General features: G+C 33.2%; 3 protein-coding genes across 5 annotated transcripts; 2 read left to right on the top strand and 1 right to left on the bottom strand.

The window, feature by feature from the left end:
- Positions 1-5,222: 5,222 nt before the first annotated feature.
- LOC125877085 (elongation factor 1-delta 1-like) lies at positions 5,223-8,431 on the top strand. 2 transcript variants are annotated; one of them, XM_049558402.1, is made up of 8 exons: positions 5,307-5,396; positions 6,526-6,635; positions 6,726-6,842; positions 6,992-7,082; positions 7,274-7,400; positions 7,513-7,626; positions 7,835-7,996; positions 8,100-8,431. In XM_049558402.1, coding segments are annotated over exons 2-8 (699 nt in total). In that variant the 5' UTR covers positions 5,307-5,396; positions 6,526-6,549; the 3' UTR covers positions 8,102-8,431. The 2 variants fall into 2 exon arrangements, with proteins under 2 accessions (XP_049414357.1, XP_049414359.1); XM_049558400.1 differs by lacking the exon at positions 8,100-8,431 and having other exon boundaries at positions 5,223-5,396; positions 7,835-8,004.
- A 1,938-nt stretch (positions 8,432-10,369) lies between these two features.
- Positions 10,370-39,076, top strand: LOC125877863 (L-arabinokinase-like). 2 transcript variants are annotated; one of them, XM_049559139.1, is made up of 29 exons: positions 10,370-10,812; positions 14,785-14,892; positions 15,494-15,562; positions 15,682-15,765; positions 17,448-17,524; positions 18,515-18,581; positions 19,487-19,544; positions 19,755-19,822; positions 19,898-19,960; positions 20,332-20,385; positions 20,489-20,591; positions 20,678-20,787; positions 20,880-20,999; positions 29,594-29,650; positions 30,871-31,043; positions 31,162-31,324; positions 31,902-31,985; positions 33,252-33,371; positions 34,344-34,474; positions 34,554-34,635; positions 36,429-36,516; positions 36,925-36,968; positions 37,068-37,163; positions 37,250-37,326; positions 37,701-37,916; positions 37,992-38,157; positions 38,301-38,372; positions 38,481-38,684; positions 38,777-39,076. In XM_049559139.1, the coding sequence occupies exons 1-29, from the start codon at positions 10,729-10,731 to the stop codon at positions 38,894-38,896; spliced, it is 2,958 nt and encodes a 985-aa protein (XP_049415096.1). In that variant the 5' UTR covers positions 10,370-10,728; the 3' UTR covers positions 38,897-39,076. The 2 variants fall into 2 exon arrangements, with proteins under 2 accessions (XP_049415096.1, XP_049415097.1); XM_049559140.1 differs by lacking the exons at positions 10,370-10,812; positions 14,785-14,892 and having other exon boundaries at positions 17,455-17,524.
- A 78-nt stretch (positions 39,077-39,154) lies between these two features.
- On the bottom strand, positions 39,155-46,816 carry LOC125877862 (auxin response factor 19-like). Its single transcript, XM_049559138.1, has 13 exons — positions 46,402-46,816; positions 45,692-45,804; positions 44,353-44,451; positions 44,203-44,259; positions 43,856-44,011; positions 43,686-43,770; positions 43,496-43,586; positions 43,116-43,280; positions 42,808-43,006; positions 42,575-42,716; positions 40,274-42,108; positions 39,991-40,181; positions 39,155-39,728 (listed from the first exon to the last, which is right to left on the bottom strand). Exons 1-13 carry the CDS (start codon positions 46,472-46,474, stop codon positions 39,596-39,598), a joined length of 3,339 nt encoding a protein of 1,112 aa, XP_049415095.1. The 5' UTR covers positions 46,475-46,816; the 3' UTR covers positions 39,155-39,595.
- Between the last annotated feature and the right edge of the window lie 17,662 nt (positions 46,817-64,478).

The following is a 64,478-nucleotide window of genomic DNA, read 5'->3' as shown; positions in this document are numbered from 1 at the left end:
ATAGTGGGACGGGACGGGACGGGACTTATTTTTGTCCCCCCAATCCCGGTCCCGGCAAAATCCCCCCAGCCCCGTCCCCCTTCGTCCCGTCCCATAGTCCCCGTCCCCGTCCTCGTCCCCTTGTCAGCCCTAGTCAGAAGGGCTTAAAACATAGAGTTTTATTGAGTTTAATTGTTCAATTGACAAATAGTCAAGTAGAAGGGTCCATAATAGAAACACATACAAGTAGAAGGGTCCATCAAACCATTTTGCCTTAAATAAAATCCCAACAGAAATAAGAATAATTATAATCATATCATAATACTTGGAAAAGTAGGAATCTAGTCATACCTTTCAAAATCATGATTTCATAACATATTCATAAGACACTTAGCTAAGCATCAAAATCATGATCATCTTTCATAGTGAGAAAATATTCACAAATCATTTTGATACTTTATCTAAAGTATTATTTATTCATAAATTCCTCGATTCGATGATGCATGCATAATTTCATAATCATAGTTCATAATCATAACATAGACATATAGCATGAGTTCATATGAAATTCATTGAAAAATATTAATTGAATCAAATCATGCATAAATAGATCAGTTATAGATAATTGAATCATAAACAAATGAACCCATGAAGAATCACATGAAACCCTAGAAAATTAGGTTGAAATCATAATAGAAATTGAGTTTCTTTTGGGACTCAATGGATAAAAGGAATCCATTGGTGAAGTTCTCACATACCTTGGGTAACCAAGACCCTAAGAAATCCATTGGTGAAGTTCCCACATACATTGGGTGACCAAGACCCTAAAATGCAAGAGGAAGAGACCATAGAGCTTGAAACCCTTGTTTTTCCTTGGGAGTCTTGAGAGAGAATTTGAGAAGATGAACTTAAGGGATTTTGGGATTTTGAGTGAATGGGAGGGAATTGGTAGATTAGGAAGAGTAAAATCATTTATAGGACCTTATAATGGTCTAGAAACGACGTAGTTTAGGAGTTAAAAGGATGGAAAAGATCAAGTCTGAAATCAATTTTCACGAACCAAGTCTAGGAACCATCAATATTTCTATGGACCATCCTAGTGGTCCGTAGACTCTCATATGGGATTTGAAAAATCAAAATTTTCCAAGACCTCTTCTACGGACCGTGAACAGGTTCATAATAACTGGCACCAACAACCTTTTCTAATGTTTTCCTTTCCAACGCAACTTTCAATTTTTGAGGTGTTACATATCTTCCCCTTGGGAATATTCATCCTCGAATGGGACTCAAGTTAACATGAATAGAGTAGAGTTCAACACAATGTGTCTTGACATATTGTCGGTGTATTTAAATGAAAATTATTTGATCTCAAAGGGTCATATTTGTTTTGTACTCTCACAAATAAGTCTTATTTGTCATTTGTTATACTTTTTCAACATATTTATCCTTTTCTTCCAATTTTAGGATCATATTTGTCTTTGTACTCTCAAAAGGGGTCATATTTACCCCTAAAATGTTAAATCCTCATGTCATCAATATATTTGTCTTTATACCTTCAAAAGGGCATATTTTCTCTTGTACTCTCAAAAAAGGTCATCTTTACTCCTACAACATTAAATCCACATTTTCACCTTAATCTTTTTATGTGATTTACGAGACAAATTTCTTTTCAAACTAGTATATGAGATCATTTATTGGGAAAAAAAATATATCAACCCACTTATTTATTAAGTTATTAGCCCATTTACTAAATAAGTTAGTAAATTAGTTGAGAAAAAAAATATGTCCCAAGGATCCATAGAAAAATTAAGGTGAGACACAATGATTTATCGCTGGGTGAAGAGAACAAATATGCTGAGGACATGCTGATTTAATGTTGTAGGAGTAAATATGACTTTTTTAGCGTGCAAACACAAATATATTGATGATATAAGGATATAACATCGTAGGGTAAATATGACCCTTTTTTAAAATACAAAAACAAATATGATTTTAAAGTTAAATGAAAAAAAACAAATATATTGAAAAAGTTAACAAAGGATAAATATAACTTATTTATAAAACTCTAAAACTAAATATGATCTTTTTCCGTTTAAAAATCTCTCTACGTTAAATGACATTGAGGTTTTGTAGAGCAATGATACATGGGCACTAAGAATGTTCTCTTCTATAGGTATTTACTTTTCAAAGTTAATTTTGTTCCAAGCATTTCAGTATTTACAAAGGCCACTTTTGCTACCTCTAATGTTTCACCATACATCCTTGGAAAGGATTAGTCTTTGACAGTTTAGTAACCCAATTTTTATTAAATAAATTTCAAAACTACATTAAATTATAGAGAAACTTACATAAATATCATTAGTTTAGGAGTTAATTACATACATTTTAGTTTGTAATATTATGTATCTTACAAAATTTTGGTGGGTCCACATACATTCTGATACATCTCGATACATTTATCTTGGAATACATGGGGTCAAAAATAGGCGTAATTGTTCTAGATACATTGTATATAAATGGATTCACATGTATCTCGGATACATAATAAATCTCGCACATGCGAATCACACCAGATACATACATATACATGTATCTAGCATGTATCTAGTGTGATTCGCATGTATCTGGGATACATAACGAATCTCGCTTGCTTTCCTTCTTATTTTAGTGTATCTTGTAGCAAAAAAAAAACATGTATTTAAGTGTATCTTTCTAAACATATAGTAGAGAACTCTTAATTTGTGGTAAAATACACAGTATTTTAAAAGTATGTGTAATAATAATATATATGATAGTGAAGTATGTCTAATTACATAGTTTTTCGTTGGGAATCTTATAAAAATTATATACATTTGGGGGATAATTACGTCCTATCCAAGAAATTTCCTCAAGGACAAAAATTCTAGATTTTTCATTGTTCTTGGATACATTCCTTGGTTATCTGTTACATTGCAAATTATACATTACTTAATGAGAGGGATGTATCCGAGAGAGAATAAGAATGTATCCGAGAGAAGATTTTTGTAATTTAAAAAAAATAATAATAGAAAATTTTAGAGATTATGATCTTAATTTTTCCAAAGGAAAAATTAGCAAACTAGTCAAAACCCCTAACATAATTATTAAAAGCATCTACACTTTAAAATAATTATTAAAAATGTCAATATGTCAATATTTTTAGCAAATATAATTAATTTCCTTTCCTTTTATTTCTCAAATCAGTCCTACATGGGACTCATTTTAGTGAAAAAGAAAAAGAAAAAAAATCCATTACCCACTTTCACCTCTTTGTAGGTTTTTACTCCAATTCCCTCCTTTCTCTCTGTTTGATAGGTGACGTTTTTTTTTCAATTATTTTCAGAAATTGGTAAAAATCTTCCAAAAAATATTCACAGCAATCCCATTGATTTAGGTAAGTATATTTTTTTGATTTTATGTATTTTACTGATTTGCATCTGTTTAAACCTTTCAATATATTTGTTTATATAATTTCTTAGTAAATCTTCTATTTTATATTAGGATTTTTGATAAGGAAAAATTCAAAATTCCTCTCTAATGGTGAATTCAAAGAGGAAGAGGTTCCATGTAATGATCGATTTTTTAGTGATTTTTCGTCTTTTGATCTTTGTATCACTCAATGACAAGTCGATAAAGTAGGATTGACGGCTAGAATGGCGTAAGAAAGCAGAGGTAAGCATCTACATGACCCTATTCGCATGCAAAATCTATCTCAATTACAGAATAGAAACATCATCAAGAGCAAGGACACAAACAATTAAAAGAAAAAGGAAACGATAGACTCTTCGTCTACTAGTAGTGAAGTCGAAAAGGCTGATGAAGATCAAATGGTGGATGAACAACTTCATGAAGATAAAATTGTTTTATGTGTATATGTATTTCCTTGTTCCCTTTCAAATTTAAACAATCTGAGAATATGATATGTATTCCTTTTTGTAAAAAAAAACAAACAAACTAAACTATAGTGTATTTATCAATTTTTCATTGATTTTTATACATAACTTCTGTATTCATTCTAACTGTATGACATCAATTTTTGTAATCTTAACTTCATTTTGTTTTCATACTATGAATTGGATACAACTTTTGTAGTTCATAATATCATTTTGTTGGGATTATGTGGAATACATCATATTTATGTATTTCTTATATATGTATGCCTATTAATTTTGTATTTATATCATCAAATTGTATTCATCCTAGGAAGTGGATACAAAATTAGTAGTTCATAATAGTATCTTTGCAGTTGATTGTGTAGAATATATACAACATAATTTTTATTTAGATACAACTTATGTAGTACATAATATTATTTTGTGGGGATTATGTGGAATACAACATATTTTTTTTTATATTGCTTCGTATTATGTATTTATTCTAACTGTATGCCTACTATTTATATTTTTGTCAACAAATTGTATTCAACCTCGGCAATGGATACAAAGTTAGTAGTTGATAATAGTATCTTTCTGGCTAATTATCTGGAATAATAAATAATTTTTGTTTGGATTTCTTTTTTATTTGTATTCATTCTAACTGTATGTCATCAAAAGTTTTGTATTTTTGTCCTCACATTGTATCTCTATATCTATCTATTTAAATCTCGGTTTAAAGTTTTTAATTAAAATATTCTCTCCCATGATTTTCTCTTTTCTGTTGTTATATAATTGTATTCTTTAAAATTAAACAAATGAAAAAAATACATAATTAGCCTATAACAAAAGAAATTATTGATACTTTTAATAAATATTAAAAATGTGGTTAAGGAGCCCTATTCAATAAAGGAAAAATTACAGAAATCCCACCTTTTAGTTTACTTATTACTGTTATCCCCTATAAGTTTTACAAATTTCCAAAATCCCTCATTTTCGCGCATCAGATTAGTGTATCTCGCGCATCAGATTAACGTATCAGCGCTTATATTATTGTATCTCGAGCATCAGATTAGTGTATGATGTATAAAATGTACATCAGATTAGTGTATCACGTATAAAATGTAATGTATCTTACTTAACGATTAATGTATCTCGCGCATCAGATTAATGTATCAGCGCTTATATTATTTTATCCGTTTGAGGAATTTCTGTAATTATAAACTTTTAAGGGATAGATTGTAATTTTACCTTAAAAGTATGCGATTTCTGTAATTTGTCCTTAAATAAAATATTGACATTTTGAAAACTTTCTCTTCTCCTTTGCTCCATACTTTGATCCAAATAATTTTTAATTTTAAAACCCAAGGTCCAAGCCCAAGCCCAAGCCCAGTTGGTTTATTTGCATGGTGCCCTAAATCAAAACTCAACAGATCTGATTCACTCTCTCACTCAAATATATCATACCACCGCCGTACTGCTCGACACTCCTCTTCCTCTCCGTCATCAGAGCAGCAACAACCGTCGGTATGTATATTGGAGTTTCCGGTGATTGATTATAGTTTCAAATTAGGAATATTTGGTTAAAAGAGCAACACATTGTGCTGGTTGATTATTTGATTGTTTTGATATAAATGTTTTGATGCCACTAAATATATACTTGTGCTTGTCTTGTATTGCTGAATTCTGATTTTTTTATGACATTCTGGTTTGTTGTTGATTTTTTTGTATTGTATTGGTATTTGATAGTGTTTTTTATTTGCAATGTTAAGTTTTTAACTGCTAAGGTCTTCTAGTACAGACGGCTAGCTACCAGCTAGTTGAAAAGTTTGTTATTAGATTGTTGAAAGTTCTCAGTTCACAATCCTTGACAAATTCAAGTTGCTCATTAAAGTTATTGAGTGTTGGTGCTATTGAATGTATTTGTTTCATATTAAGTTAAACATTTTGATAATTTTGTTCTCGTCTAATTTCTCACTTGCATTGAAAAAAACCATTTAAGAAACACTTATTGAACCAGAGTTGAAAAAATTGAACAGAATCGAATTAGTTTGACTCTGTTTGCTGAACATTTTTTCAAAACCGAACCCAATGGCCACCTCTAGCTCTGGTTATCTCTTATCATGTATGTATTTCCTTAATCTTTTGGGTTTACTGTCTCTATGTTCTACTCATTGCTTGCTCTGCCTTTTGGGTCGAGTTGTGTTTCTTTGTTTAATCTTGCCTTATGGTCGAGTTTATTTCTTTTTTGTGTGATTTGATGTCTTTGGATGTGTATGTGTTTGTGTTTCAGCTTCGTTATTCTTAAGCAAGATATGATATATTGTTGTGTGTTTGAGCTGAATTTGGGGGTTTTTGGTTCTTGGATTTGTAACTTTGAGGCCCTTGTTTTTTTGGGGCCAAAAGCCACTGCTTTAGTGGCGGCTTTTGGGTCGAACCACCCTTGCATGGTTGAGGAGAGGAGTTTAGCTAAACCCATTACTTTAAGATTGGGATAGGTTGTTTACCATAATTTCTTGGGTTATTAATCCATGTTCAGTGATTTGTAGTTGGCTTAACCAGTGATCTGAGTATAAAATAATTGTAGTTGGTTGGTAAAATACGCAACATTAGTTTGTTGTACAAATGTTGATATTGTATTCTTGTACAATTGCAGAAAAGCTTATATTATCATCAAGCAATGGCTGTTGCATTCCACAACCTCAACTCTGACTCTGGCCTCAAGAAGCTTGATGAGTACCTCCTGACCCGCAGTTATATCACTGGGTGAGTTACTCTTGTGACTTCCATTGCTGCAATGTTCTCTCTGATGCTATTTTAATTCTAATGCGAATTTTGTTGTTTAATCCATGTCAGGTACCAAGCCTCAAAGGATGATATCACTGTGTATTCATATCTAGCAAAAACCCCATCTACTGAATATGTTAATGCATCTAGGTGGTATAAGCACATTGATGCACTTCTGAGAATCTCGTAAGTTCAAGAGCTTATTGACTTTGTACTTTCTTGTAAAATGTTTGACTATATCATTGGTATTTTTAGCTTCTTCGACTTGCAATTGGGGAACTGTTAAGTTCTCCTTCCTTGGCAAACTGATCTCACTGAATATCATTTTCCTGCAGTGGTGTATCCGGTGAAGGTGCTGGTGTTATTGTAGAGGGATCTGCACCCATCGCTGAGGCTGTGGCAACTCCTCCTGCTGCTGACAGTAAAGTGTGACATTTATCTGTTCTGAATTGATATATAGTTTATGTTGCCTTGCTGCTGTTTGGATTGCATCTCAGAGTTTCTTTTTGTCATTATCAGTCCCTTTATATCTTCTAGTACAGCAATGCCAGGTGAAATTGTGAATGGATAGCAAGTGAAATAATCTTCTGTCATTTATTTCCCTTTGATCCCTCTAGGCCTCAGCTGCTGAAGAAGAAGATGATGATGACGATGTTGACCTATTTGGTGAGGAAACTGAAGAGGAAAAGAAGGCTGCTGAAGAACGTGCTGCAGCAATGAAGGCTTCAGGGAAGAAGAAAGAATGTAAGTTTCTGCTGTAATATCCTGACTAAAATTTAAGAGGAGAACCTTGTGGTAACTTTGAAGTTCATCATGAGCATAGACTGACATTGCTTTTGATCTCATTTGACTTCAGCTGGCAAGTCCTCAGTTCTCATGGATGTCAAGCCATGGGATGATGAGACCGATATGAAAAAGCTTGAAGAAGCTGTTCGTAGTGTTCATATGGAAGGATTGACTTATGGAGCATGTGAGTTTCTCTTTTTGTTTTCTATTGAGTTGAGTTTTATTTTTTACCTTAACTGTTGGGAGACAATTGCTTTTTCATCATTCCAATGCCATTTAGCATTTTCTTTCTTGAATGCTCGTGTCGTATTCCATCACTCCACTGATTTGTCTTTAAAAGATATTAAATTGTTGGTGTTTGTTGACAAGCATAACTGTGGTTTCATTTCCAGCTAAACTTGTTCCTGTTGGATATGGTATTAAGAAGCTGCAAATTATGCTTACCATTGTGGATGACTTGGTCTCAGTGGATGATCTCATTGAGAATTATCTTACTGTTGAACCTATCAACGAGTACGTTCAGAGTTGTGACATTGTTGCTTTCAACAAAATATGTAAGTAGATAATATACTGTTCAATTATTTTTAATATACTGTTACTTTCATGCCGTGTTATTCGTGCTTCTTCTGTTGATCATCTGATGCCTGCTTGTGACAGGAAATTTGTTCCTCTGAAGTTTTGATGGAAGAAATCGGGTTATGCCAATCTGTTTTGCTCCTTGTTTGGAAGAGTATTTATATTTCTCAAGTATCGGTTTTGAAAAGACTTCACTTCTCTGTAGCTGGCTCTCTTCATTGACGTTTTAACAATTTTATCTTTATATTGTACCCCCATGATTTCATCCTTTTGCTGATTTTGAACTAATCAACAGAGAGCGGCGCTAAAAATGTACTTGTATTGGTGTTTTATTCCTGTGGAGCTGAAGAAATACTACTTGGTATTACAGTGTTGTGAAGAGTGAAAATATTTGGCACTACATTCTGGTGAAATTTGCTGAAACGAGCAAAACTTCTCTAGATTATTGACTAAAATGATTTGATTGAAAATTTGATAAAATGCCTACACAGGAACATGAAAAATATCATTACTAAAATTCAATTCTACTTAAACCTTAAAAAGAATTAGTACTAGGTTTTAGATTTAAGTGAAATTCTCCTTGATGATAAAATAATTTGGTCAATTCAAAATGGAAGTCTCTTATAATTAAAAAAACTGTATTTATTTGAAAGATGATATCTCTGTTTGAACTGTATAGGAAAGCAGCACCAAAGTATAATTGTCCTTGCTACCTACATTGAATGTAGTTAATAGGGGGGTGACAATTGGGCGGGTAGGTTTAAATTTGGACAAGTCATAATGGGTTGAGACAACAATTGGGTTAAGATTTAATTCAATTAAATTTGTTTGGATTAAAATGAGTTACATTATGGGTCAAAGTCTAACTTAATCTAATTCAATTTTTACTAAGCTTAATTATTTTATTTGTTTTTAAAAACTTTTTCAGTATCTAATAAAATTATTATTTTTTGTGTTATGACTATATACAATATAATTGAAAAGGTTTTTAAAATATATTTTGACAAGATTATTCATGAGCCAATTCGGGTTATATATTAACCTATTTTTTAATGGATTGAGCTAATAAATGGGCGAGTCAATAATCCATCCAATTTTCCAATTTTAAACAGATTGGGCAAGTTGGCCGGGTTGGATTTAATTTTGTCACTTCCAGTAGTTAAGTTATTAAGTTTTTAATCGCATAGCTCTTTTTTATTATTTTATATGATAGTGTTGAAAAAATTTGATATCTAATATTATACCTTCACTATACAATAATATCATGCCTTCAATACTTTTACAACAATATTTAAAAAATCTAGATATACAATATTATACGCTCAAGATATAAATATGATACAAATTATTAGAGATGTTTATACACATATATACACTATTATACCATATTCGTACTGTGTTTTCTTCTTTGCGTCTCTACTAAAATTAATTCAAATTTACTACAAATAGCTTTAATTTTATATTTTTAATTCCTCGTGATATTTAAAATCTATTGAAACAACACCCAATATAAATAACTAACTCGAAAAAAATTTAATATCTAAAATTTAACTTAAATCTACTTTAATACATTATATTTAAGTTTTGAATCCTTCAAAACTCATCAACCTGTTGTGGGGTCTAACGACATCAGATTTGGTAGCTTCGTGATTGTGAATTCTCTATTAAAAAAAAAAGGGGGAAAAAGGAGACGATATGAGAAACAAGAGAAAGAAATAAAGAGACTACTACTAAAGAAACATTAAATATATTTGCTTGATTTGAGAAATTCCATCCAAAATAAATTTGTTTTTATATATTTTGGTAATGACTAATGACAAGTGACAGGGACATATTTAACCTTATAATTAACTAAGAACAAACTTAACCAAAAAACAAAACTATACCTATATTTTTAATTAATTCATAACATTTTGCTATACTCTACTCCTACTAGATACTTTAGGAAAAAATTTAAAATAAAAGTTCAAAAATAAAGAGGTTGACAAAAAAAATTAAAATGTAGCTTGATTTACTCTACTCCTACTAGCTACTTTAGGAAAAAAATTAAAATAAAAGTTCAAAATAAAGAGGTTGACCAAAAAATTAAAAATGTAGCTTGATTTTTATTTTTTTTTAAAAAAAAAGGCAAAAAAAAACAAAAAAAAAAGTTAGACATGAAAAAAGCAATTATAACAACCAAATTGAGAGAATCCCACACTCTCCCGCCTCACTATTATCGATGCGTTTCTGTTCATCATATTCTATATTTCTCCTTTCTGTTTAACTCACATTAAATATTGTATTTGGATTTTATCTATACATACATCACCATTCTGTTATATATACTGTAGTATATATATCAGTAAATTGAGATCAGATATACATTTTCTTCATCAATCTTGTTGGATCTGGTTTTGTTTTTTCAAGATTTTTTCTGGGTTTTTGAGTTTGCATTGAATTGAGCCAATGCAAATTCATTTGGGGTCTCACAAATTATAAAAAAGATTACTTTTTTGGTGACTTTTTGAAGTATTTTTTTGAGTGGAATCTAGTTTTATTTTTCAAGATTTTTTCTGGGTTTTTGAGTTTGCATTGAATTGAGCCAATTGCAAATTCATTTCGGGTCTCATGTATTAGAAAAAAAATTACTTTTTTGGTGATTTTTTGAAGTTTTTGTGAGTGGAAATTGTTGAAGGAGAAAAAAAGAAGAAGAAGGGGTTGTTCAAGAATGGTGGGATCGGAGAAGAAGTCACTTGTCTTTGCTTATTATGTTACTGGTCATGGATTTGGTCATGCCACCCGTGTTATTGAGGTACTTTTGGTCAATTTTTCATGTTTTCCTTTGGTAATAGTTTTGAAGTGCAATTGAAATTTTTGTTATTTTTTTCTTGTAATGTGAGTAAGTATATTTGGGAATTGGGTGTTTGTTCGTTATCAGTTGAGTAATGGTGGGAAATATTAGTAGCTCAGTTGGTTGGCTGGCGCTACCTGAACTTTCGCCTTGTTGTGGTGAGGGTGCTATTCCCCATATTTGAAAAAGAAATAAAAATAATATAAAATTCAGCAATGACCATAGTGAGTTCAAATTGATTGATCCAATGCTGTCTATGTACTGAGTTATGATTTGTGAACTTTGAGAGATATTGTTGGGAAAAGATGAATAAACATGTTTGCTTTGGGGGAGCTTATTAGCGTAATGTGATCAAATCCATTTTAAGACTACATTTACCAGAAGGCACTGTACAATTTGATCATGTATGGAACGCTGGATGATGTTTTTGAATTAGTTGAAGACAAAGTCCCTTCCTTTATCATCAGGGAATCTTGGTACAAGTATGTGGCCTGATAAAAGAACATAAGCCATTGAGACTGTATCTTTAACAGAATTTATAACACTTAAAATACTGTTCTGAAGCAGAGATGTCAATAAAATTATTTGAGACATCATGAAATGTCATTGGTGTGGTACTTGTTAAGAATCCATAACACAAAGGAAGGCCGAAGGGTACCTAGTCATATATGGAGCTCAAGAATCACTTATTAAGAACACATATCTGGTAATACAAAACCTAAACTTGAACAAGTGGTTGCATCAGAATACACAGAAGCTACACATAGATGCCAAATTCAGTTCATATTCAATTTTTTTTAATATTGTTCTTATCCATAGGTGTGGCCTGACTTTCGTTGAGTGGAAGTAGCAGTGTTGGGAACCAAGATGAATCATAGTAGAGACCAAACTAGGTTAATTTACCTTATTTGCGTAAGTCTTGGTAGGCAGAGTTACCAAAAGCGTAAGCCTTGCAAGAACATAATATTAAGTTGAATCTATGAGACACTCAGTAAAATCACATATTGCTTGAAAGACCCTTGGCTCAAGTGCAGTGAATTCAGGTACAAAGAAGAAGGAGACAATGAAGAAACTATAGCGGGTAACAAGGAAACCGTGCAAAGTCTACTAGAAGAGAGCAAAAATAACAACAAAATAGTGCAACAAATCGAAACACAATAAACAACTAGGATAGATTATTGAAAACACTACTTAAAATGATAAATACCAAAAACAATACTACAACTTGTACAATGGCAAACATCAACCACCCTAAGCAAGCCAACACTAAACTACCTACTAACCTTCTACCCTAATACGTGTCCTCCACACCTTCCTATCTAAGGTCATGGGAAGGTGTGGAGGACACATATTAGGGGATCACCTTGTCTTAGTTTCCTTTGGGAGGAGAAAAATCCTGTGTTGTTCGGATTCTTTTTCATATTCTCCAAATGTAGTGTATTTTTGGAGAATCCGACACGGGTGCGGCATCAAAAGTGAAGAGTCCGTGCAACTTAGGAAAAATCCACAAGGGGTCCTATTTATTAGGACTGAGAACTTTACTGTGCTAATGCAGTATTTCATCCATCTTATCCACTTGGATCTAAAGCCCATCCTTTGCATTGTCAGTATAAAAAAATCCCATCTCAAGTGATCATAAGCCTTCTAGATATCAAGTTTGCATAGAATTCTAGGTTGTTTGCTTCTTTGTCTGGACTCCACACACTTATTTGCTATCAATACTGCATCCATAATATGGCTTCCTGTTATGAAGGCCATTTGTTGTCTGTCCACTAGGTTGTGGATCACCTTTTTCAGTCTTTTTGCCAAAATCTTGGCTATAATCTTGTATACTCCTCCTATCAGGCTTATAGGTCTGAAGTCAGTTAGCTCATAGCTCCCACTTTTTTAATAGTTAATGCTACAAATGTAGCATTGATGCTTCTTTCAAAGATTTCTGCCTTCTGGAAATTCTGAATTGCAGCCACCAGTTCAGGTTTGATAAAGTCCCAACACTGACTGAAAAAAGCCATAGAGAATCCATCTGGCCCTAGTGCTTTGTCACCTGCACATGATTTGACGCTCTGCAGAATCTCCTGTTCTTCTATTGGTTCCATTAGCATGTTGTTCTCCTTTAATCCAATCATACGGCAATTCCTCATTTTAAGCATCTCCTCCTCTCCATGATTACTCAAAATTTCTCCTCTCACTTTCAGCTTTGAGATTGTGTTCATTCTTCTGTGTGCATTGGCAATTCTGTGGAAGAACCCAGTTTCCTATCCCCCTGCTTTAACCATGTAGCCCTGGACCTTTGTCTCCAAGCAATTTCTTCCCTTTTAGCTATGTCTTCAAACTCCATGTTGAGAGCTAATCTGGTTGTTATTTCTTCTGTCTCTAAAGTTCTATGCTCCTGAATGTGTTCTAGTTATGCTAATTGTCTTAAGACATTCTGCTTCTGAGCCCCCAAGTTCCCTTGAGAAGTCTTACTCCCTTGAGAAGTCTTACTCCACTCCTTCAGTTTCCCTTTTAGTGCTTTAAGGTTTTACCACCAACACAAAATCTGGTTTCCCTGAGAATCTGAAAGGCTCCCACCACCTTTGTTGATTCTACTGTAGTTTTTTTTATCTCTGAAGGGTATCTAACTGTATTGAAGTCTCCACAAAGGACCCAAGGTCCTGAGACTAATCCTCTGGCTGCTCCAATCTCCCACCAAGTTTCTTCCCTCTTCTCTCCATCGTTTGGAGCATAGACTCTTGTGATATGCCAATTGAATTCTTGGCTCTTCCTTGTGAAGCTGCAAGTGACAGAGCACATGCCTACACTGCTAATTTCCCCCTCCCATACTCTCTTGTCCCATATTATGACTATGCCACCTCTAGTCCCAGTCTTATAGGACTGTTTTTGTGTGCCTCCTTTTTAACTGTTCCTTCTGACATTTTCATATTGAAGAATTTTGCCTTGAAGGGTTCAGCCTCGACCCTTCTATATTTCCTTTGTAGGCTTTTTTCCCTTAAGCATAAGTTTGTCAGGGGCCTCTTATTTTGGCTAGTTCTCCCTAATCCTTCCATATTATCTACTTCCTCTGTCTCAATTTATGTGGCACAATTTGGATTTCTAGAGTTAAACAATTTAATTATGACTATGAATTCAAGCATGGAATCTTCAAGTTCTTTGAAATAAAATTTACATATTTGAAAACTACGTAAAAAGGACTATAAGACACAATAATTAATAATTTAAGATATTTAACGGATATATGTAAAAACTACTGTCAAAGAAAGATTTGTTTGAATTTCGAAATCCGAAAGGTGCCACATAAATTGGGATGTAGGGAGTAGTATAGCACTGCCTTAGTGCCAAAGTTGAACAATGCAACACTAAAACAGATCATTACGGAGTGCATCCGTTTTTGCTGATGGTATACCTGCCCCATGCAGTTAGATGTTTTTGAGGAGCATTACTGAGAACTACTACCTGGTTTTACTGTGAACTGCTTAGTTCATCTGCCACATGAAGTTAGATCTTCTCGAGGAGCATTACTAAGAACTACTGAACAGATTGACCATGTTATTTCACTCTGGTAGAACTGATTCTGCAAACAATGCCACTGAAGAAAGTTTATGTCATGATTGAATAGGTCTTTTTCTTCATATTCTGCATGCTAGTCAACGTCTCAGCTTCCGGAGAAGTCTCTTTCTCTTTTACTAACGGATTCAGTTAATTAACAGTGACACCATTTTGATGTACTAACTACTAAGGACAAAGTTTACTTGTTTAGTATTCTGCAAATTGTGATAAGGTACACCAGGAATGGCCCGTTCTTCTATTTTATTTGTTTTGTTATACCATCACATTTAGATTTATTTTGTGGAACTCTCAAGCTTGCCCACAATGATCGTTAATTTACTCATATATCTTACCAATATTCCCTAATTTTAGATTTTGTAATGCAAGGTTGTCCGTAATCTAATTCAAGCAGGACACGAAGTTCATGTGGTTACGGGTGCTCCTGACTATGTTTATACTATTGAGAGACAGTCACCTCGACTTTTTATCCGTAAGGTTAGTTTCTCTTGATAAGTCATCCATAAGGTTAGTCAGGTTAAGATAACTGACCACTGTATCAGCGGTTGGATGCTTTTGTTTTTTAGAAATCAGGGATTACAAATGCTTGTTCTCAATGAAATCAACTTTATTTATCTCCATAATAATGCATGATTTCATCCTTTAAAGAAACGGTGTGCATGATTTCATCCTTTTCTGTCTGATTTTGAACTAATCAACAGAGAGCAGAGCCAAAAAGGGACTTCTATTGGTGTTTTAATCCTGTTGAGCTGCTGAACAAAATTTTCCTTTCCAATTACATTATGTGAAAGGATGAATAAGTTTAAGCTTCATGATCTCTGATTTTACATTTTTATAGAGAAATAAGGGAAAATTGATGTATTGTTATTCAGTAAAATAGGTCAAGTTTTTTTTTTTGAGAATTGGTAACATGTTATCTTCTATTAGTGGATTGTTTTCAATGTCCACTGGCAAAGGAAGAATATGCTTTACCATTTCCCTCTAATATAGAAAGTCTGTGGCACTAGCATTCTGACCATCGATCAAAGCATATTGGTATGTACCTTATTTTTCTAAGGATGAGATTTTACTGTTCCAGGTTCTATTGGACTGTGGAGCTGTTCAAGCAGATGCTTTGACAGTTGACCCTCTTGCTTCACTGGAAAAGGTGGGCCACTAGGTCTATACGATGAGGCAAAAGGTTCTAGGGAAGCAGTTACTTATCTGATTTCTATTCATATCAGGCATTTTGATTAAAAGTGCTACTTGTTCTAATTATTTATCCAGTATAACCAGATAGCTGTACTACCCAGGGATTCGATCTTGGCCACAGAAGTTGAATGGTTGAAATCTGTCAAGGCTGACTTAGTGGTAATGTGATCCTTACAGGGCATCTGCTCTTATTTTGTACTGCTAGTTTGAAACCCATTCATCAATGTGTTATTAGTACAAGCCAGTTAAGACTCTATTTCACCTATATCCAGAAGTACTAGTATTACAGTGCTTTGAAGAGTGAAAACATTTGGCACTTCATTCCGGTGAAGTTTGCTGAAGGGAGCAAAACTTCTTTAGATGTCTGCTAAAATGAATTGATTGAAAATCTGATAAAATGCCTACACTGGAACATGATAAATATCATTACTAAAATTCGATTGTACTTCTACCTTGAAAAGTAATAGATTTTAGATAAAAGTGAAGTTTGAATTTTTGTTAATTCAAAATGGAAGTCACTCTTAATCAAATAGTATCTCTGTTTTTCATTAATCTGAAAGATAGATGATATTTGAAAGGAATATCTCTGTTTGAACTGTAAAATGTAAATAGAATTGGAAATCACAGAAAAATCATGAATGAGAAAAAGCAGCACCAAAGTAGGGCCTGAACTTGCACAATCGGAAGAGTCTAGATTCTGATTAGAGGGGAAGTCTTATAAAGTGGGATCTTTAGTGTTACTAAATGTAGTTGGTGAATTGTCAAGCTCTCTTTTATCTATCAAAAGAAGTAAAACGTTTTAGAAACCTTAATGTGATTTTATCTAAGTGGATTTACCTCAGAAAATAGGAACTTGTGAAGTGTAACCAACATATGCAGCCTACTTTTTGTTGCATTATGTAGCATGCATACTGCAACGAGATGGCGTCTTGCATGAGCAATTCATTTTGTTGGCTGCTCCAAAAAATAACACGAGGACTCAAAAGTATTACATTTTTGCTTTATACACCTGTTTGTAGATGTGAAACCATGGTGAGTGAAGGTGTTAAAAGTGAACACGGTAGACATAAAAGTACATGGAAGGAAATTGTCTCAAAAGACCTACAATCTCTTATGGGGGGAAGTAGTAGATTTAATTGGTTAAGTGTAAAGATTACAGATCTGATAGGAAATTTTTCCCCTTTGGTTTGCGTTTTTGATGATGTAAAGTTCTAAATGCAGCACCAGTTATGGTGTTGAGTTTATATAGAATATACAAACGGTTACCTTTCTCAAAGAAAAAAAAAGAGCTACAATCTCCATGCAGACCTAGCGAAAGATAGAGCAAAACAGAAGATAAAGATCTATAAAAGAGATAGCAACTAGTTGGAATATGTTTTAGTCATGTAAGTACGTTTATGTTCCTATGCTTTCTAAGAGTCTATTAGGTCTAAAAGATATTTACCAGTAAAGAGTATGTAGAACTTCTAGTACTTTTTACTTTGTTGTAATTGATATAATGTTGACCTGAGATGAGTATAAATGGAGAAACATGATTAGTGAGGATTCATATTGCCATTCCAACTTGCTTGGGGCTGAGGCTTAGTTGTTGCTGTTTTTGTTGTATATAAGGTCTGCCTAGCTGCTAATATATGCTGTTTTGCATACTCTGTCAACATGAGTCCAAAATCCTTTTACAGGGCTTATGCTTCTTAATTAAATAAAGACCTGCACTCCCTTTGTGTGTTGGCCAGTTAATAAGGCTATAAGTTCCTGCCAAGTATAATTATACTAACATTAATCTTTGTCCTTGAGTTTATTTCTGATGTGAAGTGCATAAAATTCTTATTTTTCATTAGTAGATTTCAGATGTAGTTCCTGTTGCATGCCGAGCAGCTGCGGATGCTGGAATTCGTGCAGTTTGCTGCACAAACTTCAGGTAACACACTCGTGATGTTGATGGATGCTGGGATTGTGTGGATATCCTTGCTCATTGTTGTGCTACATGAGTAGGGCAGTTTTCGTCCCAACCTCCAACGTATTTTCTTACAAACTTTTTAATCAGTAGACTGCATTGAAGTTAAGCCATGTCAAGTCGAGAAAGGTGGAATTGAGGCTTTTAAGTAGCAGTGATGTATTTCTTTTGAAACTATGAATATTTCTTGCAATTTTTGCCTTGTTTTTTGATTGAGGTTTCATAAAAGCTCGTATACGTAAAATATGCAATAAAATACTGTCAAGTCCATGCTCATATCTGCCAGAATTTTAGAATTCTCGTCCTCCTGTGTGTCCATGTACAGCATGAACTTAATGTCTATATCTCAGCTACTTAGCATGTATAACTCAGAGAGAGAACAGGGGCACGGGAATGTTGCCCTTTGCAATCAATGTTGGATTGAAACATTAATGACTGGATGTGTCTCTACTAGAGTGTCTTGAAGAACTTATTATATTAAGATTACTTATCACATTATCATCTTTTTCACTGGATGATTGATTTAGTGTCACCGAATTAACAAGCTTTTGAGGTGGTTACCTTCATTTTCATGACCAGTTCATTGTTCACCTGTTCTTGTCTTTTTAACTCTTCAGTTACATCTTTGGATTAACATGTTAGGTGACTTCATAATGGGTTGTGAAAATTTTCAGTAGTTAAGTAATCAACACTAGGAACTTTCCGTAATAGATGAGCTCATTCATAATTACTTTTGGAAATTAGAGTACCACTTACATTGTAAGTATTTAATGTGGCTGTTGTCTGGAAAGGTGAAAGAAAAGAGTACTGGCTCATCATCCTTTAGAATATCTTTTTACGTCCAGGATGCATGACATCATCATATTGTTTTTGGCTTGAAATGCAAAATTACCACCATATAAACAGATAGGAAGCAGTTAATTTATCTCTCTTTATTGTTTGAAACTTTGGCAGTTGGGATTTCATCTATGCTGATTATGTCATGTCTGCTGGATATCACAATCGTTCAATAATTTGGCAGGTGATTACTAATCTTCAATAGATATTTTCCACACAAAAGATATGTAAAAGTTATATATTCCACTAGGCAGGCTTTCCCCTCTCATTTCCACCCAAATACTCTCAAACTGTTGGGTAGGATATTGAAGGTACTATGTATTTATTCAGCTAAAATACCATGCATTTAGTACTAGCATAGTAATGTCTTAATGTTGTGATTCAAAATTGTAGTTCTCTTTATTTGAACTTCAGAAATTCTAATGTGTTATTTCTCATTCTCACATTGCCTCTCTGATAAGTGACATCTAAGAGTCATATTCTACTATTTTGAACAATCAAATGAATATATTCCTCCTCTTTGCTCATTTCAAATTGTTGTTGATATTTACATTGTCTTTAGATCCATGGTATGCCATGTTTTAGGCATCTAATAACGGAGAAATAGATCTTAACTAAGATTTGTGAAGGTTGTACAGAATGCTGTTTGTGGAATGGTGAACCCAAAAGGGGAAGACAGTAATATTTATTTGAACTTCTATGGAGAGAGTACATATTAAACATTACAAAGAATTTTTGAACTTCTATGGACTGCACCTGGTAAATGATGGTATTTTATTAAGGACTTGTATTTGTTTGTTGCTATTCCCCAAACAGTTTATCATATAGAACTGTACTCACTTTGAGTTTATCATATTCAAACATTTGTAGAACAATCTATTTAAGTATTTTGTTTCTACACTTCTGAATGCCCCCTGCCCTAATATCCTGCTTAAAAGAAAGCAACCATTTTCTGTTTGTCTGTGTACATTACTGAGGGTTGTTTTCATATTAGTACATATTCTCATGTGATGCTTCTAATCCTTGCTTTCATCCGACTTCCATGGGAAAATCCAACATCAATGGGACCAATGAATGATGTTAATCTAGATTGCGGAGGATTATTCTCACTGTGAGTTTGTAATTCGTCTGCCAGGATACTGCCCAAGTATGTAATTTCCATTTCTCAACTAGTTTATGCAGCTTGATTTTACCTGGTTTCTCCCATTTCAGTTTTGCTTTGGTTCTGGAGTCAATATTGAACATTCATGTACTACATTCGAATAGATGTACTGTTCTCAGTATATTAATTTTTGTTATTTTTTCTATTTCTCATAGTTCTATTTTGCTTGTTTGTTAAAACCAATATTCCTTGCAGTGCCTGCTTTCAGGGATGCAATTGATGTTCCCCTTGTTGTGAGAAGGTTGCACAAAACTCGGGAAAAGGTGACAGACAATCCTAAGTCACCTTCTTGACATGTGCCTAATTTTTCATGTGATCAATTTTTTCTTATGATATAGGTTCGGGAAGAACTTGGAATACTAGACAGCCAAAAAGTGCTTATTTATAATTTTGGTGGACAGGTAAATGTCTCATTTTAAGGAATTACTAAATGTGTTTGATATATTTTCTTGCCAGAGACGAGTCTTCTCAAATTTCTCAACCTAGCAACTCAAGCTTTATTTTTCTACTGGTGAATACTTGGAAGATAGGTTTTGAGACATTGAATTATAGTTCATGCATTAGGTTTTGCTGTCATTTCATGAACAGGGAGTGGTGGTGTAGTTTAGTTAATCTTCCTAGATATTGTGGGAATAAGTGATTGGACTATAAGGTGTTTCTATCAAAGAAAATGCACCTGGAGGTTCAGTAAATATCAAAGGTACTTTTAGTAGACCAAGCATCACATTTCTTGTGCATTTGATGACAATCTTATATACTATTTCACATGCAGCCTGCTGGATGGAAGCTGAAAAAGGAATATCTGCCTGAAGGATGGATATGCTTGGTTAGTTATTGTAATCCTCGGTTAAATTTCCGCTTTGCATTGTAGTTGCTTTTGAAATCTACTAGACCTTCATGCAAAAATATGGTCTGTGTTGCTGGTAAAGGTCTGTGGTGCTTCTGAAGATCAGGAGATTCCTTCCAACTTCATAGAACTTCCGAAAGACTTTTACACTCCTGATGCTATTGCAGCTTCAGACGTCTTGCTTGGTAGGGAATACTAAAGCTCTGTAAGATTGAAAATATAATCCTTAGTGTATGACTACATTGCATATCAAGCATGTACTTTCTTTCAGGTAAAATTGGGTATGGCACAACAAGTGAAGCCTTGGCATACAAGGTGCCACTTGTCTTTGTACGCAGAGATCACTTTAATGAGGAACCGTTTCTGAGGAATATGATTGAGGTACTTGGCATTGGCTATTGTTTGTAATTGATATATACCATTGATTTACTCGAAATACAATTATAAAGCACATGTGAGGGTATGCAACGCAGCATTACCAAGCTGGTGTAGAGATGATCCGGAGGGATTTGCTCAATGGATGCTGGGCTCCGTATATTGAACGTGCTATTACACTGAAACCATGCTATGATGGAGGAGTCAATGGTGGCGAGGTATCTTTGTTGTCTCTTTTATGTTTATTCTCAATACACAGGGTACCCAAAGTAAACAACTCTTTTGGACTATAGTTAGTGAATATTGACAAAAAACAATTTGAATAACTTATTTTATGGACAACCAAACGTGAGCTTTCAGTAAATGTTGGATTCATAAAGGCAAACTTTATCACAAGAAACTAGTATCCACTTGCTCTTCACCAATGGATAGAATCACTACAGCAACTTCTGTTTACCTATGAACTTAAAGAGGGGAATTTTTCTTTCAGTCCATTGTGTGGTGTAACTTTTGAACCACTAAATCAGACAAGTGCTATATTTAAAATCATCGTCCAATTATTTAAGAATTTTACATATGTGAGAAATATAGGAAAATAAATATTATTGAATTGTTGTTGCGTCTACATTATTACATTGAGACCTATTTATAGACACTAGAATACAATCCTTTACCAATTAGGATACTATTTAGTATTCCTATTTCTATTCGTATTCCTATTCCTATTCTAATAGGATTATATAAACCTATTCATATTCTAATAGGATTGTATAAACCTATTCATATTCTAATAGGATTGTATAAATCTATTCCTATTCTAATAAGATTGTATAAACCTATTCCTATTCTAATAAGATTGTATAAACCTATTCATGTTCTAACACTCCCCTGTGCAACAAAGTGCTCAAAATCTAGTATAAAGTATATGGATCATGTTGGAATCAATAGATGAGTCAATATTAAACAAGAAAGTCATCGAAAAATTGGTTGGAACATGCTCATACGCCGGAGTATTAGATTTGATGACTGAAAGAGGTCACAATCTAAGAAATAAAATTATATGGGTAGGGTCGGAATGATGGCTCGACTCAACTAGAAAATAGAAATTATATATGAAAGGTCGGATTGATGGCACGACCCTATTGAAAAAGAGAAATAATATGGGTAGGGTCGGAATGATGACACGATCCTACTGAAAAAGAGACATTATATGGGTAGGATTGGAATGATGGCACAACCCTACGCAAATCAGATTTGAGGAATCAAATCTGAGGAGTCACCGAAAAGACGCACAGTGCTATGCAACTCAGATATGAGAAAGTAGTTCGGAAAAATCCATGGTACTATGCAAATTAAATATGAAAAGTAGTCTGGAGAGATGCACGGTGGAAAAAAAGATAGTCACCGGAAGGATGGCATGGTGCTAGTGTTTTGGACGGCGAGAGGCAACAAAAGGCGACAAGGGCCTGCCTCACCACGTGGCGAGGCGCTCGCCTTTTTGAATCGAGGCGCCAATTAATACCAAAAATTAAAAATATTTAATTGCATATATAAATATCCAAAATCTCAATAGCAATAACATATATTAGCAAATATTTCAATTCAAAAACTAATAGTAGATACTAAAAGTCTAGAACTTTAAAGACCCAATAATTCAAAAGACAATACTAGAACTCTAAAAGTCTATTCTTCTTCAAAACTATCCAACTCTTGAAGATCAACATCCTCTACATCATTATATTGCTCCTCATCTTCTTCCTCCTCGTATTCTTCATCAATTAGTGTCTGAGTCCTACTTGAAGTTGAACTTGTAGATGTAGTTTCTACTCCTTTGCCCTTGTCAAGTGCTCTTGATCTTGAAGAAAGTCCCCTAAGATGATAGATACTCTCATCAGCTCCAATTGCCGTAGGAACACTACCCCAAGTAAGATCATCATCCTCATATACTAGTTCATCTTCTTGATCTTTGGGGCATCCAACTAACCACTCATTTGAATCATCAATGTTATCCAAGCGAATTGGATCAATGAGATCACGAGCATCATAACGACGTTTCAATGTTCTATTGTACTTAATGTACACTAGATCATTGAGACGCGATAGTGCAAGCCTATTCCTCTTTTTGGAATGAATCTGCGCATAAGTTATAGATATTAACTAATGTTCTGATAATAATATAATATGGAAATTAGGATATAATTGTTTTACTTCGTGTTCAAACACACTCCAATTTCGCTCACATCCGGATGAGCTACAAGCTAGGCTTAATACTTTCATGGCAAACTTCTGCAAGTTTGGTGTTTCACTATCAAATAGTGACCACCATTCAACTATAATAAAATAAATTTAAAGGTTAATGAGTATAAATAAGTCAAATAATTTAAGTAAGACATAAATCAACTCACTTACCCGGTGACCTTGTGTCTCTAGCTCTTTTAGCCGGACCACAACCAAATAGTCCATCCGCCATTTTGTACCTAGGAAGCTCAACAACTAGTAAATCTTGTATTGCTGAATCGGGGATCATGTTCTCAACACATGAATAATACTCATTCCATAGAGTCTTTAGTAAAGTTCCCTCTTCTTGAGTTTTATAATACAATCCTGGGTTCAAAACATGGCCTGCAACATGCAAAGGCCGATGGAGTTGGTCTGACCACCTTGCATCAATAATTTCAAACACTTTCTCATATTGCTTCTTAACTCCACGAAAACCCCGTGCAATAGCTTCATAAATATAGCCCATTGGTGGTTTTTTCTCCCATCCACCAAACGAAGCACTTTTGTCAAAGGGCCACAAACTGTAAGTGCTCGAACAACATCATCCCAAAAGTGGGCAGAAATAATTAGGTTGGCAACTTCCTTCCCCAAAGTTTCCTTTGCAAATTTACTTGAAGTCCATTCGGCTGAGAGGACTAAAATTCTCAAGTTTTTTCTTTGTATGTACATAGCTCTCAAAGTTAAGAAGGCCGTTGCAAATCTTGTCTTGGCAGGTTTCACCAAATTTCTTTCCTTGGTGAATTTTCTCATCAAGTTTAACAACAATGGCCTTTGACTAATGTAAGAATGGATTATGATGGCCTTCTTAAAACTGTTAAAGTAAAATTATAGTAATTAGTAGCTAATGAGTATTAAATATTGACTATAAAGAAAGTTAGAGGATAGTAGAGTGATATTACCGGAAGCATATGGATTAACCCTGAATATGTCACCAAACATCAAGTTGATGCAATGAGCGACACATGGAGTCCAATAAATGTGTGGGTATGCACCCATCATCATGCTTCCCGCTTTAACATTCTCACTAGCATTATCGGTGACAATTTGTACAACATTTCCAGGTCCAATTCTTTCAATAGTGCTTTCAAACAACTAGTACATTTTGGTGGAATCGGTAGATTCATTGCTAGCATCAACAGAACCAAGAAATGCACTACCGATTGGAGAATTCACCAAAATATTGATTATCATTTTACCATTTCGTGTCGTCCATTTGTCCATCATAATGGAACATCCAAACTTTGTCCATTGCACTTTATGCTCATCAACAATTTTTTCCACTTTCTCCACCTCTTTTTTTAGGTGAGTAACTCTAACTTCATGGAATGTAGGAGGCTTCATTCTGGGGCCATGTTGTCCTACTGTCTCAATAAACTTATCAAATGATTTGTAATTGACACAATTAAAAGGGATCCCCGCATCGTACATCCATATTGCAAAAACACTTACCGCACGCTCTCTTAGAATTTTCTTGGTCATCAATTCAAAGCCTCCTTTTTGTGTTGATTTTTGTGGAAAATAGAGATTCATAGGGCCTTTCGTCACATTCCACGCGGTGGATGATTCACCTCCACTAGAAGATATCTTTGGAGTTTTGGAGGGAGGCATCATTTCAGCATGTTCATCCATATCATCAACATCATCAATATCAACATATTCTTTTGGCTGTCTCACTTGAAATTTCAGATTATTAGCGATTTTATTTTCCATATAAGCCCTTACTTCTTCTCTAATCTCCGACAGACAAGCTGAACATTGTTTTACATTTTTGTAACCACCCACTAAATGTTGCTTGTGTCGAGTAATACCACAATTAAAAGTACTCCCACAAAAATTACAGTTAACTGAATCTTTCGTTGATCCTTGAGTACCATAATTCCATCCAATGTCCCTGTTTTTGCTAGCATCCGACGCCATTGAATTCACTATTGGACAAATAAATACTATATTAATTACTATAGAAGAATTAATTTATTTATTTTTAAATAATAGACAGCACAGTAAGCAGTAGCATTCAACAATGACAGTGAACAAAGAAAACAGAGGAAAAAAACAGAGCAGTGAAGGCAGCAAGCAGTAGTATCTCAAAATCTTTTTTTTTTAGAAGGCAGTTCAGATTTTAGAATTTCAGATTCACTTCACAAGAAATTGAAGAGAAGAAAAGAAGAAAATAAGAGAAGAAGAGGACTGAAGAGAAGAAACGAAGAAAAGAAGAGAAGAAGAAGAAGAGAACTGAAAAGAAGAAAGAAAAGAGGCCATACCTTTCAATTTGCGCGACTGAAGGAGAAGAAGAGATCGCGAGGTTGAGGAGACGAAACGTGACTAACCCCAAGTATGGAAATAGGAAAAAAACCCTAATTTTGATTAATATTATTAAGTTAGATCTTTTTAAAAATTTTAAAACAAAAAGGAGCCGCCATTCAGATTGCCATTACGTCGCGTTACGTCGCCTAATTGATCTCGCCTCGCCTCACTGTGAAATGGCGTGATAGGCTCGCCTCGCCTCGCCATAGTGCCTTTGGCGAATGGCGCTCGCCATTCAGAACACTGGGTGCTACACAAATTAAATATGAAAAGGTAGTCACCGAAAAGATGGCACGGTGCTACACAAATTAGATTTGAGAAAGTAGTCACCGAAAAGATGGTACGGTGCTACATAAATTAAATATGAAAAAGTAGTCACAAGAAATATGGCATGGTGCTACCAAAATATCGACGGTTATGGGGTTGACACAAAACAGCCTTAGAAAGTCACCGGGAATTGATGCACACAGTCTGTCTGAGTTTTCTTCCCTTGAGTATGCGGTTCATTCATATATCATGGTCCTACTTTTGTTAACATAATCATTGGCCAAACGGGCACCTATATATGAGTAATAGCCACCCGTCGGCAGCGGAAACTCTTTGATTTTCTGCCAAGATCGTAGAGGCTCTGATACCATGTGAGAAATATAGGAAAAGAATATTATTGAATTCTTGTTGTGTCTACATTATTACATTGAGACCCTATTTATAGACAATAAAATAAAATCCTATACCAAATAGGATACTATTTACTATTCATATTTTTATTTGTATTCCTATTCCTATTCTAAATAGGATTGTATAATCCTATTCCTATTCTAATAAGTTTGTATAAACCTATTCTTATTCTAATAGGATTGTATAAACCTATTCACGTTCTAACAACATATAGTGTTCATTGAGTTTGAAAAGGCTTCTGATAGAGTCTCAACTGAAGTCCTCAGGAGATGTCGGGAGGCTAAAGGTGTATTGGTGGCCTACATTAGGGAAATGAGGGACATGCATGGTCGAGCCAAGACTCGGGTTAGAACAGTGGAAGAGGACTCGGAGCACCAGGGATCGACACTCCCATTCCTATTTGCCTTGTGATGGATGAGTTGACGTGGTTTATACTAGGTGAGGTGCCATGGTGTATGTTATTTATAGATGACATAGTATTGATTGATGAGACATGCAACAAAGTTAATGCTAGGTTGGAGGTGTGGAGACCAACTTTGGAATTTAAAGGATTCAAGTTGAGCAGGGCCAAAACTGTATATTTGGACTGCAAATTCAGTGATGCAATGTATGAGGTAGACATAAAAGTGAGGCTTGACTTAGGCTATCCTAAGAGAGAAAGTTTCAAGTATCTTGGGTCATCAATCGACGTTAATGCCGCACATAGTATTGGTTTGACGTTGATGAAGTGGAGGCTTGCCTCCGGAGTCTTGAGGTATAAAAATGTACCACCTAAACTTAAAGGTAAGATCTACAAAGTGGCGGTTAGACCGACTTTATGTATGAGACAGAGTGTTAGCCAATCAAGAACTCCCATGTTCGGAAGATGCAAGTTGCGGAAATGAGGATGCTGAGATGAATGTGTAGGCATACTAGGAGCAATAAGATAGGAATGAGGATATCCATGACAAGGTGGGAGCGGCCTTTGTGATGTGGACTAGATGAGGAAAGTGACACTAAGATGGTTTGGGTATGTGAAGAGGAGATGCGCAGATGCTCTAGTGAGAAGGTGCTAGAGGACTGATATAGTGAGTACGAGGAGAGGAAGAGGTAGGCTGAAAAAGTCTAGGGATAGGTAATTAGGCAGGTCAATGCAATAATCTGAAATTGAACTGTGGGAGATGCTAAAACTAACATACTTGGTCAGAGCTAAGTAGGAGTCCAACCTGTACCCTAGAGCGTGCTCTATATCTTGCTAAGGTAAGAGACTGATGGCGTGGATTCACTAAGCTGATGTCCAAAGGACTAAGGAGTCAGTCCTGATCTGACGGGTGAACTTTAAAAGCCTAATAGCTCATAGTTCTGGGACGTAGAGTTTGCTACTAAAGGTCTCAGTCCTAAACTGACAGGTGAGCCTTCATCCCTATGTCCATTCGGTGCTAAGTAATACTCCCAGCGGAATTTATGTTGATTAATTGAATAATATTGATAATCTGAATAGCTTATGAATACTGAAATAACAGACACTTTATTTGAAAGCATCTTATGCATATGGACTGAAAAACTGAGTATAATGTAAATCATGAAAACTTTTGTATCCTGACCGAAACATGCAATTTGAAATACACAAGTCCAAAGGCTTGAAATTTACGGGTTCATGAAAATATACTCAAGCAAACATACTAATATTTAGGGAAAAACATGTATTTATAGGCTGGTAACAAAGAAAAACCGAAATACATTTAAATCTATGCTGTTGAAAAGAACCCTAGATTTCTATTAGAATTAAATATCTGAAAATTCGGGGTTTTCTTTGGGACTCAATGGGTGAAAGGATACCCATTGATTAAATCCCACATACCTAGAAGGACAAACCTTGGTAGAATCGTTAAACTTGAAACTTGAAGGTGAAGAACCCTAACCTTGATCTTACTAACTGAAATTATAGATGTAGGGTATAAGGAAGAACCAAGTTTCTCACTATGATGTCCTTACAAACCTTACATGATCCACAAATCTTGATGAAGAATTCTAACTTCATGAAGGACAATCAAGAACCCTTTGTTGAAATTCTTGGATTAACTTCTTGAAAACCCTAGGTTTTGATGGTAGATTGTTGCTTAGGATACATAATCACATGTTAGAATAACTTGGGAATTGTGAGAGTATGCTTACCTTTATTTGGAAGAAAGAATTCTTGATGGACTTGCTCAAAAATCAAATCTTGAACCCTAGAATTGACTTCTTGATTTCACTAGTGATAAAGAAGAGGATTTATTGTTAAAATCTTGTAGAAATTCTAGGATTTATGTTGTTAAAATCTTGGAGAATACTTACCAAGACTTAGTAGGGTTGAAGAGAGCTTTTGGGGTCGACTAAGGGGTGAAAAGTGTGAAAAGAAACTCAAAATAGTGTTTGAATGAAATCTGGAAATTTTCATATACAACTAATATACATGATACACGGGTCATATACGTGGTCTATGGACCCTTTTACGGCCCGTAAAATGATCCATGACTCGTGGATTGGTTCCGTGGAACTCATGTGAATTTCAAGTCTCTGATCCCATTCCACAAGCTGAGACCACGACTCGTAGATACTTTCACGGTCGGTAGTTTCTGGTCGTAGTTCCTGGAACAGAATTTCAGACTGGAGCGTCTCTAGTAAAACTATCATAACTTTTTACTTCGAGCTTTGATTAACGAACAGTCAGTGGGGTTGGAAAGAAGACACATAAACCTTTAATTTGTAGGGTAAAGAGTTTAATGCTCATCATTGTTAAGTTTCAACTTTTATGGAGGTGGATTTCTGATACTTTGATCTCTTCTGCTGCACTCTACAGGAAGAATTGACAACAGTTTTGTTTAATTGCATACAAGGAGCTCAGAAGCCATAACATGCTAATGATTGATAATCATTAGGCTCAAATGTAGCACGGCAAGCAACTAGCAAGAAAATGTTTGTGAACCTCTGCTTTGAAGTCTCGGAAGCTCGTAAAGAGCAAATAGTTTGATAGTTATAGTCTTTTGCATTGTCTCCTAGAAGTTGCAGTGGGCTGAATTGCTTACACAGATTATTGAATTCTTCGTAAAAAAGAAAGTAAAAAACAAGTGAGGAACCCTGGAAATAAAATGTTTGTTCCGATTCAAGCAAGTCCGACTAGTTTAGGCGCCGCCTTCCAGACTTCTAAAAGACACTGCCGTCTGTTCCAAAAACAAAATCCCCTTAGCTCCCCGGGACGGGAGTGGAGGACGTAAGGATCATCTGCCCTATGAAAACTCATAGCCTCGATAGTGGTCTAAGGCAAGAAAGTATGATCCGTCACGTGTCAGCGAAGAAATAAGGTGACCAGCTGGAAGTTTTTGAAATCCCAACAATATTTTCTATATAAAAAGAATCCGGAAAGCCTGATGGCTATTGAAATAGCATACTATTTTGAGTGTAGAGTATCTTTTCTTATCCACTAAAGTTTCCTTTTTCCTAATGGAGTTGTTTAAATCTAAGAAGGTATTAAGTAATAATGTTATGTTTTACTTAATCCGTCTTCATCTATTTCTTCATGGTTCTTTAGGTGGCTGCTAGAATACTTCAAGATACAGCTACCGGAAAACATCACACTTCACATGGGGTAAGATTCTTCAAAATTTGTGTTCCTTTGTATTAGTTATAAGATATGCTCAGTGTTTGTTTGCCAATAATGATATCATTTTTTATTTGAACCACAGTAGCGAGCAGAAATTTTGCTTTCCAGCCTATAAATGAATTTTGGTGTCTGCTGATCATGCTTTGACTTTAGGAATTGCTTCTGAAATTTAAGATCTCGCATTCTTCAGTGTCAACAGGATAATGTTGGACATTTGTTGACAAAAAAGGAATAACCTAGTGATAATGACATCCACCTCCAATTATTAGATTGGGGTTTGTTGAATTTGAGAAAGAAGAAAATGCTTTTTTGTACTTCAATGTGTCCTGACATCCCATGAGAAGGAGTATTTATACAAGTGATTCCTAACTAAGGAAAGATAATCAATTACAATAAAAAATATATATATATTATTTTAATAATTATGCAAGGATAAGGAAAAATAAAGTATCCTAAAATAATGCTCTAATTAATTAACACAATCAACACTCCCCTCAAGTTGGAGCAAAGATGTCGTATATGCCCAATTTGCAAACCAAAGTGTGAAAAGTCCTTTTGAGGCCTATTGTAAATACACCTGCTAGCCTTTTTTCTGATGGTAGATGAAGCAAACTCAAGGTGGTCACCCGTAACTTTCTCTTTGATGAAGTTTCAATTAATTTATATGTTTTGGTTCGTCATGTTAATAGGATTCTGAGTTGTATTTATACAAGTGAATCCTAACTAGTTAAGAAAAGATAATCAATTACTATTAAAGGAAATATTATATTCATAAAAACATGCTAGGAAAAGGAAAATAAAAGTCTGCTATTTATTTAACACAATCAACAGGGTTCTGAGTCATAAACAGAGCAATGGTGAAAAAGGGCCACTGTTTGGCTCCTGGCAGGGTTTTTTTTTGGTTTTATTATATCAAAAAGGTGATGTTGGCATCTGGTTCCGACATATATGAACCTCTGCAGTTTTGCTTAATATGTTATTGAAGTTTAAAGAATTATGTTAACGTTACTAAGTAAGATCAGCTCTCTATCATGTTATAAATTAGCAAACATAGTACATGTGGAAAGATATAGTGAACTGGATGATAAATCAGGGTGGCTGACATTAGGTCCCTTCAGTGGATAGAACCAGAATATTCCACAAAAACTGCATATTACAATATCTTTTGCCCTACTGATAACTTGCAATTGTTGCTTTCATTGCAGCTTAGTGGAGCGCGTAGGCTGCGAGATGCTATCGTCCTAGGCTATCAGCTTCAAAGAATTACTGGGAAAGATATTGCTATTCCTGAATGGTATTCACTTGCTCAAAATGAACTTAGTTCACGCACTCAATTGCCAAATAAGGAAGTTCTCGATAATAGCAGTCTTACGAGACAGTAAATTCTTTAACTCCTATTTATTTGTTTTTTATGTCAAGTTAATTGGTCTAATATGTCTCCTACAGCGACTTTTAGGCATATTTCTTATCAAATGTTCACCTACGTTACTTTGCAGAAGTGATTACTTTACAATTCTTCATGGAGATCATCAAGGGCTCCCGGATACACTTGGTTTCTTGAAGAGCTTGGCTGAAATGGAGTCCTCAGGTCGTCCTCAAAATAATAACAAGCTCCAAACACGCGACCATCTGGCTGCTTCTGCAATGTTCAATTGGGAGGTATGTCTCATTCACTGTAAATATATTCTTGCATAGATTTTTCATAATTGTATGAGCTGTCTTATAAATGTGGTAATAATATAAGAATCATTAGAAGGAAATCTTCACATGATCAACATTTTGAAATAAATCAACAAGAAATGGGGAAAAACTGCTGTGGGGAAAGTTTTCAAGTGTGCATCAATTTGAATGTAGGGGTTCATTACTTATGTTATTGATTCAGACTTATTTACCAGAGTAATCTTTCTTGCTAATTTTAGTGTCTTCCAGTAATAAATTGACATGGAAATTTTGATAGGTATCTTGGAATTTTTAAGATTACCATAATACCATTGCTGGGAATTTAACTCATAAAGGTATTTTGTAAACGCTCAAACATACTCTAGAAGGCTTGCAAACTTTCCAGGTTCAGGCTTGTCTTTTAAGGAAATCTGTGCAGCTTATAGCCTTGACATGAATTATAACCTTGAATATGGGATATCAATGTTTATTGTTTATTTAATGGGGGTCTGTATCACCAATGATGTTTCAAATTGAGAGCCTAGATTCTAGATTTCTCTTTGTTCTTGTCGTGCAGGAAGAATTTTTTGTTTCAAGAGCACCCGGAAGATTGGACGTAATTGGAGGAATTGCTGACTATTCTGGTAGTTTAGTACTACAGGTAAAGTTCCTTTTTCCTTTTTATATTTTCCTTATTTATGCTTTTCATGCTAGTCTTATGTTGTGACTTGTTGAATGCATTTGTCACCTCGTATAAAAGTTCAAACTCTACCCTTGTATACTTGAATATCTTCACCTACTCATCACTAGTGAGCTCTGTTATATTTTCTTGCTTAAGGTGGTCATATTTTCAAGTGATGTTCACCAGAGCTAGAGCCTTCCGACTCACTGTTAAAGTGTGCGTTTACCTCTTCTTTTTCAATAACGGTGCCACGGTGGTGTCGGGGCCACTTGCACTAGGGCTGCTTATCGGATGGATCGGGCGGATAATTTCACTTAACGGTTTGGCCTAACGGATATTGGATTTTAAATTTACTAATCTGCTAGCCAACCTATAAGATATCAATTGGTTCTATAACGGATTAGCACTTATCGGGCGGTTATCGGACGGTGTATCGGCCAACCTCTACCTTTTTCCTCTATGAACGCACCATAAAAAAATGACTTCTTTTCCCTATTTTAAATGCAATTAAATTATAAAATTCTTCTATATTACAAAAAATATAGATTAATAGTAATGTAATAGTTAATAATAGAAAAGTAAATAGGTTTTCATGTTTTTGGCTTTACGGCATTAGGACTAATAATATATAATTATATATTATGAAAAAATATTAAATGATGTTAATATACCTAAGTTAAAAGTGTAAGTATGGTATCTCTTAACGGGTTAACGATTTATCCGATAAGGAAATTGAATAATCCACCCCCACACCAATAAGCCGTTAATTATATTTCTAATCCGTTTACCAACCGTTTATTCGATAAGCCAATACCAATAAGCCAATAAGTCAATTTTGCAGTTGGCTTATTGGTTACGGTTCGGTTTTGAACACCCGTAACTTGCACACACCTTGACTATTCCACTGAGTATTAAGTGTTTTTACCTCATATAACAATGTGTTCAATAGAGGAGGTACTCACTCTGTCCCAATTTATATGACACACTTCTTTTTTAATTCATCTTTCTATATTTAATAATAACTTCAAGATTCCTATTTTCTTAATTAGATGATTAATAGGTACACAAATGTCCAAGGCTTGTTTTAGATCACAAGTTTTAATAGTCGTTTCTTTTTTAATTTAAACTCCATGCCAAGTTAAACGGTGACACATAAGTTGGAACTGAGAGAGTACTTCTTAGACATTGTCATCATGTAATCATTGCTGTCTATTTACAATATGTTGTCATCATTTTCTTCTATAGATGCCTACCAGGGAGTCATGCCATGTCGCAATTCAGAGAAACCATCCAAGCAAGCACAAATTGTGGAAACATGCTCAGGCAAGGCAGCCCAAGGAAGGACCAACTGCTGTTCTTCAAATTGTATGTATTATCAATTCTTTGAATATTCTCATTGCATGTGATCTATCACACTTTGTATGCTCTGTCATGTTTTCTTTAGTATTTTGTCTTGGCTTCTTCACTCTGATGTTTTCTATTTTTCCCATCTGCTTTGAAATGCTTTTAGTTGAGCCGAGGGTCTATCAAAAACAACCTCTCTACCTCCCAAGGTTGGGGTACCCTCCCCAGACACCACTTGTGGGATTACACTGGGTATGTTGTTGTATGTGATCTATCGCATTATCAGGAAAACACAACCATCCTTATTCCTTAATTGATGGTTTTAAATGCTGTGGGTGCACTTGCTAGTCAATTTTCTGTTAAATAATTGCAAAATCATAGGTTTGTCATCAGGAAGCAGCAAGTTGTTATTCTCAGGTGTAAAGTCTGAAAGTAGTTTTACATTTTGGCCATTATGAAATAATTTTCATTTAAGCATGATATTAAATTAGTACTTCCTATGCTTTATGCCTCCCAATCTCCTTGACAGCCTAGAAGTGTAAGACCAGTTGTCACATTTGTTCACCAGTTGGCAATTGGTATGAATATTGTGTTGTAATGCTATATGTTCCTCTGATATGGCATGTTTTAAGATAGGTATCTAACTAGCTTGGGTATAGACTATTACATTGACTCAGGTTATACTACTTGCAATTTTTGGCATGCATTTGACATATCACACAGGTACTGCAACGAGGTGTATCAAGGGAAATAGGTATGGTAAAATAGGACAGAGACATTTTACCTTACATAATTATTTGAGTAGTGAAAATATTCTGTACAATAATGTATATATCTGAGACCAAAACTCTAGCAAATAAATCATTTTGACTTGCTTGTGTTTTAACCTCTATTGTCATTCGTGGAACTTTTGACACCATTGTAGTTGCCAGCTCCAATTTTCTATTTTGCTCATAGGAGCTTGTGGCTTACTTTTGATGAATTCAAATCCAGGTATCACTTGGCTCAGAATTAGGTAATCGTGGACCAACTTTTGATATGAACCTTTCTGATTTTGTGGAGGATGGACAGCCAATTACATATGAGAAAGCATACAATTATTTTGCCCGAGACCCAGCCCAGAAGTGAGTGAACTCCTGTATATTAGTTCTCTTGCTTTTAATAGGATGCCACCAGCTTGTAACCATGAAGCATACTATGTAGATGGGCAGCATATGTTGCTGGGACAATTCTGGTACTGATGACTGAATTAGGCATCCGTTTTGAGGATAGCATTAGCATTCTGGTAAGCCTTTCCGGTGTTCATACCTTCGGCAAGTTTTTCTGCTTAAGTTTTCTATAGATTGCACTTATCTATTTGGCTGAACCTAAGAAGGTTGACCAATTGTTCAAGTCAATGAGAATCTTCCCACCAAAGAATGAAATGTTGATGAGTTAAATTTAGAAATTCACTACGTGATGTAACCCACTCAGATCTGCAAACAAAATAAAAAAAGCCGAATGTGAAGCAAATTCCTGTTATCTGAACAGGGTGACCTTTTTGTACAAAACCAATCACTTTTCAAATTACAGTTACTATAATGAGTTGACAGACATGTGATACTTCATTGTATCAGCATAGACAGGCGTTCTGAATTGACCCATTCTTTCACAAGTTAAATGGATGTAGCAATTACCTTTTCTGTTTGACTATTTCATTAGTGTCAAATTAGGCTTTGGGGCTAACACACATCCCAAAAGACAGCTCAAAGGGAGGAGAATTTCCCAAGCCTTGTAAGGAGCCTAGGTTCTCGTCCTTCATCGATGTGGGATGCATTTCATTCATCACACCCCATCTCGCCCAGATCCGAACAATCTTTATTCGGGGTTCCACTGTACGGTTCATTGTGTGCACATTCAAGGACTGGGGGTATTTCACCCTCCGTGATTGTTCGGAACCCTGGTAGTCCACATCGGATCGAGCCTGACTTTGCTACCATGTAAGAAATGGATTTTAGGCCTAATTCAACCTCAAAAACTATCGCACGAGGAGAGGATTGTGAGAAAGCAAAACTAAAAAGGCAGCATATTACGTGGTGATGAATGAAATGAATCCCATGTCGATGAAGGACGAGACTTTGCGCTCCTTATAATGTTTGCGCAATCCTCCTCCCTTTGAGCTAACTTTTGGGGTGTATGATACGCCCAAAACCTAATTTTATATGGTATCAGGACAGAACTCATCCCAATTATTGTTTTTTCCCTTTCCTTATAGCTATGCATATACTTGATGCTCTTTTGTGATGAAACATCTTAGTTTATCAAAAAAAAAAAAGAAAAAAACTCATCCCAGTGACTGGATATCGATGTTAAGCCCCCATATTAAATTGCCCACGCACCAGATGTCCTGTCTTGGGTGTGAGATGGGGTATTGAAGAGTCCCGCATCAGATGAAAATGGGATGGGTGGTCTCCTTATATGAACTTGGCAATCCTCCCCTCAAGAGCTAGCTTTTGGGGTTGAGTTAGGCGCATAATCCATCTCTTTACAATAAGGCTGATGTAGTTTGTTAAGAAAGGACCTTGTACCTAACTCAACCCCAAAAGTTAGCTCTCGAGGTGAGATCTCCCAAAGCCATATATGAAGACCAATTACCCATCCCACAAGCAACGTGGGAATTTTAACACCCCACACACCTAGGACTGGACATATGGAGCATACATAATATAACATGGAAGGGTCAATATTAGGCAAACCAAGAATCGAGATTGGTCTAGTTATGATACCATGTGAGAAGAGGAATTGAGAGAACTCTGTACATTATTCCCTCAACTATTTGGGGTTAAACAGCACCGTACATGTTGTAAGAAAGGAAAGGTAATCAACCTTATTACTTGATTACAGGGAATGAACCACTCTAATTGATCTTTAATGATATTCATAATATTTTCAGGATTGTATACATAGTTTATTCTAACACTTCAATTTATGTCAGTCATAAATTACTAAGAGGGTCTTTTCGTACAAATACAGTATCCACTTTCCTTCTTTTGCTTGTTTCATCTTACCAAGCTAGTTTTTTGTGACCTGATTACACAGGTAAGTTCTCGTGTTCCTGAGGGCAAAGGTGTATCTTCTTCTGCTGCTATAGAAGTGGCCAGCATGACTGCTGTTGCTGCTGCTCATGGTACAACATTTATCTGCAGAATACCCTCCTTCATCACAAAAATAACAAATAATTTCCCTTATAATTCCGAGAGTATCCATTATCACAAATACACAAATGTGTGACATAACTTGATGATTTTTCAGTAGTCACTTTAGGGATTTTGATGATATCTGTCTCCTACATTTTTTATTCATATTTGCTTTGCATTCGTATTTATGGAACTTCATTTAGATCTAAATTCTAATGCTAAATTTGAATAATGGGCAGGCGTTTAGAAAAATTCGTCCATTCATTGTTCTGGTTCCAAATTTATGCGAAAAATCCCAAATTTGGAAGATCTGGCTGATTTGAAAGGAACAATTATCAGTTTCTGGATTTCCTTTTATGTTAAATGAAGACTGAATTGCACAACCGTTCATTTTGCAGGATTGAACATTGACCCCAGACATCTGGCTCTGCTTTGCCAAAAGGCACGTACTTCTCTCATTTTGTCCTCCCATATTTTTTTCTCTGTTTCTTGTATTGGTAAAACCTCATTTTTCCAGCTCAAGCTTCTTTCTCTTCAATAGGTGGAGAATCATATTGTTGGAGCTCCTTGCGGAGTGATGGATCAGATGGCCTCTGCATGTGGAGAGGCCAACAAACTTCTTGCTATGGTGTGTCAGGTATGCAGCAAATTTTTGTGCAATGTGTTTACATTGTTAATGGGACTGACCGTGAGATCAGAATTAGCACTCACTTCTTATTTTAGCCTGCCGAGGTTCTAGGACTTGTTGACATACCACCCACCATCCGATTTTGGGGAATTGATTCTGGAATACGACACAGGTAAAACTTCCCAATGGGTATTTTCCCTTAACCTTCTCTATCTCCGTCAAGTTTGTTTTTAATCTAAAGTAAGACATTACTGTCTGTTCATGTCATATTTGAAAGTTCTGGTTAAATTTATTTAAGGAAGTTCTTAAAAAATAATAATAAAATAAAATAAAGGAAGATTAACTCGAGAGCATTTCTCATGGAGCTGATCAAGAATGATTTTGCCTTCTTTTTTTCCAAGTTTGGAGCAAGAAACCAATTAAGCTAGAGTGGAGTTCAGTTCCTCCGCCTAAGGACTAACTGATTTCAACCAAATTACGATCTATGTTTTGGCCTTATGTTCTCTTTCTTTCCTAATTCCTAGTACTTATGAGAGTTTGTTGCAGTGTTGGTGGTTCAGACTACAAATCTGTTAGGGTTGGTGCATTTATGGGTAAGAAGATAATAAAGTCCTCTGCGTCTGTGGAGTTGTGCTCCTCCTTGTCAAACATTTCCACTCAGCAAATCAACAGGTCCAACCCTGACAATGCTGATGAAGATGGAAAGAATCTGCTTGAAACAGAGGCTTCTTTGGATTACCTTTGCAACCTCTCAGCTCATAGGTTTGTTTATGTATATATAGTTTGTAGTTCTGTCTTGTTTTTACTTGCTATGTCTAATATATCTTATAATTTCAGATATGAGGCATCTTATGCAACTAGACTTCCAGAGTCTTTATCTGGACAAGAATTTGTGGAGAAGTATCTTGATCATGACGATTCTGTAACCACAATTGATAAAGAGCGCAATTATGCTGTGAGAGCACCCACTAGGCATCCCATCTATGAAAACTTCCGAGTCAAGGTCCACAATTTGAAGTTTCTTTTCAAAGTCTGAATAATGTTTCTAGTTCTTTTAGTCTGAATACACTTTTTATCTCCTGATGCTATTAGATCTCTCATATTCATAACGAACAATTGACTGACATGTGTATCAATTACTATCAGGCTTTCAAAGCATTATTATCAGCTACACCTTCCAATTATCAACTATGTGCTCTTGGGGAGTTAATGTATCAGGTACATGATTTGCTTCATGTCTTTGTTATTGTTCTAGAGCAGATTCTTTTATGAAATTTTCTCTCAACTCTTTAAAGGTTTTCTGACCAAGTGCTTCTCATACTGCAGTGCCATTTCAGCTACAGTGCTTGTGGTCTTGCATCAAATGGGACAGATAGGCTGGTTAACTTGGTACAAGAAATGCAGCACTCTAAATCATCAGAATCTGAAGGTGGGACTTTATTTGGGGCAAAGATAACAGGTGGAGGTTCCGGTGGAACTGTTTGTGTTATCGGGAGGAACTGTTTAAGAAGCAATGAACAACTTGTTGAGGTAGATACAAGTTTGTGTTTGTGTAGTTAAGCCATTCATGTCTTTTCTGTTTTAGTAGCAAGATCTTCTCACTGTTGCGTTTCTATCTGCAGATTCAGCAAAGATACAAAGCTGCCACTGGATTCTCACCATATGTGTTTGAAGGTTCTTCGCCTGGAGCTGCAAAATTCGGTTATCTCCAAATACGCCTTCTAAAGAGTAGACAGATTTAAAGGCAAAGTGTAGGAGTTCTAGCACTGGAAACGTTTGCACAACACAACATTGAGCTCGATGTATCAATGATTTTTCATTTTTCTGAAACAATATTTGCTTAGACGCTGATCATAAAGTAATGTTTATGCAACAACTCAATCTTATAATTTGATTTAGTATGGCTTTTTGCCTCTCTACTAGTTTCCCTTTAACCTTGTGATTACTCTATTTGGCCTCTTTAAGAATAACGTAAGAAAGAGCCAAGGGATAAAATGAAGTGAAACTAAAGTCTCAACTCAGCTACTGAAATTTACTTTTGAGATTTTCCATTAAAAGATTAAAGGAAAACCAGAGAACATTCTGAACAACTATACACTCCAACACTACATACATATTTCAAGGACTTTAATTTTACATTGAAAATGCTCTTAAGAAACTTTTCGTGCAAAGGAAACAAGAAATTTTAAACTCTTGTAGCATGCATCTTGTGCTTCTATGGTTACCTAAGCTTGACCAGTTCTTTCCCCCTTGTAACACGAGCTACCATACTTGGACCGGTGAGGTGATGAAGCACACCCACTTCCCGCTTTGTTCCAGTTAGATATTAGCGACAGCTCTTTTCAACCATGGAAGAGCTGATTTACGTGTTCTATCGTGTATAAAGGGAAGAATAACCAATCGTGGGAGGTTTCTAAGAATGGAACTTTAGCCAGTTAAATTTACACATTTCCTCCATCTGAACTACTACAAGCTTGATTTTGAACATTATTCCCAAAATCTCCATCCAAGCTCATTTGTTGGACCTCTTGTGGAGAAAGAATCTTGATGCAGCGGACACAGTTCACGAATTCCCTGAAGTATCATATGATCAGTACACCACAAGTATGTACAAGTGCAAGGGAATGTGGAGGATTGTAAAAGCAGCTTAGGCCACTTTTATCAAGTGTCCATGGGATGCATGCATTATGGGATAGAGGTTGTATGGTTATAAGGAGGTTCACTTTGAAGTTGTGGCTTTCAAGAAATCTTAACCATCAGGAAGGGCATATGCTGTTTGCTTGTATAGAAAATGCAAATACTGAAAATTAGATAGAAGCAAAGTTCAAGAACTTACTCCCAAGGATCATCGCCAACAAGTAGAACGTCATTCTCATGATCCACATATACAAGCTTCCATCCTATCCTTTGTCTATCCTCCAGTTGTCCCTCTATACCAAATCTACGAGCTAAATCTTGTTTCAGCTCTTCATAGCCTGAGTAACGTGCAATGTCAATTGATCTTCCAACAGCACCACGCTTGTGTACCTTTGAGAGTATAGAGGCAAAAAAGTTTAGTACTCTTAACTCAAAACAATGTGAGGTAGGAAATAGATTTGTCAAGTTTACTGTTAACCTACCTTGGTAAACGTCCGCATTCGAGGCATTTGAGGTGGTGGGGCCCAGGCACCTCTATTCATGAAGCTGCCTTCATTTATGGTAGAATCAATTGAATTGAAGGCCATATCAGGAACTCCAAATGATTGGGAGACCATTGAGGATGATAGTTCAGGCTGTGCATCCTTGGGATTCTCATAGCTGGAAAGCATGCCTCCACCTGATGAGATATTATTTGATACATCTTTCCTTGACCCCACCAAGCTATTTGTGATCAAAGAATCAGGCATCATGGATATTCCTAACTGATTGTCCATGTTTGCTCCAAAAGCAACACTATTTCTGGGGTCACCCTGAACTTCTCCATCTTGACTATCTCTAAATATGACTGCTTGAGAACTGAAAGACATCGGGTTAGTCGTCTGCTGCAATTGGACATCATTTTGAGAAAAGTAGACAGAGGTTGCTGAAGATGAACTATCTAAATAATCCATCTGGGGAACTGCAGTATTAAGATATGTTTGAGGAGTTGAAAACCCATGGTTCTGGCTCTTGGAGATATTCAATGAGGGCTTCACATCAGGTTTTTGCTGCAAATCTTTAACTAGATTTCTATTAGGGGACATAGCTTCTAATCCACTGGAACTCAAAAGGGGTAGAGAAGACTGGGTTGTTTCATCCGCTGCAGCTGTGCCTCGATGGATCCTACCATTCATAATTGGCTGAACTACATTTTGACAGTTGTTGGTGGATGGTGAGGTGGAACATGATGGGATATCATCCGTAACCACCGACTGGCCTCCACCTACAGCTCCTGTTAAGAAGCTACTGCAGTTTGCGGAAAGCTGATTAGTTGTCGGTGGTAGAATCTGGCAAACTTGTCCGGGTATTTCTGGTAGAATTCCTGGCTGCTGCTGCTGCTGTTGCTTCATATGCTGATTTGGCTGGGCAAAACGAAGATTAGACTGGCTATTATTTATCGTCATTTGCTGCTGGGCAACTTGTGGCTGGGAAAGAGACGTGGAGGTGGACGTGGTTTGAGACATATCTAGCATTTGGCTTGTTGCAAGTGACCTAGAAAAGTTCTGTGATACATCTAACTGCTTCTGCTGATCTTGGATTGACATAAGCTGGGATGGTTGCAGTAAAGATTGTTGAGCTAGAAGTGACTGCTGCTGTAGCTTCTGCAAAAGCTGCATCTGTAATTGGTTATCAGAGAAATGCAGCTGTTGGTTAAGTGGATCACTCGGCTGGGGTGGCATGAAACTTTGCTGCTGAGTCTGATTCATAATCTGTTGTTGCTGTGGCAGGTTCTGAGGAAGATTCCTCTGCAGCTGATTTTGAAATGATTGTTGTTGCTGTAGGACATTCTGAGATTGCACAAGACTTTGCGCTTGCAAAAGCTGGGCCTGAACATGGTTTGTAGGCACTGATTGGTTAATTAGGTTCTGTCTTGGTTGCTGACTGATATCCGACAACTGTTGCTGCGACTGCAAAATGGAGCCTGCTGGACTCAATGTGGTAGTTGGTAACTTCTGAAGCTGGTCGAGCTGCTGAACCTGTTGGGTTGGCCTTTGGGCACCAAACTGTAAAGTGTTCTGCTGAGGAAGCTGAGGTGCTGGTAGACCTAACTGACGTGAGAGGTCCGCTCCACCTCCAACATTCTGTAGCACAGAACCAGACAAAGAATGCAGGTAGTTTGGTTGCATTGAGTTAGCCAGAGAAGGATTCTGTTGCATGTTCATCCATTGGACTAAGCTCAGGCCTGGAAGACCTTGCGGATCCTTCATGCCAAAGTCATCACCGAGCCATGGCATTGTCCTCTTAAACAGGCCATCCAGATCAGAACAATCATCATCTGCAAGAAGTGACACAGTCTACAGATTAGAAATCTAGGAATTTAGTTTATAGTTGAATGATTTTTGGAGGTGAAAGTAATATTCATAACAGGATTATATTTCATTTTCCCTGAGATATTGCTCGCCTTTTCAAATTAGGTTCAGCGATATTGTTCGATATCATAAGCTATTCAAGTAATACAAGAAAGGAAAGCTTGTAGATCAAAGATAGAAGAGGAAAGGACAAAAAGGCATGTCTGTCTCCTAAATCCCATTGGACGCTCATTCAAAGCCCTCTTTTCAGTAAGAACAAATATTTTCCTTCTGTTTTCCATAAGAAAGGCGTGCACTAATTACCAGTTTAACTTCATGGTCAGTGGAGTAAATGGTAAAATCAAACTTATCCAACTATCTCTCCAAAAATTAAAAAAAATAAAAAATAAAAGCAGAGATAAAGTCATATTCTGATTGTAATTTGCTCACTACCTGGCATTCCAGGTAGCCTTGGCCGCTTTGATCTAAAGAATGGTGGAGTAGGACAGATGAAAAACGGTGCTGTTACTGGTTCAATCTCCCAAATTGAGACTCGGTTACGCCTCTCCCCAGCAGTTGACTCATCCCAACCAACCTAATTACAGTTCACAAGTTTGAAGGTGTCAATACATCCTGTAGTTAATTAAAGATAGAATACAAGTTATAGAGAACTTCAGTTTATATACCTGCAAGTTGCGCCACTGTGAATTCTTCCACCTCACTGGATCAAGATCACTGATGCCAGTAATTGTGCCCATATACCTTCTAGTTCCTGATTCTTCTGTCTCAAACATCATGCGGAATCGCATGCCAAGTGATACTTGACTGCTATAAGTTGCCTTGTAATACTTGGCTAAAGGGATGACAAATTCTGAAGGACTTGCCCTGTTCATATTAGAGGTTTAAGAATATTAATTTTCATGACAATCAGAAGGATTGATAAGTTGCAAAGCGAAATGTATTGGCCGCCTAATAAGAAAGTAAATGCATTGACCTTGGGTTATAAAACACAGTGAACGGGCTGTTGTTTGCAGCTGCATGGGCAGCCGCTGCTAGGATACCAATATGCATGCTGTCACTTGACAACACCGATGATGATAAGTTGGTTGGTTGTCTGTTTGCCCGCCTAATTCCAAGTAGAAGCTGCTGCTTTTCATCCCTGTCGACATAGATTACAAACGTCAGGAATGACCAAAACATATGAACGATAAAAAATGAGTCTAACAGGTGAATTGGTTCTTTTTGAAGCCTCAGAAGTCAGATCCCTTCATTGATCTTACTTATTACTCTCTTTTAGTCATCAGTTTATAGTTACAATTAAAAAAAAAAAGAGATACAACATTCAAGGTGGCATGTCGTTGCCAGTATCATTACCTGATAAACAAAACTGAGTCACCAGCAAAGAGCCTCTTCCCACTGACAAAGAGGCTCCACCCTGTCGTTAGCAAATGGCGTTTGGGTTGCCCTGGATCACCAGAGATAGGTAAATCATAGGAAAGAAGCCAAATTTTATCTAGCCTTGCTTGGCCAAGTAAATCCATATATAGCAGCTAAACAAATGTACCGCGATAAATATGGCGGAAGGTCCACAAATTATCATGCAAGTCTCTGGCCACAAGTTCTTGAGCAGGTGGTTGCATTGAGTAATCCTGAGAATGAACAAGCACGCCTATCACACAAAAGCTAGAGAAACAACCAAAATGTATCAAATGAGAAACTTTACTATGCTCTTACCAGAGGCGGGAATATTTTTTCTGCAGAACGTCGAGGGACCGAAAAACCTCCATGTGTGCTTGTATCACTGGCAGTCAAGGTCTTGCAAAAAAATTCTGTTTGTGGCTTATTTGCTTTCATAGACAAATCTGATCTCAACAATGCCTCCTTGTCAAACTGCAAATGACCGAAGGTTCACTAAATGAGTTTAAATTCCATCTTAATATGCTATAATTGAGATCCTCCACGGATGGAGGACCACCTCACACTCCCCCCCACCCCCTTCCTCTTTTTCCGAATGAAGAAAAAAAAGTCAAGAATAGGGATAATCGCCTTTTAATGTTAGATACAGTGAGGAAGAAACATACTGAAGGAACTGGCTGCAGTGTCATTTGTGCATAAACTTCATCTGTTTCTGGATCCGCCTAATGACAAAAAATACAATCATCATTGTTGAATAGCAGAGGCTTCAAAAAAAACAGTTAATATTAAAGAAACTGAAGTTCGAATGTACGTACATGCAGGGTAACATTGTGAAGGAGACAAACTAACTTTGATGGAAGGTTTGGATAGTTTGGTATTTGGGCATCTACGTCTTTCTTCATAGATGCCGCAACCTGAAAAAGTTCAAATGCAAGAGTAAAACAAATTAGACCCTTGAATATATAACTCTGCGTACACGACTAATCTTTACCAGACAACCATTCTAGATACAACACTAGCTAGCTATATGACATACATTTCAGTTGCAACACAGAAATTCTTGAAAGTAATCAAAATTTGACTAAAAAGAAAAGGCAAAAGATTCAGAATTTTCCTACTTACCAAAATATATTCAAGTTTTATTTAACAAAATCATCATTGAAGTACATTCCTACTAACTTCTCATTTCCTTCTTATTATCTTCCTAGTTCCTTCCTTTTTTCCGCCTCGACATATTTTTGTTTAATATCAACGGTTTTCAGGTCAACCTGCATGCATCTCATGTATTCAACGAAGTACATGTTACCTTCCATCAGTAACTCTGTCCACCAAGTCATAAACAAGCCGGAAGAAATCAACCAACTTTTTTTTTTGTCTTTTCTAGAATTTAAACTTCAATCTTCATGATTTTCATCCCACTTTATTAGCCGCCACACTTTGTGGTGCATTTTCTTTCTCATCATTAAGGTTTGCTAAAGAAATTCTAAAAATTCTTTTCAATCTTTATTTGTATCCGAGGAAGGTAGAGTGTACACACTCTACCCTTAGAAAGGTTGTTTTTGATTCAAGAAAAAACATATCAAAGCAGATCGAAAAAAGAAACCCTTTGTTAACTTTAGCCAAACCATAAAGTTTAAATTATATTTTTCCTGTTAAACAACCCCCACTACCATATTTGTTTGGCAACATCATAGTCAAAGATACTAAAAGATGATGTTTCCTATCTTTTCATCTTTGTTCTTTTTCTAAAACCGTGTGGTAAATACATAGTGTATGCACGTGCACATGTAAGCATATACATAAACAAACAACAAATAACAAATTCTCCAATAAAATACAACGATAGATACTGACACAAATTGCATGTTACACCAAAGATAATACCATAATAGATCAACAAAAAAAACCAAAAATTAATAAATTACTCTCACTAGAACATGGACATAAAAATAAATACATTTCTACTATCAAAATCAACTAGTAACACCAAAATTAGTGAATGTTAATAATGTGCACCATATCGGCTCACGTTAGCAAATAGCCCCATATAAGAAAATAAAAAAAATTGTTCTCTTATTTTTGCCGACACATTATTATATGAAATTTAAATTTCCAATATTATAAGTTTCACCCGAATCGCGAAAAAAATTAAACCTGTTCACTGTGGCCTTGTGGAAAATAAACAACATGGGTCCCAGCCGCCGGTAAGTTCACTAGAGGACCGGCGCAGGCCTGCCATAGCTCTGGATTTATGCTTTTCTTCTCCACTGCAAAAACAAATTTAAATTATTTTCCAAAAAAATAAAAAAAAATTATTGGTAATATAAATTGATAAATTATGAGAATTGTTTTCTCACTTTTTTTTTTTTGAGGAAAAAAAGACTTGCTTTGCTTATTACTCCCTCCGTCTATTTTTAGTTGTCTCGACAATCAATTTAACTATATTTCAAAAATTAAATTAAATTACATTAATTCAATAATTTAAACAAAATATTCGAAAACTATAAAAAAAAAAACTATAACTTGTGATTTTTAATGAAAAAATACATCTATCATTGGTTCTAAAAGAAAAAAAACCAGGACAACTAAAAGTGGACGGACGGAGCAAGCAACTTTTAACAAACGTGCAAGTGTTTCCATTTTGCTTTCCAATGAAAAGAAAAAATATTTTCCAGGAAAATTTCATTTGTAAAGAAAAAAAAAATATGCTCTTTTGAAGAAATAGAAAAAAAAAAAAGTTGAGAAAGAGAAGTTGATTTGTTCGATGAATCAACGATTGTTACAATGCATCGGGAAAGTATATACGTACGAAAAAATAATAATATATATATATATATGTATAGAAGGCAAAGATAGTGACAGACCTTCAGCAGGATTCCCGTTAACAGTTTGCTGTTGATGTTGCTGAACTCCGGCAGTATTCGCCGGTGTTTTCATTTTTATATCTTCTTTCCGATCAACAAAAATAAAATTAAACTCCAGATAATTTCACCGGAGCTTCATTTTTTTAACTTTATATTAGATCTGACGGGAAGAAGATTGTACGTTTTCCGGCGACCGGAAAACGAGAAAAAAAAAAGAAAGGTGAGGGAGACAAAGGAAGGTTTGTAAAAAAAGAGGTGTGTGTAGAGAATTGGAGAGACCAAATGCTGCAATTTAGCTTTAAATTGGCCCCTTTTTTACCAGACACAGAGCACACAGCACATAACACTATCTCTCTCTCTAATTTGCTCTTTAGAAATGGCTTTTGCCCCTTTTCTCTTTCTCTTTCTCTTTCTCTTCTCTGTGTGGATAAATAATACTATAATAGTTTATATTCATATGTGTATGTATATTTTTTTCTTTTTTATATATTCTTTTGTGTTTCTTGGTTATGGCCTAGCAAAGTTGACCATTGAGGTGAAACTTGACAAAAGGATGTTTAATAATAATAATCATATTCATCTTGTTTTTATACTTTTATATTTTATAATATGATCAAATATAATGAACAAATTCCCCTTCTATTGTTTTTATCTTTTATGTGATGTTTGATATTTATGTTGGAGTTTGATTAATTCAAATTTGTGTTAGGTAGAATTCTATTCATAAGAGTGTTTTCTATCAAGATTTTTTTTTTTTAATATTCACGACTTGAAATTTGAATGTGAAATTTTTGATCAAGGGAGGAGGAGAAATTGCATCCACTGCATTTTATCTTTTGGTGGTTCTTCTATTATTTTCATTATATCTCTCTTTAATGTGCAAGCGTTTGGTAATAGATTTTTAATTATACTTTTGAAAATTTAGTTTCTAAAATTTGTTTGGTCAAAAACTTTTGTTTTCAAATATTAAGTTTCCAAATTTTGGTTTAATTTTTGGGAGAAATTTTAATTTAGACTTGTAAAATTTTGAAGTTTTCAAGTGAAAAAACATACCCAAACATAATTCCATGCTTCAAAAATGCCGTGGGTGTTTAATCATGTTTTATTATGAAACTGAAAAAAAATTAAAGTGAAAAATTATACTTATAAGTCGAAGTTGTGTATGGCAATAATTATAAATTGAAGTTATTTTTTACTTTTTGTGAGTAATTTAAAGTGAAAAATGAAGATTTTTTTTTTTCGAATTCTTGAAAATTCTTATATTCAATTTCAAGTTGAATTATAAAATTTTATGGCCAAACGTACTTCGAATTTCCACTTTAAAAAAAAGTGATTTTTTTTCATGACCAAACAATTCCAGTTACAAATTTTATAACCAAATGAAAGCTCAGTCTTCTTTCTATCTCCAGATGAGGAGATTCCTCTTGATCCATTGAGCCTTTATAACTTTTTCCAACTTTTTTCTTAAATTTAATGGTTCTAAAAAAATATCCTATCATTGTATAAGTTCTAGTGTCCTACACATAATTTTTCATGAAAATTTAATATAGTTTAAAATATTGTAAAACTTGATATATCCAATTTTATTGTATAAATAATTATAAAAAGTATTTTGCAGGAATGACGCATATAATTTCAAATTCATAAATAGTATTGCTTTTTTTCTAATTTATATGACATATTTTTTTTCTTTCATTGATTTTTTATATAAAAACTTAAATTTTATTTTATTTACGCTTAATGATATGATTTATAATACACAAATATCCAAGATATTATACACTAAAATTTTATTTTTAAAAAAAATTAAACTTTGTATCAAGTCAAACAATGTCATAAGAAAGAACATGTGTTTTAGTTTGGAGAAAAAAAAAACTTTCTAAATCTTATGATTTTAAATTGAAGACGCACCTAATATACTAAAAAAATTGAATCTTATAATATTAAATATGTTATGAATGTTATAATAAAAATTACTAATACATATAAGAACTAACACCCCTTTTTATATAAATTTGAAAAAACGTAAGTACCCATTTGAAAATGAAATTCGACAAGATAAGAAATATTGCGCACTAAAAAGTAATCTTAATAATTTATTTTCTTTATAATATATAAGAAATAGATTTGTTCTTGGCTGCAATAATTGTTTTGTAATATAGGTCCTCAATTCTTACAATTTTCAACATATTAAATACATTGTTATCCTTTGATTAGAAGTTTAGAATTCCTATAAAAATAACAGAACAAATATATAATAATTAAATTTTATCAAATCAATTTCTACATTATTAATATATCTACTCCTTTTGTCCCTAATTACATATTCATTTTTTTTAATTGTCCCTAATTATTTACTTGTTCATTTTGACAAATCAAGAATGGACAATTTATTTTTACCTATTATACCCTTAGCTAATCACTTTGAAAAATGTAAAACTTTATGAAACTCTTAAATTTTAATTCATCAACTTGATAATTAATAGGGATAAAATGATAAAGTACTATGACAATCATTGTTTTCTTAAAAAGTGTGTCAATTTAAAAGTGGACAAGTAATTAAAGACAAAGATCGATCAATTTTTACCTCGATGAAAATGGTGAAAAAGAGGAGAATAAAATTTGGGAAATACATGATCCTTTGAGATTGACCCTTCATGGACAATAGACCATCACTTTCACCATTATCTTTTTTAACCATCATTAATGTCGACAATGACTATTGAGTAGAACAAAATAAAAAGGTCAATAAAACTATTAATTAGAGAATGATATGTCATAATTCACTACTCCCTCCGTCCCTATTTTCTTATCCATATTTCCTTTTTTAGTTGTCCCTATTTAGTTGTACATTTTGACAAATCAAGAAAGGACAACAAATTTTTTCCTATTATATCCTTATTTACACTTCTTGAAAATTGTAAAAGTGTATGTTGTTTCCCTCCAATTTATTTCACTTGAATTCAAATAAGTGGTTGTAATTTTGAAGTGAAAAGTTGTCATAAGGGTAAAATTGTAACTTCACTGTGCTAATCATTGTTGCCTTAATCTGTGAGTCATTTCTAAAGTGGACAACTAAAAAGGGACGGAGGGAGTACTAGAGAGAAAAATATGTGACCTTCATTTCTTTTAAATTTTCATTGAAATATTCTCCTTGACAATATTTCTTTAAAAAAAAAATCACTTCATGCATTAGTTCTATTATTCTATCGTTTGGTCATACATTTTGAAATTATATTTGAACATATATCTCAAAAATTCAGAAATCAATTTGAGCAGCTTTTGGAAATTAAAAATATTTAAAGATATCTTTTTTAAAAAAAATCTACGATGAAACGCTAGCAAAGTGTTATTTTATATACAACAACTTTTTTTGTGACAATTAATATGTTTTAAATATATATTTGGTAATCTCTCACTTGCTAATTGCAACTTTTTTGCTTTTGATTCTCTTATGTATGTTGACACTAGTTAAAACAAAGGACATGTTTTATTATTAACTTGTGCTAATAAATTTATCAGTGTACAAACACTACTGGATTTATTTTTGGTGTTGCAACTTAGGATTAATAAATAATGATGGAAGAAATTTATGACTTTAGTTTTATGTTATTTAATCCTCCATTGAATATAATCCTAATAATTAGCTGGATATTTTATTGTATAGTCTAACAAGATTGAGTAAATATTAATGCAATATTTGTAATGTACATCCATATCATAACACTCAAACTAATTAAACTTTTGGTTGGTTATAGATTTTGTCAGAAACTTCTTAAAGTTTTGATTTTTGAAATTTGAAATTATATTTAATAAATATTTAAAAGTTTTGTGAGTGGAAAGTTTAAAAATTGGCTCAAAAGATATTTGAAAATAAAATTGAAAATCTATTCCAAAATTTATGGTCCAATGTTAGTTAAAAGTAATGCGATGAGAGTTTGACCATGTTTTATTGTGAAATTTTGAAAAAAAAAATATTATTTTCAAAGTGAAAAATGATATTTAAAAATGTTAAAGTTATTTTTGATTTATTTTTTTGTGAGTAATATTGGAGCGAAAAGGATGAAAACACCTTTTGTTATTTTTCAAATTTTTCTGGCCAAACATGATTTTAGAGTTCAACTCCGAAAAAAGTGAAAAACTATCATGATCAAACACCGCCCTATAAAGTTTTGAATTTGAGTATCTATACTTATCTGAATTTATGATAGCGTATTTGCCTTTTTTGTAAAAAGTGTTGTAACATTAGTTATAAATGTGGTCCTCTTCTTATCTTGATGCTAGTTTGGCTCTTGTAATGGAAAAATGGAAGTTAATGAAGAGTTACTATCTATGCTTAAACTTTGCATATACTACTTTCTCAAGACGTTATTTTTTTTCCTTGGATTTGTCACTTTCAAGTATATTTTTGATGAGGTAATATATTTGGCTAAGTTGTTTTTACTTAAAAAGTAACAAAAGAAAACCAAAGTTTCTTTAAGTACATGAAATTACATCCAATTAGCATACCAAAAGGGGTATTCGAGTGACAATGAAATTACATCTTATTCTACTTGTGACGACTTAACTATAAGGTAACTAAAACAATGACTTAGAGTCCTAAGTGAAATTTTGACAGAAAATATAATAATTCTTTACCTTTTAATGTGAGATCGTGACAATAATTGTGGAATGAAATAATTTTTTTAAAACTAATTGTAGTATTTTTGCTTATCTAGCTAAGTACCTATTATTATTCATATATTTACCTTTTCATTACCTCTTCCATTATTCTCTGCTAAAAAAATATTAAAATTTGTCTCTTGGTGCCTTTTTTTAAGATCTCAAGCATTGCAACAAGCAATTATTATATCAATACAATACTATTTCGATATTATTATATTAACATATCAAATTTTTGAGCCAAAATTTATTATTCTAATTTTATATTATATTTGCTTCATTGAAATTTGCAATATTGTTGTTATTCTTACTTTACAAGCTATAAATATGATGATCTTTTCAAAGGAATTGTTAGAAAAGATTGATTATGAAATAATAATTAATAATTTCGCATCTTAAGAAAAACTAGAAAAATAAACTAGATAAAGTATATATATATATATATATTTAAAGTCTCTCCTTTTAGTTTTTTTTAGAATTTCTCTTTAAAGTTTATTTTTGGTCCCCAATCTCATTTAATCGGTCAAACTACTTGCGAGGTTTAATGACATGTTGCATCATCTTATTACTTCATATGTTTACTTTTACTTGTCCACATTGAACTTTGTATACCTTTAAAGAATCATAAATGGTGTGCATATATTACCATGATACTCATATCAATTGATTTATAATTTTTAATGGACTTGAGAACTGATTTGGAATGAGTAGTTAATGCTATAGGTAAAATAATTCTTTTTTTGACTTTCTTGATATGTTAAAGTGGACAAATGAAAAAAATATTTTTAGTACCGTGAGCCAACCGAGAACCGACTATATAAATACAAATTTAAAAATTATGTTCATCTAACTTTATATTATATTTGTTTCATCGAATTTTACAATATTGTTGATATTCTTACTTCATAACCTATAAATATGACAATTTTTTCAAAGGATATATAAAGTCTTTCCTTTTAAAAAAAAATTGAATTTATCTTTAAAGTTTGACTTTAGGCTCCCAATTTTATTGAGTCGGCCTTGCTACTTGTGAGGTTTAATGGCAAGTTGCGTCTTCTTATTACTTCATATGTTTACTTTTACTTAAACTTTGTACACCCTTTAAAGAATGATAAATGGAGTGCATATTTTAATTACCATAATACTCATATCAATTAATTTATAATCTTTAATGGACTTGAGAAGGGATTTGGAAGTCAATATATATCACCTAGATCTAGATTTAATTATAGAGAAGTCAATATCACAGTATGGTAAATCATCAAAAAAAGACTTGTATGTATAGGTGGAACCTTGTGCTAGTATATATCCTGGAGATGAGTTACGAATATGTAACACCTCTTCCCAATCAATCAATCAATATCTTGAGACGAATAAAGACCAGGAGACAAATTTCATTGAAACAAGATGATAATCACCCTTCGACTCAAGCCTATCCATCTTGACTCCTGAGCATGGCTACAATAAATATTGTCTTTGCATGATAGTTCAAAAACCCTTAAAAGTTGTCAACCTTCTTCTCTATCGTCTAGGCATTATAAACTTATTGCACCCACCCTCAACAATATTTACAAACAAAATCAATTACTCTTATAAAGAGGATACCATCTCCAAGCTAAGGCTAGAATCTACTATTCAATATTCAGATGCTTGATGAAACGATGGACGAATTTGTTCTTTCTCTGAATAAAATATATAGGTGCAAGACATGAATGAGTGGAAGAGGCTCATGATACAAATTAAATGAGTTACCCTAATTAAAGTTCATCTTTAATTTGTTCTTGTTTCTCAGAGTGCATTGGACATGCATATTTCTCCAAAAACACTACTAAGTTTATATATAGTGGAGGAGACCAACGATCTACATATATAAGCCCTTCACTTCACTATATGTTAATTTGCATCTCCCTAGCTAGAGCTGGAAAGTCACAAATTCAACCCCGTACCTACGTATTTCTCCACTACTCCTATTTCGTGAAGTCTTTCATAAAAGTCAATAATCCTCTGATTCAAAGCTTGAAAGATAGGCGTCTTTATCTTTACAAACTTACTAAACAAGTTAGTTATGTTCATTACTAGACTCATCACCTGTTTTGGAAATATCTTTATCTCATTAATTAATCTTAGGAGCCATGCATGACAACAATATATATGTTGCACCCCACCCTTATGCGGGGGTAGTCTCAGTCAACCAATTACCAATCCAGTCAGTAAACTCATCAATTGTTGAAGCATTTTATCTTGATTCATGAGAAAAGAAAATATAAGTTATAATTTTATTCAACGGAGGATAAATGAAGCATATTATTGCTACTAATGACTTGAATATGCTAAACTTTATTATAAGAAGAAAAAAATTATTACCCCGTTAAATCCAACGTTTGTACTCCAACGACTTCATTGAATGAAATTTGTTTAATTTTTCAGAAATTGAAATTTATAAAATGATAGATTTGTAATTTTTTTTAATAGATCAATTTTATTATTCTATTCATTTTATTTTACGTAAGGAAATTTGAGTAAATTAAATAAAATCCGCACTGATTAGCATATTCAAGTGCGGATTCAAGTCATTAACAATAATTATATGCTTAATTTTATCCTTATTCAATAAAATTAGGACTTATATCTTCTTTCCTCATTAATTTTATTTTGAATCGTTGACATTATTGTTCTTTTCATAAGAGTAGTTTGAAGAAAAAAGGGCGGAGATATAGAAACAACTTAAAAAATGGGTTAAAGATTTAATTTCACGAAGAACCATTAATATAAACCTAAGCTATTTGTAATTAAAAAATGGACAAAGACCAAACTTGATAAGTCTTTGAATACTTAATTAAAGGACAAAAATCGGTAAGCTTATATTTAAGAGACTAAAACCGGTAAATGTATAGTTAAGGGACCAAAACTAATAAGTTTTTGAATAGTTAATGGACCAAATCCGTTAAGTATATAGTTAAGAGACCATTTTAGACCTACTCATATAGTTAAGGGACTATTTATGTCATTTTCTCATTTATTTTTCAAGAACACATTCTTCATGAAAAACACCACACCCTAGAGTACACTTGTATCATTCTCATTGATGGAGATTATGGGCACTACTACTTTGTTTGAAGGTAGACGTACGTGGCCATTTGACTAAAGGGAAAAAAGATAAATATATCCCCGAATTATCGTAAATGACATGCATATATCCTTCATTATACTTTTGGGACATTGGTACACCTGCCGTCCAAAAACTAGAGTATATATGCCCTTCACTTTAACGGAAGATTAAATAGGGACACGTGACGCAATCTTATCTGTCTATCCGATATTTAATAAATATCAGATCGATGGATAAAATTATGACACATATATATATGTTAATATAAATAATTTATATACTCTAATTTTTGAATGATAGATATATCAATATTCCAAAAATATAATAAATAATATCAATATATTATTTATAATAATTCGAAGATATATTTTTCCTTTTTCCCTTGACCAAATGTAAAATAGAGCATGAGGTAGAAGTTGATATGCAATGCAGCTTTTTTGACAAATGACAAGTGTGAAAAGAATCTCCGCCGTCGATTTTAGTAGCAAGGCGTGCGTTTGCTTCTGCATCCATTCATTCCCATAAAGTTCCTTTGGTTCGTTCACACTATTTTATTTTATTTTTTAAAAAGTCCTACTTTTAAGATAATAAAATATTATTCCACTTTTTGGATCTGAATAAAGTTATTTAAGGCATTTTAAACATGCACTACAACCATGAGTCTTGATACGAAAGTGGAACTGTTTAATTTTTAATTAAAAATTTTGGGCTTAAAAGAGAGACGGAGTTAGGTGGGATTTCATGGGTTCAGATGAATTCACTAATTTTTCATAAATTTTGTATTTATATTAAGAAATTAAATAAATATATAGGTATATTAACTTGTGAATTCCCTAACAAAATTGATTGACAACTCAAGTGGTAAGAAGAGACAGTGAAAATATTTTTTACACCAGTGTTGTGAGTTTGAACCCCACTATTCTTTCTAAAGGAAGCATCCTTTGTGCTCCCAAACTTTTAATATTTTTCTATTCTGTCTTGAAATTTAGAACCCCCAAACTTTTAAATGCGATTGAAATTTTTAATTGGAGGACATAAAAAACAAAACAAGCACTACAAATAAATTTTAAAACAAGACCTACAAATAAATCTTTCAATATTATCTAAAACGAATGATAACACTTCTCATCCCTTCTTAGATAAACTTTTGATTTTGGGATAGGCGATCCACCATATAAAATTTAGAGAAAAGAGTTAAAATGTTATTAAATTATATAGATTTGAATAAAATATCTCTTGTTGATAATTTAACTTAAAAATATTTTACTGTTAATATTTTAATCTAAAAATATCCTTATTACTACTTCGGAGAAAAAATACCCCATATTTCTAATAAACATATTTCTTTTTTTTTTTCTAAAAAAAATACATTACTTTTCTAATAAAATAATATTTTTAAAAAAATACTTTTTTTGTCTTTTAAAACCCCTCTAACTAAGACTAGAAGTGGAAAGCAATCATTTTCTTTTTTATCTTCTTTTATCAATTAAAATAGAATTATCACATATACTTTTTAAATTGAAAATATAGATCATTTATATAAGATTATAGTAATTTCATCATTAGTTTTCATTAGATAATAATTTTAAATAATAACTAAAAAATGTTTTTATTTCTTAATCATTTTTGAATTGAAATAGGATAAACATTTGCTAATATATTCCATGATTTAAAGTTAAAAAGAAAAAAAAAAGGTATCAACAATAACTTCGTCGACAATATTTTATGATTTGAAGCAATGTAATAATTTTTCATGTTTTATAACATTATGATTTGTATCTTAACTCTAAAATCAATAATTATATTAGCAAATGTTTATCCTTTTTCAATTAGAAAAATATTGAGAAATAAAAATACATCCTATTTTATTCATAAAAAGAATTTTATCATTATCTAAGTAAAAAATTAATGATGAATTATGGTGATGTATTTATATGAAAATTAATGAGTAACAATATTTTAATTGGAAAAAGAACGTGTTTATAAAGAAAAGCAAGTAAGGATATTTTTGGACCAAAATATTGACAGTAGCGGTACTTTTTAATCAAACTATTAATCGAGGGCACTTTGTTCAATTTTCGCATAATTTAAAAACATTTTTTTATCCTTTTCCGTAAAATTTATAGACACAAAAAATTAAATAAATAATAATAATAATAATAATAATAATAATAATAATTAGAATCACAATTAATTATTTTTATATATTTAATTAATATTTTAATATAAATATATGATTTGAGTGAAATTGTTGGATTCACCTAAACCATAAGCCTAAGACTAAATCCACCCCTATTCTTGTAATATATGATAAGACATTTAATAGATTATTAAATATGAATTAGTTGATATCTTTAAAAAAAAATAGTATTCCAAGTTTAGTTTTTTAAAAAAAATTAAAAATTAAAATTGCAGTTGAGTATGAAAATAAGTTGAGGATTTATGACTGAAAACATAAAAATACACTAAAATACATTTTTCATATTATAAAATTCATATTTCAAAGTTGAAATGACGAGTCAATTGATAAACTAACACTTATTTAAATAAATCTTCAAATATTAATTCAAATCTTTAAGAAAAAAGAAACCTATGACTTGATTGGTTATATATGAATTTTTAATCATACATATTAAATTAATCAAATTAGTAGCTCCTAAAAAAAAACTCCAATACAATAACTTACAAATGCAAATGTTATAGGATGTTATTGTTTGTCGCAGAGATCTGCGTATATTCTATCCTTTTAGATATTGAATATGTTATTATTATTGTCATCGAGTCCACTTGTGATTAAAAGACAAATCATAATTTTAAATACTCATCGAGTTAAAAAGATATTTATTATATTATAAATTATAAATATAAATAAATGACCAAAAAAAAATTCTTCATGTTTTTTTGTTTATTCAAAAAATTAGTACCTTTCCTTTATTTCATTCTCCTTTTTTTTTTTTTTGGGCTCAATTAGTATTATAGGATTAGTGTTTATTTATTTAATTATAGAGTAGGTGATGCGTGTCTTTTTTTAGCAGCAGAAAATCCGGCAGGTTTAAGGGACTTGCAATGACGCATTAAGGAATCTCTCTATTATTTTAATTGCTGTCACCATCCATTAAAATTTAAATAACATGTTTAATTTAATTAATTAATTAGGTAACAGAATAATTATTAAACGAAAACTTACAAGTTTTTTTTGTGTAGGAGAGTGGATGGTTGGATGAACCGCGATTGAAGTTATGGGTCGATAGTAATTGTTACAATGTGTTGGAGGCTTGGAGCAATCTCTTATATTGCAGTTTAAGCGTTCTATACAAGTTCAATTAAATGCACTGTGATGACCGAAAACAAAACGTTTGAATATATAAAATATATAAAGCATATAGTGATGACTGAAAACAACATAACAACTCAAGCTGAATCTAATCTATGTTTGAAAGCTTCTAACTCAATTAGAGTTATTGGGACATGCCCCCAGCTAACTCAAACAAGTCTGAAAGTAAAGCATGTCTATTGTCCTCGAACTATGAGGACTCACCACTGAAACTGCTGAGTACGGATTGGAAGTCGAGCTAAATGCGATTTGGATGTTGAGCGCCTGAACCTACATCATACAATGGTATAGCGCAAATGCATCAATACTTTGAATGTACTGAGCATGCATGATATATGCTAAGCTGAACAATATAAAAACTAAACATGGAAATAGATATACTGAAGCATAACTGAAAATTGAGCTAGATGCAATGACCGAGTACTAATCATGAAGATAATATATTGAACTGAATACTGAAATAAATGTTGAATACATGGTCAATGCAACATGAATCTGACTGTGCGAGCTACTATTAACCGACATAAACCACGTGAGCTAAACGTGGAGTCTGATGTATACGTCCCATCGAGAGGACCCAATAAACCTTGTCGGGGTATAAAGGCATGGCTATGGCGTGATCACTAAAATTAATGCCCAACAGAGGGGACTTACATACCTACGCTGGCACGTAGTTTGAGACTTAAGGGTACGCTGAACTCTAGTCCAACTCGGTGTTAAGTCTACTCCTAACTAAATATGTATAGATAAAACGCAACTGAAATACCGAGTAGCTCAAAATACTGATAACTAACTGAGAATGCAATATACATGTACTGAAAGATATGACATTTGAATTCTGAAGCATGATTGTCTGACTAATCTGCCTAGCAACTATAATTCATGAAATACTGATAATTACCACAAGCTAGGGTTTCTGAGTTATATACATGTGACTATACTACTTCTCCAAGAAACATGTAAGCAATAACATAGAAACTATAACAACTAAATTTCAATGGATCCCTAAGATTTAGGAACCTTAGGTTTAAACAATTTATGGAGAAGCTGAAGAATTAACTAAATTATAGGGACGTAATGGGTGAAAGGAACCCACTAGTGAAATTCCACATACATGGTGGCAAAAACTACGAAGAAATCTTTTCAATTTCGAGGCTGAACTTGAAGAAGACCTATGTTTGTTCTTGGGAGAAACTAACGCCTCTTCTTCTTCTTTTCTTTCTAAGTTAGATGATTTCAGTAGAATGAGGGTTTTAGGTAGTTTCTGACTAGATTACTAAGGTTAGATTGAGTAAAATGACGTAGTTTAAGCACCAAACGATGTAGTTTAAGTAGCAAACTAATAGGGGAAAAGACCAATAAGACCCTCACTTAAAATTGACGAGACTTTCACGAGACACTTGACAGGTCGTCTAAGGCATTATGGCCCGTCTAGTGGGTCGTCATGCTGCCCTGCCCGACAGGACTTCTCCAAACCGATCATAACTTTTTACCTCGGTCTTAGAATTAGGCAAACTTGGTGGCTTTGGAAAGAGGACTCAAAGATCTTTAATTTGATAGGTTATGAGCCACCTAATTCATTTTTTGCTAAGAGATATGATCGTTTGAAGTTGACCCAAAACTCAAAACCTGATAAGCCTCTTTCACGAACGACTTCAAGGTCCGTGTGAAGCTCCACGGACCGTTTAGGCAATTCCGCGGTCCTTCACAGCAGCTTGGAGATTCTGTGCCTCTTTTCACGATCCGTGTAAGGCTTCATAGACCGTCTAGGTGTCCGTGGTCATCCACAGTGACTGGGTGCAACACCACGAGCAGGGTGACGGGTCGTGGTCCTCTTCACGACCCGTGGACCCCTCTGTGGTTTGACCTTCTCCCTTTTCAATTCTAGTTCAGATTTTTGAGGTGTTCCAATATCTTCCCCTTGAGATTATTCATCCTTGAATGAAGACTAAACAAGCTTAGTTTGGAGGAAAGAGCTCCAATCCCTACCAACTAAGTACTAGAAACTGATATCTAACTGAACTGAGTTCCATGAACATGCAAGCTTAGTTTCTTGTCTTTCAATTTCTATTAATACATGTTGTTCATTGCTTTGGTTATCACATTATTTGACATTGTTATTGTGCCTTTTCCGAGTGTCATGAAATGATTTCGTTATTATTTTTATGTTTGCTTTTCATTAGGATGTTATTTTATAACATCATTATTATTATGAATTCCTTAAATTGAGGCTCTATCAAAGATAACCTCTTTATTTTCACAAAATAAATATAAAATATATGTACATTCTACGAAAACTTCACCCAGTGAAATATAGTATGGGTACTAGGTGTATTATTGTTGTTACTTTGCAAACCACCTCAAAATTGACTAGTGCAATGAGGCATTTTTAGTGCACACATTACATAAGAATTAGTTGAGATTGTTAGGCCAAACTTTTTGGGAAGCAAGAAATTCTTTCCTTTACACACAAACAATCCATCTTTAATATTTTCTTGAAATGATATATTTAAATCATCACACAAGAATAAAGTAATTATAGTAATTGTGCAGTATTATAACATTGATTTAGCTGTTGTGTGTACAGTTAAAAGTGATAATTTTCACCATTTCAATTTATATGACATCATTTTTTTAATTAATTCATTCATTCAAGAATGAGATATTTCATAGTTAAAAATTATTTAATTTTAAATTTTGATTTCACTCATAATGGAAAGTTTTTTTTATTGTTATACGTACACATATTATGATATATAGAAAATCACGTCACATAAATTAAAATAAAAAAAATTATACTACGTGAGAATATAGAAGAGTTGTACACGAAGCTAGAGCTTTGATTATGAGTTCCACAAAATTCAACAACCTTGATTTTTTTAAGAATATGAGAGTTTCTCAGGTTCAAATGAACTCATGCTCTCCTTCTTTAGATTATATATAATAATATTGTATTTTCATAAGCATACTTAAATATAGATGTGAACTCATGCTTCCCTTCTTAGATTATATATAATAATATTGTATTTTCATAAATATACTTAAATATAGATGAGTGAATAATGCAATGATGATCACATGCACTTTTCTATGTGAGGTTAAAATTTAAATCTTATATCTATTTTNACTTAAATATAGATTGTGAACTCATGCTTCCCTTCTTAGATTATATATAATAATATTGTATTTTCATAAATATACTTAAATATAGATGAGTGAATAATGCAATGATGATCACATGCACTTTTCTATGTGAGGTTAAAATTTAAATCTTATATCTATTTTTCTTTTTCGTTTTAAAAGTAGATAACACCTCTCTAAGAAGTTATTGATAGCACTTTACATTTTCAAATCTGTCACATTAGCCAATCTTTGTTTTTTTTTAAAAATTTATCAAAGTGTAAAATTTGAATATAATTAAATGAAATATATATATATATATATATATATATATATATATATATATAGAACTCAATAATTTAAAAACGATTAGTTATTGGAAAAGGGGTGAACAGTTTTAGAGCGTTATCATAAATGTCATAGTCTAGTGTTGTGCATCGTCCATGTATATACTCTTTTCATGTTTGTGGATTGTGAATCTTTAAAAGTAATAAACAAACAAACCAAAAAGCTATATTCCCTAAATATTTCCTTTTGGTTTTTCCTACTTATTTACGTAGATGATTGGAAATGTGATATGAAATCGCGATATAAAATTATGAGTTGAAATTAACGTTTGAACATGTGATAAGAAATCATGAGATGAAATCAGAATTTCATATCGCATGGTCAAACTTTAAGTTAATCTTTCTTTGATAATGAAGTCATTTACCATTAAAAGTATTTTCTAAGTTAATTAGCTAAGCCACTATTTTCTAAGAAAAATATGTTTTTAAAAACATTTTTGACAAAAAAAAAAATTCTTCAAAATAGACAAGATTTTTAAAGCTGATCAAATGGGCTAATAAGTCATCTCGTAATCTTAAGAAATTAATTAGCTTTCTTTGAAAATAGTGAATACCATCTAGATGAGGTTGAATAAATATAATCTTAAGCATCTTTTAATTAAAGCTCTCAAATTTGATCGTAGAATAATTTTCTAGTAGCATTTTTTCTCCACTAATAGATAGATCTTTTATACTATGTGAATTAAAATTAATTAGAGTAATAAATATTTTCTTTATCTTAATTTATGTAGAATAATTTGAATTTTGAGAATTAAATTTCATTTTATTAATCTTGAATTAGAACATAAAATTTATATATTTGAAAATTACGTAAAAAGAATTAAAAATACAATAATTAAAAATTTAAAAATATTTAAAACACACACACATATATAAAAACATATATTTGACTCTAAAAAATTAAAAATTATCACATAAATTAAAACGAAGAAGTTTCTAAATACCAGAAAAAGACATATGTAGTAAATTATGATAGTTGAGGAAACAGTACGATTATTTCAACGGTTGTAGAGAGCTTTAGGAGCACGCAGTGCAATTGTTATATTTATTTTATTTTATTTATTTTAGTTTGCATGAAGATTTGGATCTCTTATGCGTCACACTTTTGGCCCTTTCTCTTCTTCTTTTTATATCTCCGTTCTTCTATTCTTTAGATTTTTTTTTCTTTCATAACCATGTCATTAAAACTTGTAGGATTTAGGTAGTTTAGAATCGAATCGAAATTAATAATTTGGATGAAAAGAAATATTGATTAATTGATAATGGGTTATTGGTTTAGTGGTTTTGGTATCAGTTTTAATTTTTTTAATTATTGGATTATCAATTCTTAACGGTTTGAGGTTAATTCTAATTAATGGATTGACTGTTAACCTTATAATCCAATAGTAAATTAAATAGTTATATTTATTTTATACCATTTGATATATAAAGTCCTTGACTTATAGTTTCGTTTCATACCTTTATTTTAGGTTGTCTCAGACTTTCGGTTATTCTACAATGTGACAGTGTTTTCTTTTGAGCAAAGATACAATCGCTCAACTCATGTGTATGGTTCATTTGATTTGTCATTTTGTCTCTAAATGATTTTCAATGATTTTTTTTATGTCAAATCTTAACAATTAAATCGATTAAGATCAAATCAATAAACTAATATCTCAATGGTTCTATATCAATTTAACATGTCTACAAACCAATAAATCGAACAAATAAACTTCAAAACCGAATCAAACTGATCGATACATCAACCCTAGTAGAATTATACCTCAATAAAAATGGTCTCTCATTACTTAGACAAATTTTAGCATTCATGTACTGAATATATACCAATAAGCTGAATAGATAAACTTCAAAATCGAATCGAATCAATCAACACATCAACCCTAGTAGAATTGTACCATAATAAAAATGGTTTCTCATTAGTTAAGACAAATTTTAGCATTTAGGTACTAAATAAAATATTATTTAGGAAGTGTTTGAAAATTACTATATGTAATTATTGAGATGTGTAATCATTAATAATGATGTTTGACCTATATTATATACTTAATAATGGTGCCCATGCTATGCATGGGCCCAATAATATAAATGGTATGTTTTGGGGCTAATAACAGAGTTTTTAAAGCGATTGTTTGCGTGGATAAAGAAATAAGTTATTTTTATCACAAACCTGTACTTTCTTTGACACTATTAAAATGGACCCAATATATGTTATTTTTGTTGTCTAAATTTATGTGACACAAATAAAATTTGGAGAGTCATCCAAATTTTCATATTTTAAAAAAAAAATGTTTTAAGTTATTAATTATTGTGATTTATAATATTTTTATGTAACTTTCAAATAACTTACATTACAGGTGACTTTGTCCTAATTTATGTGATATGGATAAAATTACAAAATTAACCCTTTTAAAATGTCTTTTAGATATTTTAAGTTGTTAATTATTATTATTTATAATACTTTTTTGATAATTTTAAAATGATATGTGTTATTTTTTCTGTCCCAATATATGTGAGCCCGATAGAATTCTAAGAGTGAATCTATTTTATTATATAGCTTTTAAATATTTTAATTTGGTAATTATTGTAATTTTTAATGCTTTTTAAGTCATTTGTAAATGATATATGTTGCTTCCTTTGTCCCATTTTATATAGTATAAATAAAACTCCCAAAACCAACTCAATTTTTAATATATATTTTTAAATATTTTAAATTATTAATTATTGCGATTTATAATATTAAAAAAAATTAAATAGAAAATGTACAAAACTTGTATCAGCCTAAAAAATGACCACGATAATTCAAAGCCTACAGAAAGCAATAAGTGTTGTACGTAATTTTAAATACTTAATATATATGACTCCGTTTGTCTCAATGTATGTAGCATAGATAAAATTTCAAGAGTCAATCAAATGTTGTTAATTGTTAAGATTTACAATACATTTTACGTAGTTTTCAATAATTTCACATTAAATAATACATATTACTACTTTTGTCTCATTTTATGTGATATTGATAGATTAATTTTAAGAATCAATCAATTTCTTTTTTTGTGTTTTTTTAATAAATATTTTAAGTTGTCAATTATCACGATTTATTATATTTTATACATAATTTGTAACGAGAGATTAATTTCAAGAATCAATCGAATTTTTTTATATGTTTTTATTTTTGAAATATTTTATGTTGTCAATTATCATGATTTATAGTATTTTTACGATAGATTCACTTCAAGAATCAGTGGAATTTTTTGTATTTTTTTCAAAACATATTTTATGTTGTCAATTATCATGATTTATAGTATTTATACACAATTTTTAAATATAAAAAACACAAAAAAAAGAAAAATAAATTAAAATGGACCCAATATATGTTATTTTTGTTGTCTCAATTTATGTGACACAAATAAAATTTGGAGAGTCATCGAAATTTTCATATTTTAAAAAAAATTATTTTAAGTTATTAATTATTGTGATTAATGGTGTTAAATTGTCCAATAATATAAAT

Source organism: Solanum stenotomum, chromosome 9, assembly GCF_019186545.1.
Source record: "Solanum stenotomum isolate F172 chromosome 9, ASM1918654v1, whole genome shotgun sequence".
Lineage (NCBI taxonomy): Eukaryota > Viridiplantae > Streptophyta > Magnoliopsida > Solanales > Solanaceae > Solanum > Solanum stenotomum.
Note: the sequence above shows the minus strand (reverse complement) of the source record. Positions and strands in the feature narration are given on the sequence as shown.

Excerpts from the sequence above, each read along its gene's own strand:
- LOC125877085 (XM_049558400.1), top strand. The coding sequence starts at position 6,550 with ATGGCTGTTGCATTCCACAACCTCAACTCTGACTCTGGCCTCAAGAAG. Across the intron at positions 6,843-6,991 it reads GATGCACTTCTGAGAATCTC|TGGTGTATCCGGTGAAGGTG; the intron begins GTAAGTTCAAGA and ends ATTTTCCTGCAG. Across the intron at positions 7,627-7,834 it reads AGGATTGACTTATGGAGCAT|CTAAACTTGTTCCTGTTGGA; the intron begins GTGAGTTTCTCT and ends TTTCATTTCCAG.
- LOC125877863 (XM_049559139.1), top strand. The coding sequence starts at position 10,729 with ATGGTGGGATCGGAGAAGAAGTCACTTGTCTTTGCTTATTATGTTACT. Across the intron at positions 17,525-18,514 it reads GTTTGCTGCACAAACTTCAG|TTGGGATTTCATCTATGCTG; the intron begins GTAACACACTCG and ends AAACTTTGGCAG. Across the intron at positions 19,961-20,331 it reads TTTATAATTTTGGTGGACAG|CCTGCTGGATGGAAGCTGAA; the intron begins GTAAATGTCTCA and ends TTTCACATGCAG.
- LOC125877862 (XM_049559138.1), bottom strand. The coding sequence starts at position 46,474 with ATGAAAACACCGGCGAATACTGCCGGAGTTCAGCAACATCAACAGCAA. Across the intron at positions 43,281-43,495 it reads GACTCAGTTTTGTTTATCAG|GGATGAAAAGCAGCAGCTTC; the intron begins GTAATGATACTG and ends CTATGTCGACAG. Across the intron at positions 39,729-39,990 it reads GTTGGCGATGATCCTTGGGA|GGAATTCGTGAACTGTGTCC; the intron begins GTAAGTTCTTGA and ends ATGATACTTCAG.